Source organism: Podarcis liolepis (assembly GCF_965112155.1).
Source record: "Podarcis liolepis genome assembly, chromosome: 15".
NCBI lineage: Eukaryota > Metazoa > Chordata > Lepidosauria > Squamata > Lacertidae > Podarcis > Podarcis liolepis.
The window spans coordinates 3466324-3536900 of record NC_139566.1 but is presented as its reverse complement, the minus strand read 5'-3'; the positions used below and the strand labels follow the sequence as shown (position 1 = coordinate 3536900).

At 47.6% G+C, this 70577-nt stretch overlaps 2 protein-coding genes across 5 annotated transcripts; both read right to left on the bottom strand.

The window, feature by feature from the left end:
- Window positions 1-12871: 12871 nt before the first annotated feature.
- On the bottom strand, window positions 12872-33969 carry RFX5 (regulatory factor X5). 3 transcript variants are annotated; one of them, XM_083477064.1, is made up of 12 exons: window positions 33658-33967; window positions 32908-33124; window positions 32198-32269; window positions 27571-27708; window positions 26080-26113; window positions 23122-23204; window positions 21524-21643; window positions 20515-20631; window positions 19954-20035; window positions 18152-18350; window positions 16193-16287; window positions 12872-15153 (listed from the first exon to the last, which is right to left on the bottom strand). In XM_083477064.1, the coding sequence occupies exons 4-12, from the start codon at window positions 27693-27695 to the stop codon at window positions 13897-13899; spliced, it is 2112 nt and encodes a 703-aa protein (XP_083333190.1). In that variant the 5' UTR covers window positions 27696-27708; window positions 32198-32269; window positions 32908-33124; window positions 33658-33967; the 3' UTR covers window positions 12872-13896. The 3 variants fall into 3 exon arrangements, with proteins under 3 accessions (XP_083333190.1, XP_083333191.1, XP_083333189.1); XM_083477065.1 differs by having other exon boundaries at window positions 32908-33091; window positions 33658-33963; XM_083477063.1 differs by lacking the exon at window positions 32908-33124 and having other exon boundaries at window positions 33658-33969.
- A 3983-nt stretch (window positions 33970-37952) lies between these two features.
- LOC310694210 (methanethiol oxidase-like) lies at window positions 37953-67861 on the bottom strand. 2 transcript variants are annotated; one of them, XM_083477213.1, is made up of 12 exons: window positions 67637-67861; window positions 62044-62097; window positions 58969-59081; window positions 56023-56208; window positions 50077-50197; window positions 47599-47781; window positions 46608-46786; window positions 44989-45067; window positions 43485-43606; window positions 42302-42394; window positions 42095-42213; window positions 37953-38442 (listed from the first exon to the last, which is right to left on the bottom strand). In XM_083477213.1, exons 1-12 carry the CDS (start codon window positions 67689-67691, stop codon window positions 38280-38282), a joined length of 1467 nt encoding a protein of 488 aa, XP_083333339.1. In that variant the 5' UTR covers window positions 67692-67861; the 3' UTR covers window positions 37953-38279. The 2 variants fall into 2 exon arrangements, with proteins under 2 accessions (XP_083333339.1, XP_083333340.1); XM_083477214.1 differs by lacking the exon at window positions 67637-67861 and adding an exon at window positions 63552-63681.
- Window positions 67862-70577: the final 2716 nt, after the last annotated feature.

Sequence of the window (70577 nt, the reverse complement as noted above, 5' to 3'; positions counted from 1 at the left end):
AAGCTGAATGTTGGGACGAACAGGACAGAGAGAAGAAAGTACCGGTATTCGGTCATGTAGTGTGCCGTTAATCTGCGGAACTCGCTTCCACAGTCGTGGCTTTAAAAGGGGATTAGGCAAATTCTTGGCGGATGTGCCTATCAATGGCCACTAGCCATCATGGTCAGAGGCACTAATTTTCCTGAATTGCTAGAAATCCAAGCGGGAGGTTGTGCTCTTGTGTTCAGCTCCCGGTTGGCCGTGGTGAGAACACGGCGCTGGACTAGACGGGCCTCCTTTGGCCTGATCCAGCCACATTCTTGTGCAGCGCCAAGGTGGAGCGTCGAGCCTGTGCGTGCCCCGCAAAAAGAGATCGGAGGTCATGCACTGGCGTGGAGACCCCATAGCCTGGTTTGCGGCTCAGAAGACGCAGGGTTGCGAAGGGACGCGAAAGGATCAATGCTTCCTGGAACGCTCCGCAAACAGTGAGTTGTATAGGGAGCCACGCGGGAGGCAATGAGCCTTTGTCGCTGCGGTTGGCAGGTAGATGCTTGCAGCATTTTTTAGCGTCCCTAGAAGTCTTGCTACCACCATCACACACACACCACATAAACCTATTTATGAAGGAATGCAGGCTATCTCTCTCAGATGTCGGACTTTGCCCCTCCTTAGCAACACAAACTGTTCTCTGCTGGGAGCTTCATATGGACTCAACTGTTCAGCTCCAGGGGGGCACGTGCCAATCATCATCATCATTATCATAATTTATTTATACCCCGCCCATCTGGCTGGGTTTCCCAGCCACTCTGGGCGGCTTCCAACTGAATATTAAAAACAATACAGTGGTACCTCGGGTTAAGAACTTACTTCGTTCTGGAGGTCCGTTCTTAACCTGAAACTGTTCTTAGCCTGAGGTACCACTTTAGCTAATGGGGCCTCCCGCTGCCGCCATGCAATTTCTGTTCTCATCCTGAAGCAAAGTTCTTAACCTGAGGTACTATTTCTGGGTTAGCGGAGTCTGTAACCTGAAGCGTCTGTAACCTGAAGCATCTGTAACCTCAGGTATCACTGTACAGCATCAGACATTAAAAACTTCCCTAAACATATCTTCACAAATTTCTTCCCACCTGGCTCCGCCCTGCTTAAAGAAAATCCGTTTCTTAGGGATTGCACCGGTTTGGAACTACTAATGTTGCCGATCCGATCCTGGCTGGGATAAAAGTTTCTGGATTCTAAATGTTCCTGATATATAACACAGGGAAACGGGAACACTTAACAACATAGCACTTTAAAAGAAAAAGAATCGCAAACATTTGATATAAGAAGGGATGGAGGAAAATTCAATCCAGGTGCAAAAATGGCTTCTGCTACGTTGAAGGGGGCACAGAAATGCATAGATGAATGAAAATAACATGCAAAGTTGTGTCATATTAGGGGCAATTGCCTTGCCAAATTGTGTCTGTTAGGCAGTGTGGTGTAGTGGTTAGAGCACTAGAGTAGGACCTGGGAGAGTCCAGGGTTCAAATCTCCACTCAGCCGCATGTAGCTCCCTGACCCACCTTGCATGTGGGGATAAAATGGGAACTAGGACTATCCATGCCACCTTGACAGGATAAAAATGCAATAAACGAAATAAACGAAGAATCAAAATTGCATGCGAAAAGGTGTTATATTAGGAGAAACTCACACTTAAATGCTGATGGGTTTTCATGAGAACTTTATATCTACAAATTGCTAACAGATATGGAAATGTAGATAACTGAACTTAAGCCTGGAAAGACTGAGCAACCGAAAGAAGCTGAAATTGATAGATTCGCTGATTCCTAGATAAAAGACAATCCGGCGAGCCAATTGGCACGCTTGAAAACAGGAAGACGAGCTGTTTTGAACGAAGACAGAAAACTTTTTGTTTTTCTTATGTGGTTGGGTTTATGAACAGCTGGGTTATTTCTGTGATCCAGAGGAAAGCACCCCGGAATTCCAGAAGGGGGCTTGTCGAGCCGGCTCTTCAGTGTCAACAAAGGAGATAAAAACCCTTGCCAAGTTCTCTTAAAGTTCACCCCTCACCGAACTACATCATCACGCCATCTTAACAAACTACAGTTCCCAGAATTCTCTTTTTTCGGAAGGAGAGTCATGCACTTTAAACGTATGAAGTTTTAAGCCACTTTAAATCATCCCATTTTCAGTGGAACCTCTGGTTACGTACTTAATTCGTTCCGGAGGTCTGTTCTTAACCTGAAACTGTTCTTAACCTGAAGCACCACTTTAGCTAATGGGGCCTCCTGCTGCTGCCGTGCCGCCGGAGCATGATTGCTGTTCTCATCCTGAAGCAAAGTTCTTAACCCGAGGTGCTATTTCTGGGTTAGCGGAGTCTGTAAACTGAAGCGTATATAACCTGAAGCGTATGTAACCTGAGATACCACTGAAAACCATTTCTTGGGCTCCATGATCACTGCAGATGGTGACCGCAGTCACGAAATTAAAAGACACCTGCTTCTTGGGAGAAAAGCAGTGACAAACCTGGACAGCATCTTAAAAAGCAGAGACATCACTTTAGCAACAAAGGTCCGTATAGTTCAAGCTCTGGTTTTCCCAGTCGTGATGAATGGAAGTCGGAACTGGACCATAAAGAAGGCTGATTGCCAAAGAATTGATACTTTTGAATTCTGGTGCTGGAGGAGACTCTTGAGAGTCCCATGGACTGCAAGAAGATCAAACCTCTCCATTCTGAAGGAAATCAGCCCTGAGTGCTCACTGGAAGGACAGATCCTGAAGCTGAGGCTCCAAGACTTTGGCCACCTCATGAGAAGAGAAGACTCCCTGGAAAAGACCCTGATGTTGGGAAAGATGGAGGGCGCAAGGAGAAGGGGAGGACAGAGGACGAGATGGTGGGACAGTGTTCTCGAAGCTACCAGCATGAGTCTGACCAAACTGCGGGAGGCAGTGGAAGACAGGAGGGCCTGGCGTGCTCTGGTCCAGGGGGTCACGAAGAGGCGGACACGACTAAACGACTAAACAACAACAGCAAAACCATCCCAAGAGTCCTGGGGCCTGCAGTTTGGTCAGGGTTGCGGGGGAAAACACCTCTCCTGAGTGCGTAAGGAGAATCTCCTAACTCTCTGCCCCCTTTGCAAACTAGTTTGTAGGATTCTTTGCACGGGGGCGCAGTTGGGGCAAGCCTTGACTTCTACAGCTTGCACAAGAGTGCTTTCAAAGTGCTGCGCGGCCGGCCAGCGGACTCTCACCTCCTGCTGAGCCCCGGAGGACGGCTGGTCCGCATTCCTGGCATAGCAACCCATGAACTGCACCCCACGTGAATCAACAATGCTAGGATTGCAACAATATTTATACTTCTCTGTGGTACCTGGCAGAGCCGCAAGTCAAGTTCCGTAAACTTGCCCTGTTTATTTCCATTCCAGTTTTTGGACCCAGGTTTGTCCAGATCAGTGCCTGGCGGGAGAGGCTTCTGCGGTGGGTCAGCTCAATTTTTTTGTTGGAAAAATTTGAAATCTGTTGCTGCAACATTGGGGATGGAACCCGAACAGCCATTGCCACCCCTGCCCTCCATTCAAGGCAGGGCTGTACGCACGGGGCATCTGAGAAACTGCAGGGTTGCAATCTTGCAGAACTCGGTTTTGAAATGCCACTTAAGGTTCTAGTCCTTATGGATTGCAAAAATAAAAAAAGCTGGGTACTGTCTCGCCAGAGTGGTGCATGCTCTGGTTATCTCCCGCTTGAACTACTGCAATGCGCTCTACGTGGGGCTACCTTTACCTTTGAAGGTGACTCGGAAACTACAACTAATCCAGAATGCGGCAGCTAGACTGGGGACTGGGAGTGGCCGCCGGGACCACATAACACCGGTCTTGAAAGACCTACATTGGCTCCCAGGACGTTTCCGAGCACAATTCAAAGTGTTGGTGCTGACCTTGAAAGCCCTAAACGGCCTCAGTCCTGTATACCTGAAGAAGCGTCTCCACCCCCATCATTCTGCCCAGACGCTGAGGTCCAGTGCTGAGGGCCTTCTGGCGGTTCCCTCATTGCAAGAAGCAAAGCTACAGGGAACCAGGCAGAGGGCCTTCTCGGTGGTGGCACCCGCCCTGTGGAACGCCCTTCTAGCAGATGTCAAAGCGATAAACAACTACCTGGCATTCAGAAGACATCTTAAGGCAGCCCTGTTCAGGGAAGTTTTTAACGTGTGATATTTTACTGTATTTTTGGTTTTTATGGAAGCTGCCCAGAGTGGCTGGGGAGGCCCAGCCAGATGGGTGGGGTATAAATAATAAATTATTATTATTATTATTATTATTATTATTATTATTATTATTATTAATTATTATTACTATAGTGGGACATGAGGGCAATGCCCGTCTATCTCTTTGAAGAAGCAGGTGCACCAGAAGAGAGGAAGATGCCTTCTTCCAGCTGAGACTCTTGGTCCATCCAGCCCCATATTGTCCACACAGACTGGTAGCAGCTCTCTCCAGTCATCTCAGGAAGGGCACTCTTCTGTAACTGCTGGGCTGAGGAACCTTTGTCAGCCGAGGGCCGCCTTCCTTTCCTTGCAGACTTCCAGGAGCCACACACCATTGTGGGTGGGGCCAGAGGCAAATGTGGGGGCGGAGCAACGAATGCAAATTTCTACCTTTGTGCAGGTAGGCTCATTTTTACACACATGGTGCCACCTTATCTATCCTCCGTCCAGGCGGAGCTCAAGGACAAAATTCAAGCTTGGGGAGAGGAGTGTGGTCTCAGGGAGACTCCCAAGGGCCAGGCAGAGAGTTATGGGGGCCGCATTTGGCTTCCCACCAAAGAAAGGGACACGGATATCATTTCCACGGGTTTATTTGCACCATGGACCAAGCCATGTGGTGGATGCAAAACCCTTGACTTGCTCTCTCTTTTTGCATTTTTCAAAAGCTGGGATCGAGCGAGTCATTGGCTGCAGGTTGTTTTGCTACGGGCATGTTCCCCCGCCCTCCCCATCAGGCCCCGATCAGCCGCAAAGAGCGTGTGGGTGGCAGAGAGAGGAAACCACCCTGCCCTGGATCCTCTTGCACCAGCCTTGCTCCTTCCTGCCGCTTCTTCTCCTGGTGCAAGCAGTACCGGATTTACGTATAAGCTAAGCAAGCTATAGCTTAGGGCCCCACTCTCTTGGGGGCCCCAAAAAAATTTAAAGGGGAAAAAAATGGATGTACATTTCCAAAAAACAAATGAAATAAAACCTACATACAGCAAGAGTGTTTTGTGTTGTGTAGGCTCCTATGATGTAAGTCATGGGCCCCGCCTGCTCCCTAAAATATCACTGCTTTGCTCCTTTCTATATCTAGGGTGCCTACATTCTGCATGGACAACACGTGCAAATGGCTTGAGATACCTATTAGGTCCATCAATTACCATATAGCATATTTCCAGTTACAGATAGGTAGCCGTGTTGGTCTGCCATAGTCAAAAATCAAAAAATTCCTTCTAGTAGCACCTTAAAGACCAACTAAGTTAGTTCTTGGTATGAGCTTTCGTGTGCATGTACACTTCTTCAGATACACTGAAACAGATAGCTGATCTCAGCTATCTGCCAATCTCCCATTCCCACCACCCTTCTGAGTAATACCCCTCCCCACCTTCTCACTATATAGAAGGATCTGGCAACTTCTGTTTCAGTGTATCTGACGAAGTGTGCATGCACACGAAAGCTCATACCAAGAACTAACTTAGTTGGTCTTTAAGGTGCTACTGGAAGGAATTTTTTTATTTTTGCATATAGCATATATTCAACACAAAAAAACGGCGACAATCATTATTATATTAGGGGGAACTGCTTTGCAGGAATTGGACAAAGCTTGCACAGAAAAATATTAGGAGAATTTTGCACTAAAATACTGGTGAATTTTCATGAAGGCTTTGAAAAATAAATAAATCACAAACTGTTGTGGAAAACAATGTAAGGGTGGGGAAATCAGAGGCCAGAACTGACATATCCACTCAAGAAAGCGGGACTGAATGGGCTTTTGGCCTTTATTACACTGACTTCCGAGTGCCACGAATTTGCCTAACCCTCTTTTAAAACCCACGAAGTTGCTGGCCTGTGGCAGAGAGTTCCACAGTTTAACTGTGCTGCGTGAAGTTTCTCCTTCCGTCCGAATCTTCCGCTAACAGTTGCACATTGCTTCAAAAAGCTTCCCCCCCCACCACCACCACCACCAAAAAATGGGGGAGTTGCACTCTGCATTTGATCGGTCGGTACACCCCCTGCCCCCAAAAGGACGGCTATTCGTTTGCAGGGCACTCTGCATATGCTCAAAGCCACCCTGGCAGAAATATTTGTGCATAAACAGGGGGCAAAGTTATCTAAAAACAGCAGATCAGTGCTACTGAGTACCACTGAGTTAGAAAACAAATGAGGAATGTAAATGGGTAAAATGGATGGTAACTGCAGCCAGACAGGTTATAGTGAGTAATTGGAAAACTGCAGAAAAGCTAGGGGTGAACCAATGGAGGGGGAAATTGAAAAATATTATAATCTTAGAATACATGTGAAGATACATAAAATGAAAGAGTTTAAGGTCAGTGAGAAGGAGGAGGATTGGTTTGAGAAGATATTGAATTATTTGAACAATTTGGGGCAATTAAAATGTTAAAGGTTAAATAAACCTTGCAGAGGGAGGAGTGTTAAGGTATATAGAACTGTACATATGGTTGATTTGAATATGTTATTATTGATTATGTATACCCAATGTACCAGCAGCCTGGGGGGTTTCACTGTTTGTTTTCACTGTGTTTTGGTTGTTGGTAAAAAATAATAATAATAATATTTTTTAAAAAAAACAGCAGTTCAGCATTTAACAGGGGGGAAATGCAGGGACACACATATATATCAAGCGGTCCCCCGCACGTTGGAACATGCCTTTTCCCTATCGCTGAACCAGGTACATTCAGGTACAGAAACGCCAAGCTGGAATCCGATTTCCCCCCCGGCTTGTTTACCTTGGAACCGGCTGCGCCAGGCCAGAGCTGAGTCAGACCTCTGGAATGTCTCTCTGCGGGGACAGAATGTTCAAAACAGACCCAGCAGCCAAACAAACACGAATCCGGCCATATTGGAGGGTTTAGTCTGCAATACATTCCTCTGTGCGCACTCACAAGGTCAAATCCCCACCATGCTTTGGACGCACATTTCTGCCTTCAAAGGGGACGCGGGTGGCGCTTTGGTCTAAACCACAGAGCCCAGGGCTTGCCGATCAGAAGGTCAGTGGTTCGAATCCCTGCTGCGGGGTGAGCTCCCGTTGCTCAGTCCCAGCTCCTGCCCACCTAGCAGTTCGAAAGCACGTCAAAGTGCAAGTAGATAAATAGGTACCGCTCCGGCGGGAAGGTAAACGGCGTTTCCGTGCGCTGCTCTGGTTCGCCAGAAGCGGCTTAGTCATGCTGGCCACATGACCTGGAAGCTGTACGCCGGCTCCCTCGGCCAGTAAAGCGAGATGAGCGCCGCAACCCCAGAGTCGGCCACGACTGGACCTAATGGTCAGTGGTCCCTTTACCTTTACCTTTACTGGATGTAAGAGGGACGCAGGTGGCGCTGTGGTCTAAACCACAGAGCCTAGGGCTTGCCGCCATTGCTCGTTCCCTGCTCCTGCCAACCTAGCAGTTCGAAAGCACATCAAAGTGCAAGTAGATAAATAGGTACCGCTCCGGCGGGAAGGTAAACAGCGTTTCCGTGCGCTGCTCTGGTTCGCCAGAAGCGGCTTAATCCTGCTGGCCACATGACCCGGAAGCTGTACGCCAGCTCCCTCGGCCAGTAAAGCGAGATGAGCGCCGCAACCCCAGAGTCAGCCACGACTGGACCTAATGGTCAGGGCTCCCTTTACCTTTACCCAAAGTGCTGTGATACTGCTTTAGGCAGTCATGGTTTCCCCTAAAGAATCTTGGGAGCTGTAATTTGTTAAGACTGCTGAGAGATGTTGAGAGGTACAATTCTCTGAGTGGCTTAACAATCAGAATTGCTCTCCGCAGGGAACTCTAAATTGTAGATCTGGGAGGGGAACAGGGGCCTCTTAACATCTTTTCCAAGATCTCACACCTGCCCTGTGGAACTCCTCCCGTCAGATATCAAAGAGATAAGTAATGACTGGACGACTGGACCTAATGGTCAGGGGTCCCTTTACTGCCTTCAAAGAATCCTGGGAACTGTAGTTTAAGAGGGCTGGGAATTGCAGCTCTGTGCGGCAGGAAACTACAGTTCCCGGGAATCTTTGGGCGAAGGCACAGAGATGTAGAATTCTAGCGTTGGAAGGGGGTCATCTAGTCCAACTCCCAGCAATGCCGGGAACACAGCTAAAGAACCCATGACAGATGGCCGCCGAAACTCTGCATAAAAATCTCCAGTGGCGTCGTGCGCCTTAAATGTGCTTGCCATGGATCTGCACCTGTAAGCCAAACTGGGTCTCAGAATCAGTTCTAAAACCAGAGTTTGAAGCAGGCTGATAGGGAAATGTCACCTTGCTGGCGTTACGAAACTACAGTTCCCACCATTATTCCTGAGCATGGACCGCACTGGGTGCTGGGAGATTTTTGTGTTCTTGGTTCATCTCCAAGGCGACGTTCCCACCCGACATTTAAAGCACTACGATACCGCTTTAAACAGTCGTGGCTTCCCTCCCGAAGAGTTCTGGGAGCTGTAGTTTGCCAAGTGTGCTAGGTGTTGTTCCCCTCATAGAGCTAAAATATCCAGCGGTCTAAGAAGCAATCCCTCTTCCCAGGGAACTCTGGGAATTGTAGGTCTGTGAGCGAACGGGGAGTCTCCTGACAGCTCTGAGAGCCACCCTTAACAAACTACAGCTCCCAGAATTCCTTGAGGGGGTAGCCATGATGGTTTAAAGTGCTTTAAATGTGTCAATGTGGCCATCGGATCCTTCTATGGCTAGACTCCAGTAAAAAGAGGGTGGTGTAAATGGGTATTATGGCATCGTTGGACCCTCGCGAGTGGGGAACATGCCGAGACCTCGAAGGGAGGCTCTCATCCTCAAACGAAGAATTCTAGAATCGGTTTGAGATCAGAAGTTCGAGACCCAGACTGGGCAAGAGATTCTTGCATTGCAGGGGGTTGGGCTAAATGACCCTTGGGGTCCCTCCCCACCCTACAATTCTAGGAAATACTGTAGGAAATAATGGCTGAGCAGAAATTTACGATAATCCTGCTTCTCCCCACCCCATCTAAACTGATTGCCAGTTTGAAACCTGGTCTGTGCGCGACGAACTGTTTCAAAAGGACTGGAGCAAATTTATATTATATATGAAAGAATATTGTAAACATCCGAAAATGTTTGTAGCTTTGAGTTGAAATGTTTTGAAATGACAATACAGTGGTACCTCAGGTTAAGAACTTAATTCATTCCGGAGGTCTGTTCTTAACCTGAAACTGTTCTTAACCTGAAGCACCACTTTAGCTAATGGGGCCTCCTGCTGCCGCCGCGCCACTGGAGCACAATTTCTGTTCTCATCCTGAAGCAAAGTTCTTAACCTGAAGCACTATTTCTGGGTTAGCGGAGTCTGTAACCTGAAGCATATGTAACCCGAGGTACCACTGTGTAAGGAACTGATTTACATTTAATAAGGGGAAATATAAAAATAAGAGCGAAGAAATGTTTTCTAATCTTCCCTTGGTTACATGTATTTTATTTCTTTGTAATTTTTTCTACTTTGTTCTTAATAAAACTTAATAAAAAATAAATGAGAGAGAAGGTAAAAAAGTGGTTATAGAAACGCTAAGAATAAAGTAAATATGTACGGAAGTCAAGAAGAGGGGCGGGAGGAGGTCGATGCTCGGTTAGAGCAATCTATGAGCTTACTGACTTACGTATGGATATTGTGATTACAAAAAAATGAAAACGTAATAAAAATTACTTTTTTTAAAAAATGAAACCTGGTCTGTGTTGTGTCTCTCTGGCCGTTGTCAAGCTATCCGCCTGTGCGCATCGCGCATTGTGTCGTAATCCCAGGGAGAGTTCTTTACCTCTGGCATTTCCAGCCAAAATGCTCAGATGGTTGGGTAGCGCCGCCTAGTGGTTTGAAGGGGGGGGGCAAAGCATTTTTAGGACTGATCAAATGACGCACCTAAATTGAGGATCCCGGGAAGCTAGCTGGTTTACGCTCCATCATCTAGCTCAATATAGCTGGCGCCGAACGCCAGCACTAGGGTTCCCAGGCTGATTCCTGAGCCAGATGTGGAGGCGGCCAGTGCAACTACCAGACTTTTAGAAGACATCTGAAGGCAGCCCTGTTTAGGGAAGCTTTTAATGTTTAATAGACTATTGTATTTTAATATTCTGTTGGAAGCTGCCCAGAGTGGCTGGGGTATGTATGTATGAATAAATAAATAAATAAATAAATAAATAAATAGTTGTTGTTGTTGTTGTTGTTTAGTCGTGTCCGCCTCTCCATGACCCCCTGGACCAGAGCACACCAGGCACTCCTGTCTTCCACTGCCTCCCGCAGTTTGGTCAGGCTCATGTTTGCAGCTTCGAGAACACTGTCCCACCATCTCGTCCTCTGTCATCCCCTTCTCCTTGTGCCCTCCATCTTTCCCAACATCAGGGTCTTTTCCAGGGAGTCTTCTCTTCTCATGAGGTGGCCAAAGTCTTGGAGCCTCAGCTTCAGGATCTGTCCTTCCAGTGAGCACTCAGGGCTGATTTCCTTCAGAATGGAGAGGTTGGATCTTCTTGCAGTCCATGGGACTCTCAAGAGTCTCCTCCAGCACCAGAATTCAAAAGCATCCATTCTTCGGCGATCAGCCTTCTTTATGGTCCAGCTCTCACTTCCATCCATCACTACTGGGAAAACCAGAGCTTGAACTATACAGACCTTTGTTGGCAAGCATTTTTAGGACTGATCAAATGACGCACCTAAATTGAGCTGGTTTATGCTCCGTCATGTAGCTCAGTATTGCTGACGCCAAATGCCAGCAGCTCTCTAGAGCAGTGTTTCCCAACCGGTGTGCCGCGGCACACTACTGTGCCGTGAGACACCGGCTGGTGTGCCGTGGGAGGGAGGCGGGCGAGTCGGGCGGCGAGAGGCGGCGGCGGCGAGGATCCGCGTCGAGCCGGGGGCGGCTCTGCGGTGGTGGTGCCGAGCGGCGGGGCAGCTCGCGCAAAAGGGAGGAGCGCGAGACAGCGGAGGAGGAGGAGGCCGGCATGTCCGGGCAGCAGCAGCAACAGCAGCAGCAGCAACTCCCGGCGACGGCTCCTCCTCCGCCCGCTATCGCCGCCACCACCACAACAGCCGCCGCCGCCTCAGCTGCCGCCGTCCCTCAGTCCCTCGCTCTGCTGCCTCCTCCCACCCCGGCAAGGGGAAGGGAAAAAACGTTCACTTTTGTGCGTCCCCCCCCCCCGCGTGACGCTGCGCGCTGACGTCACGGGGCGGGGCTTTAATGGTGGTGTGCCGCGAGATTTTTTTCCGGTAAGCAGGTGTGCCGTTGCCCAAAAACGTTTGGGAAACACTGCTCTAGAGTTCCCAGGCTGATTCCTGAGCCAGATGTGGGGGCAGCCAGTCCATGGCAAGGAGCCCGTGACCCTCCAAAAGCTGATGGACTCCAATCCCCAATCTTTTTTTGTGTGTTGGGGGGAGGGGGGAGACCTCAAAATTGTTGATTTTTTCGACTTGCCTCAAATCCAGGACAAAGCACCGCCTTTCAGAAATCCTCCCAGACATCAATTCCGCCTTTGAAATCCCAGTAATGCCCGGTATAATCAAAGACATATGGCAGCCCTTACAGTATTGCCAAAACCGGTTGGACTCTCGTGTTACAGAAGATCAGCCTGCAGTTTAACGGGGAGAGTCGCTGCCAGTCTGAGCGGGCAATACCAGCCTGTATGCCAGCCAATGGGAGTTGAGTCAACAGCCAGATGGCCGAAGGTTCCCCAGGTCAAAGCTGCTTGGGCATCAAACGTTTAAATTATTATTTAGTAAACTTACTAGCCCTCTTTTTTAATGAAACTAACTCCAAAGGGACGCGGGTGGCGCTGTGGGTTAAACCACTGAGCCTAGGGCTTGCCGATCAGAAGGTCAGCGATTTGAATCCCCGTGACGGGGTGAGCTCCCGTTGCTCGGTCCCTGCTCCTGCCCACCTAGCAGTTTGAAAGCACGTCAAAGTGCAAGTAGATAAATAGGTACTGCTCCAGCGGGAAGGTAAACGGCGTTTTTGTGCGCTGCTCTGGTTCGCCAGAAGCGGCTTTGTCATGCTGGCCACATGACCCGGAAGCTGTACACTGGCTCCCTCGGCCAATAAAGCGAGATGAGCGCCACAACCCCAGAGTCAGTCACGACTGGACCTAACAGTCAGGGGTCCCTTTACCTTTATCTTAACTCCAAGCAACTTGCACCAAATAATAAGTAACAAAGAACTAAGCTCACACTACTCACCCCAGGAATTCTGGGAAGTGTAGTTTCTTAAGGGAGTTGGGAATCGTAGCTCCTTGAGGGATAAACTACAGCTCCTGGGAGTCTTTTTTGGGGGGGGGGGAGGGAGCGCTTTCAAAGCATTTTAAATAGCCTTCTTGCCAGCGGCAGCTGAGGTCTTCTTCACCAAAAATTATTTATTTTTTTAAACCACCTTTCATCTGAAGATCAGAGGATGCTTTGCAACATAGAAACACAAAAATACTTAATATAGTGACAACAAAAACAGCAACCTCCTTCCCGGTTTAAAAATCCACAGCTTCTTTAATCCTAGTATGCAAGAAGCGCAGGATTTTTGAACAAATGTGTTCTGTTCAGCATGGACCCACAAAAAAATAACGGATTTAAGTTAGGCCTATCCAATAATTTCAATGGGTCTTACTCAAGAGTAGAACTAACCCACCATTTATAACGTCTGGAGCGGCGGAGGCAATGAAACAACTTTTAACAAAACATATACAACCATTTTTATTTTTATTTAAAAAAATTAATGTGCATAAGGTTTCTTCAGTATTTATAATGGAAACAAGAGGCGGGAAAGGAGAACTTAGAAGAGGCGAGTAACAACTCACACGAGTAACAAAAAAGGAGCAAATACGGGTATTAACTTTTTTTAAACTGCCCCCAGGTCAGTGGACTCTCCGGGAGAGAGACCAGGGGATATGAGGGCGCCACTGGTCTGTGGCCAGGCTACGACTCCTGCTCTCCCTGACCACTAGGCCTGCTGGCTGCTGGGAGTCCAGCAACATCTGGAGGGACAACCCCCTTGCCCCACCAATGTCCCTAAGCCCCTGAGCTGGAAACGGAGAGGGGAGAACAGCAAAACTCTTTGGGATGTTGGCTGCAAGGTGATTGTCTCTAAAGTTCAGAGTAGAAGGTTTTTTTTGGGGGGGAGGGTGTTTCAGGGTCAGGATTCGCACTCAGAACGCAACACTATTTCGCCCCCTTCAGATCGAGAAAGATTTGTGCAGAAATTCCAAACGGGGGAGGATTCTCCTCTCCCTGCCCAGCCCTTTGAAGTCCCAAGGAGAGCGAAGGGGAGGGATCGGTGTCAGGGTGGTGGGGTCCCATAAATATACCCCCATTCCCATATGTGGCCTGCTTAAATGACCTCCACAAGACCCTTTCCATTCCCGACATTTTCACTTCCCTTATCATAGCGCATTAGGCCGCTTGGGCTTTTGAGAAAAGAATTCAGGTGTGCAGTGGCAGCTGGTGGGCCAGGAAGCAAGGAGCTGAACAGTAGGTGGCGCCAGAGCCCAGGTCAGGCAACTTCTCAGCCACACAGCCTTGCAAGGCGGCCAAGGAAGAGGAATGACGGAAAGTCGCTTTTGCAAGCTCACATCGCAGTGTATTTCCCCCCCTACACGTGTGCATTAAATTAGTTAAAGCAAGCAGAACCAGGGTGCCTTTGCATGGGAGAGCTTGGCATTGGGAGACGCACCTCAGAGCAGGGGTGGGGTGATGTTATCGGCTGGGGGCCTGCGCCGATGTCCCTGGCGGACTCGCCGTCTCTGCTGCCTTCCCCTGGTCTGCACTGACCCTGTGCAAGTTTACAGATGAGGGCCGCAAGCCGCAGGCCTCCAAGCGACCCTTGGCGGGCGGCGGGGCAACTTTGCGCATGGAAAGATCGGTGGGTTGGAGTTCACCTTCTGAGGAGCTCTCGCTCTCTGGGTCCTCCCAGTCCCTCGCGGCGGTGATTCTGGTACCAATCCTCGGCGCAGCTGCGCCTTCAGCCAACTGCGGGGGCTCCCTCGAGCCACTTCCTGTCTCCTTCCAGTCACTTCCTGTCTCTTTGGAGCCACTTCCTGTCTCCTTCCAGTCACTTCCTGTCTCTTTCACAACAACGGGCATGGCGGACCTCCGGCCCCTGATGACGCTCACCTGGGTGGGCAGCACAGCGGCTTTGGGGGCAGGGCTGACAATGAGGCTGCCGGCCCGGGAAGGGCCCTCTTCGCTCGTCTCCTGGGGGAACGGGCTCTTGGGCTTCCCGACGTGGACCACCTCCACTTCCGTGCTCTCTTCCCGAGACCCGGAGCGGGAGGACGGGCGGGCGGCCTGGTCGCCGTAACCCACAGTCACGACGATGATATCAGAGTCCTCCTCGGCACCGGGCGCTCCCTCCTTGGCAGTTCTCTTCTCGGGCGAAGGGGGGTCCGCCTTCTTGCGCGGCCGACCCCGCTTCCTCTTTGCTGTCGCCTCCCCGGGTGCTTCCGCCGGCCGTTTGGCGGGGGGCTTGGCTCTCTGCGGGTCCTGGGGGCTCCGCTGGGCCTCGCAGCCGTTCACCCCTCCGCCGGCAGGGGCGCTCTTGTTCTTCAGCGCGATTTCGGCCACCGGCGGCACCGGTGCCATGTTGATCACCGGCATCATGTTGATCACCGGCACGGCGCTTGGAGGGCTGACCACGCCGGCCGGCCCGTTCACGGCGGGGGCCAACAGAGTGGACGGCCCCGGCCCCACGGAGAGAGCCATCTTGACCGTCCCCCCCGAGGCAGTCAGCTTGGGCGCCAGGACGGCGGGGGCCGGGTGCATGGCCGCCACTCCCGGAGACACCACCAGCCGGTCCCCGGGCTGGACCTGGACCCGGGGAAGCAGCAGCGGCAGCCGAGCCACCAAGGCGTTGATCTGCGGGCTGCTGGCGGGCTTCGCCGGGGCATCCGGCGGCTTCTTGGCCTCACTCCGCGGAGTTGCGGCCGAGGGCTTGGCGGCGTTTTCTGCTTTGGCCTGAGGAGAGGACAAGAGAAGCGTTGGGTTCAGCTGCCCTTTGGCCCTTGGCCGAGCCACAAGCCCAAACCCAGGGATGAGCCACAAGGCCAGAGATAAAATGGGTCGACTACAGATGGGGCTGCAGAAATCGAGAATCCTGCCCAAACTGGGGGTGTGGTTCCCCCTCACAAAGCTGAATTTCGACTTTTGAATCTCTGTGCCCCACCTGCCACCCCACTTGGGTCTTCCCTTAGACTTCTTCCAGTGGGGTGTTGTGCATTTCCCGGACCAGAGGCAGATCGCACCAGATAACACCTTAGGGGCTGTTTTGGGCACGGAGGGAACATGCTGCTGAGCTGGTCCAACTAAAAGGCCCTTCTGAGGTGCTTACATAAGCTCAATTCTGCATCCAGGGCAGCTGTCTACCAACTCCAACTGGTATGCAGGATGAGGCCCTCCCTTCCCACAGACTCTCTCACCAAGGTGGTGGATACTCTAGTTATCTCTCGCTTGCACTACTGCAATGCGCTCTACGTGGGGCTACCTTTGAAGGTGACCCGGAAACTACAACTAATCCAGAATGCGGCAGCTAGACTGGTGACTGGGAGCTGCCGCCGAGACCATATAACACCGGTCTTGAAAGTCCTACATTGGCTCCCAGTACGTTTCCGAGCACAATTCAAAGTGTTGGTGCTGACCTTGAAAGCCCTAAATGGCCTCAGCCCAGTATACCTGAAGGAGCGTCTCCACCCCCATCGTTCTGCCCGGACACGGAGGTCCAGCTCTGAGGGCCTTCTGGCGGTTCCCTCGCTGCGAGAAGCCAAGTTATAGGGAACCACGCAGAGGGCCTTCTCGGTGGTGGCACCCGCCTTGTGGAACAACCTCTCACCAGATGTCAAGGGAATAAACCACCACAGACTTTCCAGAGACATCTAAAGGCATCCCTGTACTGGGAAGCTTTTATGCAGGAAGTTGCCCAGAGTAGCTGGGGCAAAGCTGTCAGATGGGTGGGATATAAGTAATAAATTATTGTTGTTGTTACTGCCAATACTACTACCTGGGTCTGTTTATTGTCTGAACTCTCCAGGCCTTCAGGTTCATTTTTCTTCATGGTTTGGGGCGGCCGTTTGTCACGGTGGTTCTCGGTAATTTCTGCAACCAGAAAAGATTTAGATCAAGAGAGCTTTCTCTGAACAAAGCTCCGTTACAAAAAAAGTAAAAAAAAGTGGGGAAATCACTGGGGGATAGGAACACAGCTGTCTTATGCAGAACCAACCCATTGGTCTATCGAGCTTAAAGGTAAAGGTAAAGGGACCCCTGACCATTAGGTCCAGTCGTGACCGACTCTGGGGTTGCAGCGCTCATCTCGCTTTATTGGCCGAGGGAGCCAGCGTACAGCTTCCAGGTCATGTGGCCAGGATGACTAAGCCGCTTCTGGCGAACCAGAGCAGTGCACGGAAAAGCCGTTTACCTTCCCGCCAGAGCAGTACCTATTTCTCTACTTGCACTTTGACGTGCTTTCGAACTGCTAGGTTAGCAGGAGCAGGGACCGAGCAACGGGAGCTCACCCCGTTGCAGGGATTCGAACTGCCGACCTTCTGATTGGCAAGTCCCAGGCTCGGTGGTTTAACCCACAGCGCCACCCGCGTCCTACCTATTGAGCTTAGTATTATCTAAACTGGCTGACAGCAGGGGTTCTCCAGGGTTTCAGGCAGGGGCTACCCCCATCCCTACCTGAAGACGCCAATAGAGGATTGAACCAGGGACCTTCTGTATGCAAAGCAAACGCTCTACCCCTGAGCTGGCTGTAAACATAAAGCAAGATTCTACTCCTCATGGTTTTGACCGGTTTAACTCTGGAGCTGCTCTCGACTGCGTCACCGATCTAGCTCAGTGTCGTCTACAGACTGACAGAGGCTTTCTCGGGGGCCAAATTGGACCCCCAAGAGTGGCCCACGATCCAGAAGTTGCCCACCTGTTTTATCTCGTAAGTCAAGAGGTTTATATTTTGTATTCCAATGTGGGCATCACTCCCATCTACACTCGAAGGCCGCTTAGAAGCCGGCGGCAATTTACAAATTAAATTATATCAACAAGAAAGCCATCTTCAAATGCCGTATGTTCCGGCGTACAAGACGACTTTTTATCCCTGGAAAATCACCCCAAAAGTCGGGGGGTCGTCTTATACGCCGGGTATACGCATTCGGAAGGAGGAGAGGGAGTCAGTGAGCAGAGGCGCTCCTGCTGGCATCGCTCCTCCTCCCTCCCCACAGAAGGGGACGCGGAAAGTCCTTCTGAGCGCGGCGCTCGCCCGCCCGCCCCCCAAACGCCTCGGGCTGCTGCTGCGACGGCAGAGGAGGGGTGCGCGCTCTGCCCCGGCGGTGCTCAAACTCTCTAACTCTAAAATGGAACAGCAAAAGTTGGGGGCCGTCTTATAACGCCCAGTCGCCCAATACGCCGGAATCTACGGTATTTCAAGGACTGAAGAGGGAGCGAGCTTGTTTTCTCCTGCTCCTGAGGGCAGGACTTGAACCTGTGGCTTCAAGTGGCAAGGAAGGAGCCTCCGAATAAACTTCAGGAAGAACTTTCTGACAGTAAGAGTCGTTCGGCAGGGGGACTCCCAGGAGAGGTGGTGGACTCTATGAGGTCCAGGGCCGAGGGCCTTCTGGCGGTACCCTCATTGCGAGAAGCAAAGCTACAGGGAACCAGGCAGAGGGTCTTCTCGGTAGTGGCACCCGCCCTGTAGAACGCCCTCCCACCAGACGTCAAAGCGATGAATAACTACCTGACATTTAGAAGACATCTTAAGGCAGCCCTGTTCAGGGAAGCTTTTAATCTGTGATATTTTACTGTATTTTTTGTTTCTATGGAAGCCGCCCAGAGTGGCTGGGGAAACCCAGCCAGATGGGCGGGGTACAAATAATAAATTATTATTATTATTATTATACGAAGAACCCGTTGGGCAGCACGATGGAGGCGCAAGGAGCGGAGGCGGGCGTGAGGAGGGGTCTCCCACCTGAGACCACCATGGCCATGATGAGGTCGACGTGGGGCGAGCGGGAGCTGATGATGTGCTGCTGGATGAGAAACTGGGCCACCTCCACGATGTTGTTGAACGAGCGCTTGAGGATCTTCTCGGCCCAGTCGCAGGTCAAGGCGCAGGCCGCTTCCATCACCTCGTCGCTGTAGGACTGGAACACCTCTGGCCGCTCCGGCTGCAGGAGAGGAAGGAAGAGGAGGTTAAGGGGTGATATGATAGCCATGTTCAAATATATAAAAGGATGTCACCTAGAGGAGGGAGAAAGGTTGTTTTCTGCTGCTCCAGAGAAGCGGACACGGAGCAATGGATCCAAACTACAAGAAAGAAGATTCCACCTAAACATTAGGAAGAACTTCCTGACAGTAAGAGCTGTTCGACAGTGGAATTTGCTGCCCAGGAGTGTGGTGGAGTCTCCTCCTTTGGAGGTCTTTAAGCAGAGGCTTGACAACCATATGTCCGGAGTGCTCTGATGGGGTTTCCTGCTTGGCAGGGGGTTGGACTCGATGGCCCTTGTGGTCTATTCCAACTCTATGATTCTATGATTCTAAGAACAGGAAGAGTGAGGAGTGCCAGGCACCGTTTTCCCACATACCGTCAAAAGCGGATCTGAAGCACCGCTTTGGGCCCAGAGATGCCACGCTTCTGCCGTTCCGCTATCGCACAACGCAGCCTCCGTCTTGAGCTCAGAAGGCTTTATTTACCGTCATACCTCGGGTTACAGACGCTTCAGGTTGCGTGATTTCGGGTTGCGCACCGTGCCAAACCCAGAAGTACCGGAACTGGTTACTTCCGGGTTTTGGCGCTTGCGCATAAGCGCTATATCGTGCTTTGTGCATGTGCAGAAGTGCTGAATCGCGACCAGTCCATGCGCACGTGCGGCGCTGCACGTTGTGAACGTGCTTCCCGCACTGATCACCTTCGCAACCCGAGCGTCCACTGTACTGGTGTGTTTCAGAAGACTCGCGCACCGCTGGAAAGACCTCAAAACAGGTTGCCAAAAAAAAAAAGATGAAACAAGAACCAGCAAGAAAAAATGACAGCTGTGATTAGGGCTGCCATACGTCTGGGACTTCCCAGACATTACCGGTATTTCAAAGGTGGAAGTGATGTCCCGTCCAGGGGGAATTTCCAGAAGGCGGCAGTTTGTCCAGGATCTTTGACAAGTTAACCGAAAAACTGCAGTGGTTTTTACTTTTTGAAATATAGCAACCCTAGCTTTGATTATCAGCAAGAAAAGTTAACTATATTTTGCTTCCAGCCGATATAAAAATACAGTAGAACATCCAACATTGAAAACTTCCCTAAACTGGGTTGCCTTCAGATGTCTTCTAAAAGTCAGAAATCTGTTTGACATCTGATGGGAGGGCGTTCCACAGGGCGGGTGCCACTACCGAGAAGGCCCTCTTCTGCCTGATTTCCTGTACCTTGTATATCTGTATACAAAATAAAATAATATGAACCTGTGCAAGGAATACGGATAACATAAGTAATATAATGAGAATTATTGGAAGCTACATATTTTAATTTGTTATGCAAGTGTAATATATTGTATTTGTTTATGTTTGTTTTTCTAACCTTTCTTACTTTATTGTTTTTATTCATTTGTACCATCTTTTGTATTATATGTTATGTATGTCTATGTGAAAATTAATAAAGATTTTCTTTAAAAAAGGAACAGGGGCTTGGACTAGGCGAGTCTTTTCGGCTCACTTTCTTAACGCTTTTCAAAACACGGAGACACACGCAAGAAAATAATGAGCCAACAACCAGGGCCTTACCGACTCCGTCTCTTTCAGATCCAGGCTGGGGAGTGGGGGCATGTTCACCACAGTCTTCCTCCGTATCCCGCTGTAGCAATACGTGGGGGGGCAGAGTTAAGGAGGAAACTCAAAAGGCTCCATTTCCATTGCCACATCCATTTATTTCATAGCTGGGGAGGCTCAAAGGTGTTGTAGGGTACCCCTTCGCGGGAAGAATCTGCACTGCGCCTGTTTCTCGTTTGGAGGTACAGTCATACCTCGAGTTACAGACGCTTCGGGTTGTGCGATTTCGGGTTGCGCACCACGCCGAACCCGGAAGTACTGGAATGGGTCACTTCTGGGTTTTTGGCGCTTGCGCATGAGCGCTAAATCGTGCATGCGCAGAAGCACCGAATTGCACGGATCACGTTTGCTGTAAAAGTTTTGTGAAGGTGGGACATACAGCTGGGATGTCTCCTAAGCACAGAAAGGTTGTGCTCGCATGAGTTTGGGGAGCATGAGACAGACTGCCGCAGCCTTTCACTGACCTCACTGCAGCCCACACCGCCTGGCGACTTTTTACACACACAAAAAGGATATTTTGACTGCCCGCGACCCCCCAGCCTCCTCGCTTTGATGTTCGGGAAGATTTCCCGGATGATCTTGCCGAAGTTGGCCGCGCTCAGAGAGCGGCTGCAAAGGTTATCGCAGTATCGCCTGCCAGGGGAAGGACAAAAAGGAAAGGCGGTTTATTTGTCAGTTGCATTTAGATCCCATCTTCTTCCCCTCCCCTCAGGGCGGCATTTACGGTTCCCTCCCCTCCCCGTTCGATTCCCACAACAACCCTGCGAGGCGGGTTAGGCTGAGAAGTCACCCCCAGGGAGCTTTGTGCAGCCGAACAGGGATTTGAACCCTGATCTCTCCCGGGTCCACATCCGACACTCTAACCACTACACCACCGCTGCCTCGCTTATGCTTTACATGTTGTCTCCGAAAATTTTTACAGATCACTTGGGAAGACAGGCAAACTAATGCCAGTATCCTGGAAGAAGCAAAGATCACCAGTGTTGAAGCAATGATTCTTCAACATCAACTTCGTTGGACTGGTCATGTTATGCGGATGCCTGATGATCGTCTTCCAAAGCAACTACTCTATTCTGAACGTAAAAATGAAAAGCGTAATGCTGATGGTCAACAAAAGAGGTTTAAAGACTGTCTCAAGGCAAATCTAAAAAAATGTAGTATAAACACCGACAACTGGGAAATACTGGCCTGCGAGCGCTCCAGTTGGAGAACAGCCTTGACCAAAGGTGTCATGGGCTTTGAAGACACTCGAACTCAGGACGCAAGGGAGAAACGTGCTAAGAGGAAGGCACGCTTGGCAAATCCACACCGTGATCAACTCCCGCCCGGAAAACTATGTCCCCATTGTGGAAGGACGTGGGGATCCAGAATTGGCCTCCACAGTCAATTACGGACTCATTGTTAAAACCGTGTTTGTGGAAGACGATCTTACTCGGCTACGAGGGATCGCCAGAGAAGAAGAAGAGGCAACCTCCCCACCCCGCAGAGACGCCTCTGGCTCCCGTTCTTCGGAGCCAGAACTCACTTGTAAGCATCGAAAACGTCTTGTTTTGGCAGGCAGGTGTCCGGGTATTCCTCCAGGTGATTCCGGATCCACGTGCAAGCATGCATGTGCTCAGCTGAGCTCAGAGAAGTCAGGTCCAGGCTGGTGGCCCCAAGAAAGGAAAATAATAATAATAATAATAATAATAATAATAATAATAATAATAATAATATACCATCCTATACCTGCAGGTCTCGGGGTGGTTACAGCATAAAAGCACAATATAAAAACAGAAAGCACATAATGAAAACAAAAACCCAATACAATGGTATCTCGGTTGTCAAATGTAATCCACTCCGGAAGACTGTTCGACTTCCGAAATGTTCGACAAGCGAGGCACAAACAGTGGCAGGCAATTTCAACGGAGAAAATGGAAAAACACGCATTCGAAAATGGAAGCATTTCCTTCCAGATTTTCAGTGTTCGAAAATTGAAACGTTTGGCTTCTGAGATGCTCGAAAACCGAGGTTCCACTGTAATCCCCACTTCCCCTGGTTTTGGCAAGATGTGTGTAAATTCAGCAGCTTCTTCCTTTTCGCAGCACACAGCGTCCCTTGGGGAACACCTGACATCTTTCAAACCCTGCCCCTCTCGCATTCAAAGCCTGCCTCGGGAACCATGAGGTCTGCCAACTTGAATTTCAACAGAAGTTCCCAGGATGGATTCTCAGGCCTGCACCTCACAGATTCCTGCATCCTCCGGATCCATAAGGACTAGAAACCTGCCCTTTGGTTTTTAAATTCCACTGCAGCACTTTGCTGAATTTTAGGCCTAGCTGGAAGTCTCACTGGTTCGGATAAGTCAGGGGTCAGCAAACTTCTTCAGCAGGGGGCCAGTCCACTGTCCCTCAGACCTTGTGGGGGCCGGACTATATTTTGAGGGGGGGGGAATGAATAAATTCCTATGCCCCACAAATAACCCAGTCTTTTTTATTTAAGTGTTTAATTAAGTATTACTTAGGAAGGTTAAAGGTTTTTTTGTATATAAATTTGCTTTTTCTTCTTTCTTTATTTTCTTAATTGTTCTTTAATTTTCATTTTGTAGTATGAGATTGTAAATTATTTGTATCAGTGTGTAATTTAAATTAATAAAGATTTTTAAAAAACAACAACAAATAACCCGGAGATGCATTTTAAATAAAAGCACACATTCTACTCATGTAAAAATAGGCTGATTCCCGGACTGTCCACGGGCCAAATTTAGAAGGCAATTGGACCGGATCCGGCCCCTGGGCCTTAGTTTGCCTACTCATGGGTTAAGTTGTGGGGTGCAGGCTGCCAACAGAGTGAGGCCCTAAGGTGCTGTGTAGGGTCCAACTCTGCCTACAATAGTTTGCTTCCAAGTTTCATTCCTACACTCATTTAGGTGGGCAATGAGGGCAGGCCCAGAATTACATCTCCCATGGGGTTCGTTTCGCTCGGAGGCTGCTAGTTGCCGACTCCTAGATGATATTTTAAATTTTATTTTAAAGAAAGCAGCTTTCTGATTTCCTTGCCTTTCCACCACAGCGTTTCCATCCCTCCAGTATATACAAAGCAGGAAATGAGCAAGATTTGGGAAACAAGGCCGCGATCACTCACTTTTTCTCTCCTGAACTTGGGCCAGAAGGGAGTTGGAGGTAGAGATACAGCTTGGCGTGGTCAGTAAACCTCTGGACATCTTGCTGTGTTCATAGAATGGGGAAAGAGAGACAAGTGAAGATCACCAGGAAATGAAAACTGCCAAGGAGTAAACACAAGCCGTGTTTTGTGATCAGCTGTTGCGACAATGCACAGCTTTGCACCAGATATCTCAAGGACTTCCGCTCCCTATAGGAACCGACCTGGGCCCAGCAAGCATCATCTGAGGCCCTTCTCCAGGTGCCCCTTCCATTTTATTATTATTATTATTATTATTATTAACTGAATTCTTTATTAAACATATTTCACAAAATTATACAGCAATATATTATATTACAATTTGTATCCCATACGGCAAAAACATTAAAAATACTTTTTTTAAAAAAAGACCTAAAATAGACTTCCAATTGTTCTAAAAAAAAAACCCTAAATTACACTTGTTATATTTTACACAGTATCCTATTAATATATCATTTTCTTAAATCTTTTTGATAACGGGAAAAAACTCATTAAATTTAGATATATTGTCTGTTCAATGCAAGAGTCATTCAAGATCTGCCAGGTGGTTTGTGCTGTCACAAGAAGTTTTTCAGGTACTCCTTGAATATACCGTATTTTTCGCTCTATAAGCCGCACTTTCCCCCTCCTAAAAAGTAAGGGGAAATGTGTGTGTGTCACATGGAGCGAATGCAGGCTGCGCAGCTACCCCAGAAGCCAGAACAACAAGAGGGATTGCTGCTTTCTCTGCGCACATTCTTGGTTTATTTTTGCATTGAATTCCCTCTTACCCTCCAGGTGCCCCTTCCATGGGGGGATCTGGAGGGCGGCGACATGAGAATGGGGCCTTTTCAGTGGTAGCTCCCTGCTTGTCAAACGTTTTCGCCAGGGAGGCTTAACTGGCGCCACCATCGTTACTTATCTTTAGGCACCAGGCAAAACAGCATTTCTTTTCCACCGGGCCTCTGGCTTTTAATTATCTGTGGCCCCTGCAGCACAATGGGTCAGCGCACCTGGCCCTTAACCAGAAGGTTGGTGGTTCGAGCCCACCCAGGGACAGGATTCCTGCAATTGCAGGGAGTCCCTTCCAGCTCTACAGTTCTATTATTCTGTCCCTTCCAGTGGGTGGGATGTTTCATTCCTGCCTTTAGAAGCATGAATGGGTTTTCACCCTTCCTCCCGCTTTCATTTTATGCTGCGTAAATGATCCACCACTAAATCGTGTCAATGACATCCTTTGGAATACACCTGGTGTTTGCCCTCCACCCACTGACGTTTGCCCTCCAATTTTTCGGAGAATCCTTTCTGGTCAAATGCCACCTTGCCCTGCCAATAGCCTCTTCCACTGCCTGAGCTTCCTTTCCCAGAAAAAAAGACAGGTAAATAAGGTTATCTGCCCACCAGTCTCCATTCTTCTTCTTCATTTTATTCCTTTAACCTAGAGACACTCGCCAGAAACTGCTGCACTCATCAATTCTTTATTTAAAGGTCCGACCTGAGCATATTCCACTCCGGAACGTGCCAAGTCCCACTTTCTCCTTATTTTAGGGCTTCTAACTTGCTCCTGCTCCTGCCAACCTAGCAGTTCAAAAGCACGTCAAAGTGCAAGTAGATAAATAGGTACCACACCAGCGGGAAGGTAAACGCCGTTTCCGTGTGCTGCTCTGGTTCGCCAGAAGCGGCTCAGTCCTGCTGGCCACATGACCCGGAAGCTGTACGCCGGCTCCCTCGGCCAGTAAAGCAAGATGAGCGCAGCAACCCCAGAGTCGGCCATGACTGGACCTCATGGTCAGGGGTCCCTCTACCTTTACTAACTTGCTTCTAGCTATGTTTTTGTAGTTAGCTTCTTATAGTAACCCTCTAAAACATCGGTCGGAACGCACAGGTGAGTCGCGAGGCTACACCGGACAGGACACGGCAAATCTTATTGCTGCCACATTCAACTCCAGCCAAGGCTCAACCAGACCAAAAGAGTAACCCATGCCATGCGCGCTAGGATACAATCTTCTGACAAGACACCCTTTCTATCAATTCCCATGAATGCTGCAAAAACGGAATGAGAAAGGCACGAACCATTTTTCTTACAAGATACAGTGGTGCCCCGCAAGACGAATGCCTCGCAAGACGGAAAACTCGCTAGACGAAAGAGTTTTCCGTTTTGGAGGTGCTTCGCAAAACGAATCTCCTATTGGCTTGCTTCGCAAAACGAAAATGTATCGCCAGTTCCTGCGGGTTTTTTTCCTTTCCCCCCCTTTCTCTAAGCCGCTAAGCCGCTTATCAGCTGATCCGATAAGCCGCTAAAAGCCGCTAATAGCGCTAATCTGCTAATGGGCTTGCTTCGCAAGACAAAAAAACCGCTAGACGAAGAGAATCACAGAACGGATTCTTTTCGTCTTGCGAGGCACCACTGTACAGATTTCCGGCCAACCACGTGGCCACCATTTTTTCAACAGCTCCTCAGCCTTTCGGCTAAGGCGTAAAAACTGCTGCTTGTCATTGAGGAGTAATGCTAATTTTAGTAAGCGCCGCTTTAGGATTAATGATGTGCACTGCTAGCACTGCTGAGAATAAATCGGAAAGGGGGAAAATGTGGACGTGGGTCCCAGGTTGCAGGCTGGCAGCCAGCCTTGGGTCCAGCCCAGGTGATGATCGCTGCGCTAGAAGAATATCAGAAGCGCTGCGTCAGGCAGAAGCTGCCCAGCACCCTATTCTCATAGAGGCTTATCCGATGCCTCTTTGGAAACCGCAAAAGCTACTCTCCCAGTCTGTGTTCCCAGCAGCTGGTATGTTGCCTCCGAGACTGGAGGGAGAACTCAGCCCATATTTATCCAAAGCGCAATTCATCAGCCACATATTGTACAAACAGGTGTGTGTTATTTTAGTTCCCCAGCTCTTTTTGAAGTGCCCCATCCAGCCACTCACCAGTATGTAGTCGATTTTGCACTGCACAGACTTCCTGTAAGAAGAAAACCACGTGTTACTCTCTTGATTTTTTCCAGCTCCCTTCACCCTCTAGGACAGGCACCCCCAAACTCCAGATGTTTTGGGGACTACAGTTCCCATCATCCCTGACCACTGGTCCTGTTAGCTAGGGATGATGGGAGTTGTAGTCCCAAGACGTCTGGAGGGCCGAGTTTGGGGGTGCCTGCTCTAGGAGATGTGCAGGCAACCTCAGGATAATAATATTTTTTTATTTATACCCCACCCTTCCCGGTTCAGAAACCGGGCTCAGGGCGGCTAACAACAAATTTAAAACACTTAATTGTAAAAGCAGCATAAAAACACAGTATAAAAACATGAATAACAATAAAATTCAAAGTTCAGAAATCAATTTAGGGGAAATCCATCTAATAAGCATTAGATAAATCCCCAGGGCTAGCTGGCTGAATGAGTCCTACTTGGGCCAGCAAGGAGGCCAGGGGAGAATTAGCTGTGGATCAGGCTTCAAACAGGTCTCTCTCTCTCTCTCTCTCTCTCTGTTGCTTCTTCAGGGTGCTGAGAGTGGTTAAGAGACCCTGTTTACAAATGGGTAAAAGCTTAATGGTAAGGATTTGCTGAACTAACAAATTGAAGTGGAATACAAAGAAGGGAGGTATGAGGAGGTCTGGGGAAATAAGTGTAAGGAAGATATGTTATGGAAAATTATTTGTGTTTTTTTAACTGTTTTTATGCTGCATTTTGTATTTTGGTTTTTTTTCTTTTCATTTTCATTGTTATATTTTAAAAACTTTAAGAAATATCTTTAAAAAAAAGAGAGACCCCGTTCCGCTCAGGGATGGATCGCTAAACCCCTCCAAGAATGGTAGGCCTGTGACGGGGAACAGAAGTCTCGTCGCCTCCACTCTCAGCACCCTGAACAAACTACAGTTCCCACGATTCCTTGGGGGGAGCTGTGACTGTTTAAAGTGGCATGGGGCTGCTTTAAACATACTGTTCTTATTCGGGGGGGGGGGGAATATATTTATTCATTCACAAAATTCAGATACCGCCCGACTGTAAAACAAACCTCAAAGCGGTTCACAAAAGAAAACGGTGACGTTACCAGTAAAAAAATGCAGTTTAAAACGACTCTTTCTAAACATCTGGAATTAATTAAAACCAGTAATAAGCTGGAAACCAGATTAAAACGCGTGCCAACTTTCTACATGTCTGGCTGCAGGCTGTGCCTAAGCAAAGATGTTTCTAGCAGGGGTCTAAAAAAGGACAGGGTCAATAGGCAGGGAGTTCCGAAGTGCTGCCACACTAAAAGATATGATTTATTGCAAATACAGAACTGGTATGTCTGGTGCAAAGAGGGCCTAAGAAGGAAGGAAGGAAGGAAGGAAGGAAGGAAGGAAGGAAGGAAGGAAGGAAAGAAAGAAAGAGGAGGAAGAGAAGGAAGGCAGGGAAAGGAATAAGAAGTGTCGCCCTTACGAAATAGTTCCTCTCAGTTTCTGTAGCAAGGTACTTGACTCCACGGAGACGCCCTGCGGATCCGCCTCTAGGCTTTCGCTCACGTTTTCCGCGATCTTCGTATAAAGTCCGTTGTCGTCCGCCATGGCACCCGGTTCCCTGTTTCAAAGAGAGAAAGAGGAGCCCAACGCCTTAGTCCGGGGCAGCGCGCGTCTGCACACGGCGCGAGCCCATCACCCCAGAGAAAAACAATCCTGTCAGAGTGCCGGATTTACGTAAAAGCTAAACAAGCTATAGCTTAGGCCCCACTCTCTTGGGGGCCCCCAAAAAAAATTAAAGGGAAAAAACACACCTGCATGTACATTTCCAAAATATAAGATAAAAAAGCAAATAAAAAAACCCCTACATACAGCAAGAGTGTTTTGTGTTGTGTCGGCTCCTATGATGTAAGTCATGGGCCCCGCCTGCTCCCTAAAATATCCCTGGTTTGCTCCTTTCTATATCTAGGGTGCCTACATTCTGCATGGACTGGTTGCAGGACAACAAGGGCTAATGGCTTGAGATACCTATTAGGTCCAGCAATTACCATATAGCATTTATTCAACACAAAAAAACCGACAATTTGTTGTTGACAAAGGACATAGAAAGGGCCCCATTACCTTCAGTAGCTGAGGGCCTCATCGAACCTAAATCCGGGCTTGACCCTGTGTTACACCCAGGCCTGGTCTTAAAGAGTAGACCGACTGAAATGAACAGTAACTTAAGTTCATTTATTTCGATGCCTCTGCTGTGAGCAGAACTGAATGGGATACAATGCTCTGGTCGGGTCTCGCAGCCTCATTTGCTCGGATTGACTATTTGGTGCGTACAAACAGCAATTGGTAAATCACAGCATGTAAATTCTGGTCTCCATGTCAAGACGTCACTCCCTTTGCAGAAATGGAAATTTAACTGGACTTCTGTGGAGTGATGGGGACAAGCCCTGGATTATTGTCCCTACTCAGAGGACAACCGTTCGAAATTCGATAGACCTATGTTAGTAAAGGTAAAGGGACCCCTGACCATGAGGTCCAGTCGTGGACAACTCTGGGGTTGCGGCGCTCATCTCGCTTTACTGGCCGAGGGAGCCGGCGTACAGCTTCCGGGTCATGTGGCCAGCATGACTAAGCCGCTTCTGGCGAACCAGAGCAGCGCACGGAAACGCCGTTCACCTTCCCGCCGGAGCGGTACCTATTTATCTACTTGCACTTTGATGTGCTTTCGAACTGCTAGGTTGGCAGGAGTAGGGACCAAGCAACGGGAGCTCACCCCGTCGCGGGATTCGAACCGCCAACCTTCTGATCGGCAAGTCCTAGGCTCTGTGGTTTAATCCACAGCGCCACCCACGTCCCCAAACCTATGTTAGTCGTGTCCATTTATCTTAATGGGTGTCTTTCTGAGCAGAGCCAATTTCTGCATGTTGTATGGATGCTAAAAGGCGCAGGAGCAAGTCTGGCTGGGGTTTTCCAGGTCAGTTGGCAAGCCTAACCTTCTGAGGTTTCCCCAATGGAAGAAGTAAGGAGCCAAATTACGGATCGGTGACAGTATCATCGGATACATAACACATTCAAATTAGATTTTGAAAAATGGGTTTCCGGACCAAAGCTCGCAGTTTGAAAGAGAACTATTATGGAATAAGGATAAAATATTGTCAGAAATGTATAGATTATTAGAATGGGAAACAAAAGATGAGTTAGTCAAAGATTCCGTGACACACCAGGCAATGGATAGGGCATAACATAGACCTAAACCTCTGGGAGAACTCTGGAAGAGCGTTTCAAAATTTACTGCATGTTATTACACTTTGAAAGAGAATTATATGAAACGATACGCAGGTGGTATTTAACCACAAGTAGGTTGGTTAAGATGTACAAAGTAGGATCAGATCTGCGTTGGAAATGCAGAGAAATGAAAGGAACGTTTTTTCACATGTGGTAGACATGGAAAAAGGTTAAAGGCTATTGGGAAATGACATACAATGAGTTAAAAAACATGTTTAAAACAACATTCCCCCCCCAAAAAAAAACCTGAGGCCTTTTTGTTAGAGATAGTTCAGTCTGAAGATCCCAGTTGTCTGAAAATGTTATTTATGTACACAACCACAGCGGCTCGAATTTTGCCAGCCCAAAGATCGAAAGGGAGTGAGATCCCTCGTTAGGAAGATTGGCAAATTAAGATGGTAGAATTTGTGGAGGAATCTGGTTTAATTTACAGACTAAGAGAGCAAGAAGAATCTTTATTCGAAGAGAAGTACTGCATGTTTAGAAAATAACTTTGTACAACTGAAAATGCTGGTAGCGTTTAGATAAATTCAACAGTATGATAAATATTTGAAGGATATAAAATGGAAAAACGAATAGATTGGTTATAGTAAAATATGCAGGAAATTTAAATAAGTAAAATAAACGATGAAAGGGGAAGGAGGGAAGTCAATTGTTACATGTAAAATGTTTATTTTGAGATGTATAAACTGAAAAAACAATGAAAATTGTTATATATATAAAAAAATAATCTTTAGAGGTTGCAACAAGAAAAGAGGAAATTCGGCTGAAAAAGCAAGCACCCTGCAACACGATCACTACTGAATTTGTCCAGTCCTCTTTTCAAGGCACCCAAGCTGGCGGTCCTCACTTCCTCCTGTGGCAGTGAGTTCCGCAGTTTCTTCCACGCTTTCAAATGCTGCCTGTCTTCCATCCATCCTGTGGACCTCAGAGAAGATTCCTCTTCTTCTTCCCACCCCCAAAGCCTCTGAAACAAATTCAGACTCATCTCCCCGGAGATATTATTTCTTCTCCGCAGCTCCTTTCACACCTCCTTCTAACCTTCACCTGAACTGCAAACTCTTCCAAGGTCCCTGGCCTTGTGAGAGAATCCTGCCTAGCAACAGAGAGCTCCTCCACTTCTGGAGGCTGAGATTGGTCCGAAACCATGGCAACAGTAAGACGAGCAAGTCCGCTGACTGAACACTGGCCGGGGGGAGAAAAAAGAAGCTTTTAAAGTAAAAAAATAATAAACAGGAGTTGAAGAACACCCTCAACCTGAAACAACAACAATCCCTTTTTCCAAAGCACAGAATACCATTTCCAGGAGGGAAGCAGCCCCGCAAAGTCCATGGATGAAAAACGCACAACAACACCTGCCAGTGCGCCACAGCCTCTTGTGAACTTGCTCAAACTCAGCCATTTCTTATCCTTTTCACCCCAAAGTCAGCAGGGACCGTCCTCAATCCTTCCTCCCCTACGCTGCCACGTCCCAAGCCGTTGCGCTGAAACGTTTCCGAACTATAAGCCGTCAAACCTGCTCTCTCTCACCCACTATTTCTCATTACGGCGGACGCGCGGGTTGCGAACGTGATCCGTGCGGGAGGCACGTTCGCAACCCGCAGCGCTGCATCTGCGCATGCACTGCAATTCGGTACTTCTGCACATGCAGAAAGCACGATTTAGCACTTCTGCGCAACCGCCGAAACCCAGAAGTAACCCATTGCAGTATTTCCAGGTTTCGGTGAGGTCCGTAACTCAACAAAAACGCAACCTGAAGCGTCTGTAACCCAAGGTATGATAGTACAGTCATACCTCATGTTACGTTTGCTTCAGGTTGAGTGTTTTCAGGCTGCGTCCCGGAAGTACCAGAAAGGGTTACTTCCGGGTTTTGCCACTCGCGCATGTGCAGACGCGCAAAATGATGTCACATGCATGCGCAGAAGCGGCAAATCGCGACCCGCAGGTTGCGTTCTGCTCATGTTGCGAACAGGCCTCCGGAATGGATCCTGTTCGCAACCAGAGGTACCACTGTATTATGGTGCGATGCGATCCTGTCTGTGCTCCCTTTAGCGTGACCCTATACAGTGGTATCTCGGGTTACAGACGCTTCAGGTTACAGACTCCGCTAACCCAGAAATAGCGCTTCAGGTTAAGAACTTTGCTTCAGGATAATAACAGAAATCGTGCTCCAGCAGCACGGCAGCAGCAGGAGACCCCATTAGCTAAAGTGGTGCTTCAGGTTAAGAACAGTTTCGGGTCAAGAACAGATCTCTGGAACGAATTAAGTACTTAACCCAAGGTACCACTGTAATTCTCTTAAAAAAATAGTAATAATAAGATCCCACATCAACCCGAAAACCAGCTCTTTTGCAACTTGATATGAATATCTGGGCACTCTGTGCATGATCAAAGGCACTCATCTCTTGACAGCAGCATCACAGTATTCAGAGTAGAGCCCGGGTGATTTAAACCTGTAATCTCTTTGGGGCAGGGAACTTTCTCCTGACCATAAACAGCCCTGTACATTGCTAATATGTAAACAAGTTAACAGTAATTTCAGTTGAAAGTTATGCCTGACTCTTGTCAAACCGCCCATCATCGTTAAGTCGCCAACTCTTTTTTGCCGCCAAGGCTCCTGAGCCTTTAACAACAAAACAGAAACTCACCAGCTGCTTTGGCAGAGAGATCTGGAGTCATAAATCTCAACCACATCGCCCCAAAAGAATCATGGGAACTGTAGTTTACTCCCCAGAGAGTTACTATTCCAAACACCCTTAGCAAAACTACAGTTCCCGGGACTCCCAGGTGTGACCCTGAAGCCGGCAGTCGCACACATCAAGCCTTACCTATCTCACAGGGTTGTTGTGGCGATAAAATGGAGAGGGGAAGACAGCAACATGTATGCCCCCTTCAGTTCCCTGAGGAGAAGAGACGTACGCACATAAGTTAATACATTCAATTTTAAAAAAAAGTTTTACTTTTTATCTTACGAATTTATTTTATACATTTTTATCATTCTTCATTTCAGCCGGTCAGCCGACAAAGACACCTGCGGCAACGAACAATGCGTTAAATTCAGTTTTCCAACAAATGTAAGCTCCTTGGGGGCAGAGACCTGTGCCCACAATGAAAGGCATGTGTGGGGAGAGGAAGCTGGGGACGTTTGAGCGTTGAACATGTTGAAATCAACCTTTCATGCTCTGGATTGATCGCAGAAGGCCAGCCACCCCCTCAGTGTACATTTTAGACGTTCAAGATCAGGCTTTTAATTTTAAATTCCTGCATCCCACGCCAAGCTGACTCAGAAGTTCGGCTAAGCATCCTCGTGTTTTCAGCAGCTGTGCAAATCTAGACATGACGATGAAATAGCTGCTGTTCGCCACAGTACCCTACCTATTATTTTGGCTTTTTAGCAACTCCCAAAAGGGTTCCAGGCAGAGCTCATGTGAAGGGCTGCTGGGTGCTTTTTATAAATACACAAAATATATCACTGATAGACAATCTGTCTCGGCTGACGGTACATTTCTGCCTTGCGGGGAGGGGGAGATTAACTCACCAAGATTGCTACTCCAAGTGGATCCCCTCTGTTGGATCCAGATTAAAATCTAAACACACCATAATAAACACACACATTCCTTGAGCGGGAAAGTGAAGTTGATCTCCTGTGTGCCCCAGAGGCGGTGATCATCCTAGCAGCTGCACCACTTATTTAAATTCCAGGAGGAGGGAAATTCGAATTCCTGCAGTGAGAATGTGGGAAAACCCGAAACCTCCTTTTGCAAAGAGAGAGAGAGAGAGATTGGGTCAACCTTTTTTTGTTGCTTGAGATCACACAACCCACCTCTTCTTCCCCATCCTCCTAACCTTAGAAGGAAACCCTTATTTTTCAGGAGTCTCCCCTGCATAGCTGCCAACTTTTCCCTTTTTTTAAAAAAGGGAAGTTCCCTTATTCCGAATAGGATTCCTCTCAAGAAAAGGGAAAAGTTGCCAGCTATGCTCCCCTGCTTCTAAAATGCATGCATCTCAATCCAAAAACACGCCATGAAAAACATCAACAACACAGGCGCCTTTTTGCAAAGTTCCTCCATCAGCTCACATGCATTTTAAAGGGATCTGTCTTGATCCATTCCCTCTTTTTGGAAACGGATCTCCCTTGATCACACCCAATTCGATCCGTTTCCTTAACCCAGAAAACTCCCAGAATTGTGAACTCTTCCCCCCCACCCCAACCTCTCTCTCTCTCTATATATATATATACATATATAAACTTATTTATTTGGGGAAGAAAGGGTGAAATGGAACTTACCTTTTATTTCAGGCTGAGATTCCTCTTCCTGCAGCTTTTGAAGATCCGGGCCGCGTTTTGCAAAAAGGGAAGGCTCAGAAAAAACTCAGGAACTGCAAACATCGCTGCTCCAAAACCCAAACTTCTCCCTGCCCCAAAGAGTTAATGGATTCCTTCCCACCTCCCCCCAATTTTTCTTTTAATAATATTTCCTGGATCTTTTAGGATCCCCTTTTCCCCAATGCGGATTTCCTACTCCGCTTGCAAAAGGATCCACCCCTCTCGCAGTTTGCGCGGCGCATCCGAGCCCTTGCAAAAATAAAAGGGAAAAAGAAACTAGCAGCCGAGGGGGGCGGGGGGAAGAGGAGCGGGTGGGCGAGGCCGGCGGGGTTTTCTTTTTCTCTGATTGGCCCGCGCGCCTCTGGTCTGCCCGGATACGGCGCTCTTCTTTAATGCAAATGGCTGCCGCGTGGTTTTCTCGCTTTCCACCCGGATACAGCTGGGGCTCGGCTCCGGATTGGCCAGCGGGGTTGGGAAGTCTGCCTAGCAACGCGCTTCTGGTTGGTCCGAGCTCTGCCAGTTCGGCAGAGGACGAGGAAAAGAGGCGCGCGGGGCTGCCTTTATATTTATATTTAATTTATTTTTTTCTCCTTTTTTTGAAAGGACTGGTCTGGCTGCACTAGGATCACGTTAACCCCCGAGGCTCGCCGGGATGCAAAAGTCTCAGGCTCCAAAACCCACAAAAAGTCATTTTTTTTCCTTTTCCCCAATTTTTTAAATTGATTTTCCAAAAATTTCAAACAAACAAACAAACACAAATCTCAACCGCAATTAAACCAATCTTAGTAACCTTGTTAATTGACTACCTCAAACCCCCCTAGTTGAATTTCAGTGTGGATCATTTTAACAGTTTTCCAAAACCAATTTCCTCGTAAAATTAACTTAATCACTTAACATCTTTCATTCTTTCTATTTTAGCTTTAGACATTTTAATTCCTATCATTATATATTTGAATCCCAAGCCTATCCACAAAAAGTCATTTTCAAACTGTCCTCTATTTATTCCCATTTTCCCTCGCTCCTCTTTCTCAAAAATCATACTTTTTTGGCAGGGGGATGGCAGGCACCTCGGCTGTGGTCTCCATACATTCAATGCACGGGACAATTCCCAGCACCCTTGAACTACAATTCCCCGTGTTATTTGGTGATGGGGATCACGAAATACTAGGAATTGTAGTTCAAGGTGCTGGGAATTGTAGCGCCCTGAGGGGGCACTCCGCCGGCATCCACATTTGCTGGTCCTTTTGCATCCTTATAGGCATAGCACACGGCCTCATAATACATCTAAACCAGGGGTCACCAACTTTTTCCAGATTCAGGACCCTGCTTTTAAGCGAAACGTGCATTTAGAGGCCTATTTCTTAACTTTTTGGCATCCGTCTGCCTGGCCGTAGTGCTCCTGCTGTGACCCACCTTGGATCAGGATGAAACCCACTAAGGGGTCCTGACCTACCCAGTGAAGACCAGTGATCTAAAGTAGATGACTGTTTACATTATTTCAAACTGCTTTTTAATTGTGTTTTTTCTTTTTAAAAATTGCTTTTTAGCTGTTTTTATGTGGGAGGTTTTTTGGAGGGGGCGTTATTAGGATGTTTCTGCTTATATTTTGATTAGGGAAGTTTTTAATGTCTAATGCTGTATTGTTTTTAATATTCAGTTGGGAGCCGCCCAGAGTGGCTGGAGAAACCCAGCCAGATGGGCGGGGTATAAATAAATTATTATTATTATTATTATTATTATTATTATTATTATTATTATTATTATTATTATGTATTTTGTGGTTTTATATTGTAGTTTTATCTTGTGAACCACCCTGATACCTGCAGGTATAGGGTGGCATATAAATTTAATTACAGCAATTACGGTAAAGCACTCTTAGGCCGTGTAAACACCTTAGCTCAGTTGGTAGAGCATTAAGATTTTTAATCTCAGTATTGTGAGTTTGTGCGCCAATTTGAGCAAAACTCCTGCATTGCAGTAGTTCGGACTAGATCATGGGTAGGCAAACCAAGGCCCGGGGGCCGGATCCAGCCCAATCACCTTCTCACTCCGGCCCGCAGACGGTCTGGAAATCAGCGTGTTTTTACATGAGTAGAATGTGTCCTTTTATTTAAAATGCATCTCTGGGTTATTTGTGGGGCATAGGAATTCGTTCATTTTTTTCGCCTTTCCAAAATAGAGTCCGGCCCCCCCACAAGGTCTGAGGGACAGTGGACCAGCCCCCTGCTAAAAAAGTTTGCTGACCCCTGGACTAGATAATCCTCAGGGTACCTTCCAACTCTCCTGTGATACACTTGAAGGACATCTAAAAAGGTAAAGGGACCCCTGACCACTAAGTCCATTCGTGGCCGACTCTGGGGTTGCGGCGCTCATCTCGCTTTATTGGCCGAGGGAGCCGGTGTACAGCTTCCGGGTCATGTGGCCAGCATGACTACGCCGCTTCTGGCGAACCAGAGCAGCGCACGGAAATACCGTTTACCTTCCTGCCGGAGTGGTACCTATTTATCTACTTGCACTTTGACATGCTTTCGAATTGCTAGGTTGGCAGGAGCAGGGACCGAGGAACGGGAGCTCACCCCGTCGCGGGGATTCGAACCGCCAACCTTCTGATCGGCAAGCCCAAGAGGCTCAGTGGTTTAGACCACAGCGCCACCCGCGTCCCTTTTGAAGCACATCTAGAGCACCAAATAATCCCGAGAACTTCCGTTTACCCCTCATCTAAATATTTTTCTATGCTGTTTTTGACAAAGAGAGGTGTGGCGGTTAGAGGGTTGGACCTGGGTTCAGATCGCCACTAAGCCATGAATGTGCCCATGGGCCGGATCCTGCCTCTCTACCTAACCTACCTCACGGAGTGGTTGTAGGGATTAAATTAGGAGTGGGGGAAGCATGCATGCCACCTTGAGCTCCGGGAAGGTAGCAAGAAATGGAATATGGAGGCAATAAATAAATAAAATAACCCTTGCAAAGCGGCTTAATGGTTATTGCTTGTTCATTTCGCTGAAACACACATCCTTTGCCTCATTCGACCTTTGCATTTCCATTTTTGCAGTGCTTTTTTCCCCCTAGAGGGACGCAGGAGTAAACATACCCCTAAACATTTTGTGAATCCTTGGACTTTGGTCCATTTACTGCATTTATTTTTCCCAATCTAAACAATAACATGGTGGTTTTTCTCGAGTCCAAAGTTGAGTACCCCTAAACACCCTTTTTAATAGGAAAAAAAACACTGCATCTTTGCACCCATTATTTGGCTGCATTGCTAAATTAAGGAAAGGGCATGTTCTGCAGTGTGGCAGTTCGCAGATTGCTTCAGAAAGTACAAATTACACGGGCTTTGCCTTTAAATGCAGGCTGGATCAAAATTTATCACGCACAGCTATTTGCTTCCGTCAAGAACTAGAAGTGGTTTAAGGACAGTATCCCCTGGATCTCAGCAATAAAGGGGGTAGACAATCTAGGGTGCCAGAGGGCTGGGCCCCATACTATACTGGATCCCTATACTGGATCCCTATACCTACAAGGGATCTGGACGGACTTTTTGTTCCAGGAAAAATTGCTAGGTTGCTGTTTGGTCACCAGGTGACGCTGCAGCCCCAGGAATGAATGAGCTTGCGGAAACTGTTGCTTTCATTTCTGTTAAGCCGCCTTGAGTCCTCCTGGCTTGGGGAAAATGTGGAATATAAATAAATATTATAATAATAAATGCTCTCTGAGCATTTAGCACAGTATAGATGTGAGGTGCAAGGGAAGATTAAATGTGACCCATTTGATACCTCCCAGTTTCCCTTTTTCAGTTACCGTATTTTTCTGTCTATAAGACACCCCTATTTTGGGGGACTCAGATTTAAGAAAATGGGGAGAGATGTATCTGTGTACAGTGGTACCTCGGGTTAAGTAATTTGTTCTGGAGGTCCGTTCTTAACCTGAAACTGTTCTTAACCTGAGGTACCACTTTAGCTAATGGGGCCTCCCTCTGCTGCCACACAATTTCTGTTCTCATCCTGAAGCAAAGTTCTTAACCTGAGGTACTATTTCTGGGTTAGCGGAGTCTGTAACCTGAAGCGCCTGTAACCTGAAGCGTCTGTAACCCAAGGTACCACTGTATAAGACGCCCCCTAATTTTTGACATTATTTTTTTAAGGGGAAAAAACCTAGTCTTATACAGGGAAAAATACGGTATTTAAATAAATCAGACGATCAGATCCCCTGCTACCCATTAATGAAGGGACCATGTATCAAGCATATGAGATTAAAAAAAAAAGTTTATTCATTTTCTGAAGCTCTGTTTTCAACAGTCTTGTCATGCAATGAGTTGAGCGCCAAAACCACCCCATGCAGTTCTCTCCCCCGCCCTTTAGTTTGGTTTATTGTTGTACGAAATACATATTAAAAAAAATACTTTGGAGGCAGGCAGGGAAGAAAACCGCTGACTCGGGAGAGAGAGGGACTCCCGTGACTCAGCAGCTGCATACAGACATTTTTAAAGGGTTGAAACCTGTGGCGAAGAGATGCTCCCATAAAGTTAGCTTAGCAGGAGGAAGGAGGGGAGGGAAATGGATGGCCAGATCACCTAGATCCGCCTAGATCCAGATGTCCGAGGTGCAATCTCCCCCGGGGTAGCGCATCTCGTGAGCGCGAGCTGGACCAAAGGGCTCCTTCCCGAAATCCACCAGGAAGTCCGGGTTCACACAGAGGCCGCCGTTCTCGGTGTCCACGTCGATTTGCAGCATGACTGACCCTTCCCTGCAAAAGGCAAAGGGAGAAGGGAGCTCAGAGGCAGATCCTTCGCTTGGCATCCAGAAGGCCCCACAATCCATTCCCCAGCATACAAAGCTGTAGGCGCAGACCATCGCCCAACTCAAAATAGTCCGGCATGAAAATCCCCAAACTCGGTTCCATGGGTGACTCTGAGTCATCTCCCTGGGATAGTTTATTGTTGTACATGGTTTCTAAATTTATTGTTGTACATTGTTTCAACTGTCTGTTTTAACCATATTTGCACATCAGTTTCTAATGTTGTGAGGGTCCTCTACAGTGGTGCCCCGCAAGACGAATGCCTCGCAAGACGAAAAACTCGCTAGACGAAAGAGTTTTCCGTTTTTTGAGTCGTTCCGCAAGACAAATTTCCCTATGGGCTTGCTTCGCAAGACGAAACGTCTTGCGAGTTCTTGCGAGTTTGTTTCCTTTTTCTTAAAGCCGCTAAGCCGCTAATAGCCGTGCTTCGCAAGACGAAAAAACCGCAAGACGAAGAGACTCGCAGAATGGATTAATTTCATCTTGCGAGGCACCACTGTATTTCAGAGGCTTCTACTCTGCAGCCTCTTATAGTTGTTTTAAATGCGAGTCTTTTAGTTCTGATGCTCTTACAGTTGTTTTAACTGTGTGTTTATATTTGTTTTTAGTTCTTATCTGTTTTAATTATCAGTTTTTATCCATCCATTATCTTGTATTTTATTCAGATGTTTTATCCTATGCTTGTTTCTTTGTCCTTATTTGCTCTAACAATTATCGGTTTAAAAAAAAAATAAAATCCTAACTGCTATTTTATTTATATGTTGTTGTTTTTTATCCTGGTCTGTGACCGTAATAAAGTTCATTCATTCCCCAGCATCTCGAGGTACAGCTGGGAAAGACTCTGTGCCGGGAAGCAGGAGGGATGCTGCCGATCAGTGCCATAGCTGTCAACTTACAGATTTGAAAATAAGGGAGCAGCAGCCTCGAAAATAAGGGAGCAGCAGCCAAAATAAGGGATTTTCCGGGCACAGGTATGTTTGACTTCTGAGCCCCTCTGAGCCTGTCAGAGAACTGCCATCGGAGCCAGAGGGAGAGGGAGGGCTCCAGAGGGATTCCGGAGAGCGTCCCGGGAGGGAGAGAAGCAGCACATCTTCTGGGGAAGGAAATCAGCGTAGCACCAGTGGAAAAGGGGGGCAGATGGGGGAATCAGCGAGGTGGCTCCATGACTCCTCACCGGGGACCAGCGGGGAGAGCACGGGTCCTCCGCTGCCCACACCCTCCCTGCGCTGAAGGCTTCCGCGCAGGGAGACTAGGCGGAGACTAGGCATCAAAGAGCTTCTTTGCTGGAAGAAGTTCAAGAAACGCCCACTGACGGATTCTGCCAGCGATACAGACAGCCACGGGCGAGTGGCTGTCCAGACAGAAAGGGTTCACTCAGGCAACCCAGCCAGGTGTGGCGCCGATTTACACACGAGCAACCCCTAGAACCATTACAGAGCCAAAGGCAGAAAGCCCAGCCAGCAGCCAAACGAAGCCTCAAGCGGTGGTTCCCACAGCGCAGCAACCCGGCAAAGGGGATGCAGCAAGGAAAACCACCATCACCTCTCCGCTGGGAAGCGCTGAGCAAAGGCGAGTCCCCAGGCAACGCGGCCGATTTGATCGGCACAAGGCATGCAAGCTCCACCCCCCAGTCGTTCTCAGACTCCTTATTGGGTGAGCAATGCAGCCAAGCAACACAGCTGGAGCCTCCCTCCTTGCTGGCCGGCAGGGAGGGAGGCAGAGGAGCTGCTTCCTTTGAAACCCGGGAAATTTAAGGGACATCATCAATAAGGGACAGCAGCGGGACACGGCGCTGGGATAAGGGAGTTTCCCGCCAAATAAGGGACGGTTGACAGCTATGGTTAGTGCAGACAGGACCAGATGCACCTGGGGAGGGACTCAGTGCAAGGCATATCCCTGTGTTCCTGCTTAAATCAGACCTTTCATCAGAACCATGAGGACCGTCTACACAATAAGCAAAGAAGTTTGGGACACTATTTTAATATATGATCTCATTGGAGAGGCTCTTGTGTGGACCAAGATGGAAAGACTTATTGTTGTCTAATATGGAGGAAGGGTCGTTGAAGTTATGGGAGATAAAGCTGACCGGTTTGATCAGAGCAGGGGTCAGCAAACTTTTTCAGGAGGGGGCCGGTCCACTGTCCCTCAGACATGGTGGGGGGCCAGTCCCACCCTCTCCCGAAAGGACCCCCCTGCGTGGTCAGTACCTGTGTGGCGAGACCTCTGTGCCACACCAATTTAGTGCAGGGACTGACCAAGCAGGCGGCAGGGTCCGCGGGCCAGATTAACAAGCCCAGTGGGCCGCATCCGGCCCACGAGCCCTAGTTTGCCAACCCCTGGATTAGAGGAAAACCATTGCTGGCATTTATTAAAGATAATGATCAGAGGTCCCCTTTTGGACTTTTTGCGTGAAAGGGGAAATGAATTAATCTATCTGGGAAAACAGAACAGAAAGTAGATCAGTTGGGTGTCATTAGTGAATATTTTGAATCATTTCTTTTATGTAACTGACAGAGGGGAAATCAGAATCCCTTTTCTTTTTCTTTTCTCGTTTTCCTCTTTTTTTGGTTTTCCTTTGGTGTTTTCTCTTTCTCTCTTTGTTCTTATTTAGATTCTTTTATTGTATTGCATTATGAAAAAGCTTTAATAAAATCTTAAAAAAAGAAAATAACCATGAGGACTGGAATCTTGCTATTATATTTAAGGGAAGGGGCATAGCTCAGCGCATTAGCACTTGCTTTGCCTGCAGAAGGTGAAGGTTCAATCCTTGCATCTCCCTGGCAGGGAGGCTGTGACACTTACAGAATCACAGAACTCCAGCCTTGGATGGGACCCCGAGGGTCATCTAGTCCAACCCCCTGAACTTGTGATACACACATACCAGATTTCAGTACAGAGCTGTGGAAGAAACTTGACATGAGCCAACAGTGTGACGCGGCAGCTAAAAAAGCCAATGCAATTGTGGGCTGCATCAATAGGAGTATAGCATCTAGATCAAGGGAAGTAATAGTGCCACTGTATTCTGCTCTGGTCAGACCTCACCTGGAGTACTGTGTCCAGTTCTGGGCACCACAGTTCAAGAAGGACACTGACAAACTGGAACGTGTCCAGAGGAGGGCAACCAAAATGGTCAAAGGCCTGGAAACGATGCCTTATGAGGAACGGCTAAGGGAGCTGGGCATGTTTAGCCTGGAGAAGAGGAGGTTAAGGGGTGATATGATAGCCATGTTCAAATATCTAAAAGGATGTCACATAGAGGAGGGAGAAAGGTTGTTTTCTGCTGCTCCAGAGAAGCGGACACGGAGCAATGGATCCAAACTACAAGAAAGAAGATTCCACCTAAACATTAGGAAGAACTTCCTGACAGTAAGAGCTGTTCGACAGTGGAACTTGCTGCTCAGGAGTGTGGTGGAGTCTCCTCCTTTGGAGGTCTTTAAGCAGAGGCTTGACAACCATATGTCAGGAGTGCTCTGATGGTGTTTCCTGCTTGGCAGGGGGTTGGACTCGATGGCCCTTGTGGTCTCTTCCAACTCTAGGATTCTATGATTCTATGATTCTAAGAAGGGGCAGAATCAGCCAGGTAGCCTCTTGATTTTCTTACCTGACCATCTGAGGGTAAAACTGCTTGTCCCAAGGTGTGTACAAAGAGGTCGTTGTGTACAGCCTCTTACCGTCCAGGCTGAGCTGAATCATCTGAGGTCCGCCATAGACCCTCTTTCCCTAAAGGCAGAGAAAACGCGGCGTGAGGAAGGCTCAGTTTGGATTCCTCCCGCTCCCTCGCCACCCTTGCGGCTCCCGGTTTACTCACCTGGATCATAAACGGGTCGGGCTGGCAGTCCAGCTCATCGTCTTCCAAGACGGTCACCACGCCGCCTTTGTAAATGTTCCCGCCAACAAACACCTGGGGGCGCAAAACAAGTCCCCCAAAACCCCAGAGAAAGAGAGAGAGAATCAGCTGAGCTCACGAGTAACAGCGTCTTCCAATGAGCTGTTTGGCTTGACAAGGTCATATCCATGCCGTACACTTTTAAAACATGTGGCTTTCCCCGCAAAGAATTGTGGGAACTGTAGTTTGAGGAGGGCGCTGGGAGTTCTAGCACCGCGGGGGGGGGACTACAGTACCCAGGATTCTTTGGGGGAAGCAGGGAAGTTTGGCTGGCACCTTCATTATACACCTTTAGGCGCCAGGCAAAAACATTCCTTTTTAACCAGGCCTTTGGTTGACCTGATCAACAGCCCATACCCTTTTAAAAATATGACTCTTTGCAAGGGGTATCATGGGTTTTTGCTTTTATTTTAATTTTATATACTGTGATGTTTTTATGTGAACTGCCCTGAGACCTCTGGGTATAGGGCAGTATCTAAAGTCTAATAATAATAATAATAATAATAATAATAATAATAATAATAATGATGATGATGATGTTATTAGAACAGCAGTGGGGAGTTCCAGGAACATTGAACCCCCTGCTGAAACAGAGCCTTCATGCTCCATTTTATCCGTGTTTTGTTGCCTGCCAGGTACTTTTAAATCCCCAGTTGTCGTCGTGATGTCCAGGGATTGACAGATGGGTGTTGAATGTGGTCCTTCTCAGTAGTGGCGCCCGCCCTGTGGAACGCCCTCCCATCAGATGTTAAAGAAATAAACAACCACCTGACGTTTAAAAGACATCTGAAGGCAGCCCTGTTTAGGGAAGTTTTTCATGGCTGATGTTTTATCGTGTTTTTGATTTTCTGTTGGAAGCCACCCAGAGTGGGTGTGGAGAGCGGCCAGATGGGCAGGATATGAGTAATAAATTATTATTATTATTATTATTATTATTATTATTATTATTATTATTATCATCATCATCATCATCATCCCTGAGGTGTAACTGAACCAAGGGTGTGGATGTGATAAGAATTCTGCGGTCATTTAGCCCAGTATCCTGTTTCCAACCGTGGTCAGCCGGAAGCTACAAAGTCTGGCAAGGGGTCAGGAGCTCTTTTACCTGGCCAACCAGTTTAGGGCAGAACGGGTTGGTGATGTCATACTGGCGGAGATCGCCATGCAGCCAGTTGCTCAAGTAGAGGAACCGGTCGTCCATCGAAATGAGGATGTCGGTGACGAAACCTGAAGGAGAAGAGGGCAGGTCAGCATTCGCTTTCTTTTATTCCGTAATAATAATAATAATTTTTTATTTATATTCCGCCCTCCCCAGCCGAAGCCGGGCTCAGAGCGGCTAACAAGAGTAAAAATAACATATACATAAAATCACAATCAATTCATTAAAATACGTTCTAAAATCAATTCAGAATCAAATCAATTCAGAATCAAATCAATGGCAACAGTTGGGCTAGAGTTCTATGAGGATTACCGAAGGAGGGGGTCAGGCTGTGCCCTGGCCAAAGGCCTGGTGGAACAGCTCTGTCTTGCAGGAAAGATGTCAAGTCCCGCAGGGCCCTAGTCTCTTGTGACAGAGCGTTCCACCAGATCGGGGCCACAGCTGAAAAGGCCCTGGTTCTGGTCAAGGGCAGTCTAGTTTCCCTGTGGCCCGGGACCTCAAAGATGTTTTAATTTGAAGACCGCAAGGTCCTCTGTGGGACATACCAGGAGAGGCGGTCCCGTAGGTACGAGGGTCCTAGGGCTTTAAATGTTAAAACCACTCCCTAGGTTATTTTCTGCCACACAGATTCAAAGACCACACCATTCGTTGAAAGCACTTTTGATGCCACTTTAAGCAGTAATGGCTTCCTCTAGCCCCCAAAGGATTCTGGGAACTATAGCTTGTTGAGGGCGCTGAGAGTCGCCCGGAAGCTCCCAACTCAGAACTACAATTCCAGGCTGCCTTCAAGGGCTGCCCTGCGTGGAGCACATTGCAGTAGTCTAATCTAAGGGGTTCACAAAGCACAGAACGACAGCGACCGGTTCTCTGTCTTCCAGGAAGTGGCGCTAGCTGCCCTATTGCCCAAATCCGACGCTAGGTTTTACTCCTGGAACAGTGGCTGCTGGATTCAGTTGAAAGGAACGTGGAAAGTGAAATATACTCGGGAGTCGAGAGTGGATTTCATGCTCTTTATTCAGCTCGTAGTGGTGAGGAGGAATGGAAGTCCCTCCAAAATGTCTGATTTATACACATTAATTACACAATGGGCTGCACGTGATTGGCTAATTCCGGGATTCTCCTGTAGGCCAATCATGTGCGGATTCACTTCCACCTGGAGCTGGATTGGGTGGCTCCTGTGGACCAATCAGACTGCTGCATTCTGAATCCTATTGTTCTAGGACCAATCAGACTGCTGCATTCTGAATCCTATTGTTCTAGGACCAATCAGACTGCTGCATTCTGGATCCTATTGTTCTAGGACCAATCAGACTGCTGCATTCTGGATCCTATTGTTCTAGGACCAATCAGACTGCTGCATTCTGGATCCTATTGTTCTAGGACCAATCAGACTGCTGCATTTTGGATCCTATTCAACTCACCAGCCGCCCATTTCTCATTCTTGACTCACCTGGCATTTCTGGAAAGTACCACCCGGACACCTTCTTGTTTGGAATCTGGATCACCTTTTCGGCCGCCCAGTCCCCGTCCTGCAGCAGAAAAGCATGTTGAGAAGGGGGATCCGCTGCGCCAAGACGCTGCAGCATGGAGGGATCTCTGCTGAAGAGCCCAGAGAGACCACTGCGTTCCTCCCCAACCCCTGGCTTTCGATTTCCTCCACTCAACCATCAGCCAGCATTCCTCGACCAATCTGCACACACAGCTCTGTTTCGGGGTTCCCTTCCTGGGACTCACCACGAAGGAAGGTCTGTGCTCCTACAAACCTTGGGTCTTCCTCTGAAACTGTTCCATCACAGGCAGTTCCATTTTTATCCCTCTTGTGCAAGGAACAGAATCCAAGAATCTTAAGAGCTGGAAGGGATCCACGGGTCATCTAGTCCAACCCCCTGGCAGATGGCCACCCAACCTCTGCTTAAAAATCTCCAAGGAAGGTATATCTGAAGGTATATCCACTCTACCTGAAGGAGTGTCTCCACCCCCATTGTTCAGCCCAGACACTGAGGTCCAGCGCTGAGGGCCTTCTGGAGGTTCCCTCCCTGCAAGAAGCCAAGTTACAGGGAACCAGGCAGAGGGCCTTCTTGGTGGTGGCACCTGCCCTGTGGAACGCCCTCCCACCAGATGTCAAAGAGAACAACAACTACCAGACTTTTAGAAGACATCTGAAGGCAGCTCTGTTTAGGGAAGCTTTTAATGTTTCATGCATTACTGTATTTTAATATTTTGTTGGAAGCTGCCCAGAGTGGCTGAGTAAGCCCAGCCAGATGGGCAATAAATTATTATTATTATTATTATTATTATTATTATTATTATTATTATTATTATTATTATTATTATCATGATGAAAGAGAGCCCACAACATCCCAAGGGAGACTGTTCCACTGTCGAATAGCTCTCACGGCCTGAAAGTTTTTCCTGGGAATCTCTGTAGTTTGTCCAACCTTTTTTCCTAGCAGCCAGGAAGCATCCCTCCCATGGTGGGTTCGTCTGAGATCAGGTGCTCCCTAGAAGTTAATTTCTCCAAGTACTGCTACAGGAGAAGTGTGGGTAGAGGATGCAGAATCCCTTCCCCAAATGGTATGCCCAGATTTTATGCAAATCTGCATCCTTATTCCCAAGTGAGTCGGAGGGCCCAATCCACCAACTGCTTAAAAAGGTAAAGATAAAGGGACCCCTGACCGTTAGGTCCAGTCGTGGCCGACTCTGAGGTTGCGGCGCTCATCTCGCTTTACTGGCCTAGGAAGCCGGCGTACAGCTTCTGGGTCATGTGGCCAGAATGACTAAGCCACTTCTGGCGAACCAGAGCAGCGCACGGAAACGCCATTTACCTTCCCGCTGGAGTGGTACCTATTCATCTACTTGCACTTTGATGCACTTTCGAACTGCTAGGTGGGCAGGAGCAGGGACCGAGCAACGGGAGCTCACCCCGTCGTGGGGATTCGAACTGCCGACCTTCTGATCAGCAAGCCCTAGGCTCTGTGGTTTAACCCACAGCACCACCCGCATCCCTGTACCAGCTGCTTACTGGGCCCCCAAACTCCTGTGGGCTCCCCTGCCCCCATTCATTCTAACCTCTGTCTTGAAGAAATGATGGATGGAACTCTGCAATGTGCAGCCCACCATTCCGTGTGCGGCATCGGGGTTATGTAGGAACCGGATTTCCAGCGGGGCAGAATCCTCTCCAACATCAATCTGCTGGATGAGGCAGTGAGTCGTCCAGTCCCAGACGTTCAGCCGACGCCCGTAGCGTTCTGCGGAGGAGCAAAACAAGGACAACATCAACCACAGAGGGTCCCTGGTCACGATCCTGCAACACCCAAGGAAACAGGCTGCTCGGGGGTTTTTAGCCCTGAGTGTCAGCCAGCAGTAAATCACACTGTGCAAGTTGGAGTTAACTCTCTAGTAGCAAAAACACAATCTGACCCTCGGACCCTTGACTTCGTGACTCCTTGCTTCCTGACCCTCGGACCCCTGACTTCGTGACTCCTTGCTTCTTGACCCTCGGACCCCTGACTTCGTGACTCCTTGCTTCCTGACCCTCGGACCCTTGACTTCGTGACTCCTTGCTTCCTGACCCTCGGACCCCTGACTTCGTGACTCCTTGCTTCTTGACCCTGGGACCCTTGACTTCGTGACTCCCTGCTTCTTGACCCTGGGACCCCTGACTTCGTGACTCCTTGCTTCCTGATCCTTGGACCCCTGACTTCGTGACTCCCTGCTTCTTGACCCTGGGACCCCTGACTTAGTGACTCCTTGCTTCTTGACCCTGGGACCCCTGACTTAGTGACTCCTTGCTTCTTGATCCTCGGACCCCTGACTTCGTGACTCCTGGCTTCTGGACTCCCATTCCTGCTCCTACCCCGCCATCTTGCCCCCGGTCCCGACGTCCCCAGCCGGGACTTTGATCGCACGTGAACCGGACCGTGACACACTAGGGCTGGAATAAAGCCCCCTTCTCTGCTTTCTGAATCCACAAACCACTGGGATCTGAAGGCGGCCCTGAAACTGACCGCCTCAACGGCAGGTATTCCCCACCCCACCCCGTCTCAAACGAAGGATGTACCTTTCTTCAGATCCTCTGGGTTCAAACCGTTCACAAAGTACTTGGGCACTCCCCACTCGGTGCTGATCATGACATTGTGCCTGGGCTGGTACCAGAAGTCATAGCCTTGCGGGGGCTCGTCCCCCGGCCGCTCCCAGGTCCCTTTCACTTCCCAGGTCTCCGCGTCAATAAGGATGAATCCGCCTGGAGTCACAACAACAACAACTGTTTTCAGAAAGCGACATATTAACGGAGAGAAGCGATTTGGGTTGAGGTCATTGCAGTTAGCGGGGGTGCAAATTAATTCAAGCAGGCATGGGGAGGCACACATTAGTGTGTGTGTGAAGACTGGGGTAGGGTGCAAGGATGTGAATAGATGCTAGGAGACAATATATTTATTTGATATTAATAAATATGATAATGATATATTTATACCACGTCCATCTGGCTGGGTTTCCGCAGCCACTCTGGGCAGCTCCCAACAGAATATTAAAAACACGATAAAACATCAAACATTGAAAACTTCCCTGAACAGGGCTGTCTTCAGATGTTTTCTAAAAGTCAGGTAGTTGTTTATTTCCTTGACATCTGATGGGAGGGCGTTCCACAGGGTGAGCGCCACTACCGAGAAGGCCCTCTGTCTAGTTCCCTGTAACCTCACTTCTCGCAGTGAGAGAACTGCCAGAAGGCCCTCGGAGCTGGATCTCAGTGTCTGGGCAGAACGATGGGGGTGGAGACACTCCTTCAGGTATACTGGACTGAGGCTGTTTAGGACTTTAAAGGTCAGCACCAACTCTTTGAATTGTGCTTGGAAACGTACTGGGAGCCAATGTAGGTCTTTCAGAACGGGGGTTATATGGTCTCGGCAGCCGCTCCCAGTTCCCAGTCTAGCTATTATTATCCTTCCTCCCTCATGTCTGTTGTTCAGCAGAGTGCATCCCTTTGCAGCTTAAAAGGGGAGCTTATATAGGCTGGTTTTAGGCTATTAGTTTAAATACAGTGGTACCTCGGGTTACAGACGCTTCAGGTTACAGACTCCGCTAACCCAGAAATATTACCTCGGGCTAAGAACTTTGCTTCAAGATGAGAACAGAAATCGTGCGGCGGCAGCAGGAGGCCCCATTAGCTAAAGTGGTGCTTCAGGTTAAGAACGGACCTCCGGAACGAATTAAGTTCTTAACCAGAGGTACCACTCTAATCCAGGATGTACTGTGGGTATCCCACACTGGGGAGCCTGAGATTTCAACTCCCATCATCCTTCCTGGTCATTGGCAATGGTGGCTGGGGGGCGATGGGAGTTAACATCAGGAAAGACCTGCTGGGTCAAGCCAAAGGGATCCCACTGGTCCAGTGCTGGGAATCCCAGCTGGGGAGAGGGTTCTCGTGCTCACCTCCTGCTTTTGGGTTTTCCACTGGGGTGTCTCTGGGAGGGCTGCATTAAGACCGTTAGAGGCCCCAAACACTTAAAGACTTTGGTGCCTCCATATATATCTCTAATTCAAAATATAAACCTGTTATGTACTGAGTTGAACAGGATCCAAACTGGAGCAGTCTGATTGGTCCTAGAACAATGCAGCAGTATGATTGGTTGGCATGAACCACCCAATCATGCTCCAGATATAAGTGAATCCACAACCTGATTGGCTTACAGTAGAATTCCAGAATTAGCCAATCATGTGCAGCCCATTGTGTAAATAATGTATATAAAGCAGATACTGTGAGGGGACTTCCATTCATTCCTCCTCACCACTATGAGCTGAATAAAGAGCATGAAATCACTTTGCGACTCTGAGTATATTTCAAAACCATAAAATAAAAAATTAATATTATATGTGTGTATGTAATTTTTTCTCTGATTGTGGGAGGTTTTTTTGTGGAACCTGATTCACAATATGGTCCATAGTAAATCCGGTAATGGAAAATTTCTGTGGTTCTCCTCTCCCCTCGATGCCCTTATTTCGTTGAATGGTTAATCCAGCCCTGGCCACTGCGAGAAGAGAATGCTAGACTGCATGAGCCCTGCTTTGGCCTGATCCAGCGGCAGGGCTATCCTCATGTTTCTATACTATTCTTACAGGGTCTCTGGGTGCAGAATGCAGTGCTGGCGAGGCCCCAGCCACTCGCGATCTAAATATTTGCCCAAAGGCATCCGTAAACATATACAGACGTATCTTGGTTCTCAAACACCTTGATACCTGGACATTTTTGGCTCCTGAACGCCGCAAACCTGGAAGTGAGTGTTTCGGTTTGCGAACGTTTTGTGGAAACTGAATGTCCGAAGCGGCTTTGAGTGCAAGAAGCTTCTGCAGCCAATCGGAAAGCTGTGTCTTGGTTTTCGAACGGTTTTGGGAGTCGAAGGGACTTCCAGAACAGATTAACTTCGACAGCCAAGGTACGACTGTAGTAGCATATGCCAACTGCATATACATTTTGCACCATGGGGCTCTGCCTCCCACGCCCTTTAAGTCCCAAGTGACACACAAACACAGCTGGCCATACCTTTCCCGTTGCCAAGCGTGTCGGCCAAAGCGCTGATCATCACCTCTCCGCTGCCCAGGCAGTGGGAGGTGTGTGGGAAAGTCAAGTTGCACTTCTCAAAGACTTCCCTGGGCTCAATAACCTGCGAGGAGAGTCAGGGAGAGAAATAAGTTTCTGGTGTGATTATTCATCCTGTTCTTTACACAAAAGCACTTTTTTTCTTAAAATCCAGGATTCAGCACACCCACAGATCAAACTCCAAAGGTCGTCACCAGTGAGGGCTGTGATGTGATTAAAATGATCTTTCTCAGTGGATCATGTGAGTTTTGCTGAACTCGCCAGTTCTTAATTGATCCATGTTCTATAAAGATTTGTTTTTTCTCAGAGAAACTTATTCTTTTGTTGGCTCTTTTCTCCTTATACAGTGGTGCCTCACAAGACGAAAATAATCCGTTCTGTGATTCTCTTCGTCTAGCGGTTTTTTCGTCTTGCGAAGCAAGCCCATTGACGGATTAGCGCTATTAACGCTATTAGCGGCTTTTAGCGGCTTTTAGCGGATTCTCTGCTGATCAGATCAGCTGATAAGCGGCTTAGCGGCTTAGAAAAAGGGGGGGAAGGAAAAAAACACAGCAGGAACTCGCAAGACATTGTCGTCTTGCGAAGCAAGCCCATAGGAAATTCGTTTTGCGAAGCACCTCCAAAACGGAAAACTCTTTCGTCTAGCGAGTTTTCCGTCTTGCGAGGCATTCGTCTTGCGGGGCACCACTGTAAAACCTGTCTCGTTTCTCTTCTAGATCTTTCACCTTTTGCTACTTTAGTTGTGTGGACACCACACATTTATATCACATGACTTCCCCCAAAGAACCCTGGGGACCGTAGTTTATTATGGATGCTGGGAATTATAGCATCATGAGGGGTAATCAACAGTTCCCAAGATTCTTAAAGGAAGTCACTTGCTTTAGATATATGGTGAGTTTCTCTGTTATTTCAATTCTTGAGGTTGCGTGCTTGACTTATTCAGAGTAGACCTATTGAAATTACAAGACAACTAATTTAAGTACATTAATTTCTGATTAGAATTTAGATACAGACTTTGTACTCAATTTACTTCCCATTTGCATACACACACACACACACACACATATATATGTATATGTATATGTATAAAAACTGCAATATAAAGTCTTGTTTCTAATCTTAGTCTTGTTTCTAATACATTCATTTGAATTTTAAAGCATCGTTAAGAGGTGTGGTAACTCAAATCTGTTCTTTTTTGACACGTCCGCCCGCTTTCTGTCTGTCCTCTGTTTTCCTGGTCTATATCACCAGGAAAACCGTATCAATTTACCCCTTCCTGGGCATGTTTGCCCAATCTATTTCTGCTCTCACGATCTCGACTGCATCCTCTGAAAACATTTTAAACATCCCCCGCCAAAGCCAACACTTTTAATGGGAGGGGAATCGTGGCTCAATATCATCTACTCTAATTACAGTTTCCGGGCGTAATTGCTTTTGTATGAATTATGAATCATTCTCCTCCTCCTCCTACTCGGATGAAGCCTATTCTTGGCTTCTGCAACGCAACAAACTTTTTTTACTCCAGCCAATAATGGGGCGAGCCAAAGGTGTTTTTCTGGGTCAGCAAAATATTACCTATGCGCCTCCCCTAATTTGTACTCTTCTCTTCATCAGAAACCAAATCACAAGGGTGGCTTCTTCCCCTCATTTGATCTCATTAAAAGCGGTCCTGTCTTAAGTGCTCATTTCCATTTTATTCATTGGCTAGCCTCTTTGACGTGGGGCGTAATAACTGGATCGTTCAGGGGTGGGAACCTCAGGAGAATAATGCGGCCCTCTATTTGTGTGGGATGTGATACATAAGTAGCAGACAAGTACAACATTCCTTGTTTTCCTAGAGTGGACATGCAAAGGCGATGTTTGTTCCAGCCGGTCGAAAACTTCCTGTTTCCTCCTGGGCTGGATCATCCTTCCTTTTGCATGTGACCAGAGGTGGGCGTGACCTTACCTGTGCAGGTAACAAAAGCACATGGGCACACAGCCCCCCTCCCTTCTTCTCCATCCTACTTTTGTCGTGTGAACTGCAGTGACTTCCAGTTTGCAGTCACTGGGATTAACCCCCTATATGGGGTAGATCCATATGTACATATTTATAACTACATCTGCCTTCAGGGATCCAACTGTGAACTGATGGTGTGAGTAAACTTCTTTTATATATGTTACACAAGATTGTGGTGTGTTTATTCTTTTAAATAAAAAAATAAAAAAATTTTTATTTATACCCCGCCCTTCCCGGTTCAGAAATCCGGGCTCAGGGCGGCTAACAACAAATTTAAAACACTTAATTAATGCAACAAAAAAACAGGATAAAATGCAGTATAAAACATGAATAACAAATCAAAAATCAATTTAGGGGGGAAATAAACATTAGATGATCACCAGGGCTAGCTGGCTAAATTAGTCCTATTTGGGCCAGCGAGGAGACCAGGGGAGAATTAGCTGTGGGATCCCAGAGCGGGCAATCTTCATAAAAAGGGATGGGGGAAGGAAAGGGGATATAAGGGAACTTACCAGGAACGTAATATTGTGAGGCTTAAACAAGCCTGCAACCAGCTATCTGCTCTGCGTTTAAAAGGGGAATGTAAAACTCTGCTAAGTTATAGAACTTGCTAGCGCAAGTTAGAAAGGATATTAAGAAACAATATATCCTCTCCTGTCTCCCTGAACATTCCCACAATTTGGCCCTCAGGGGTCTCCCCAGGCCAGTGGCGTAGCGTGGGGGGTGCCAGGGGTGCCGGGCGCACCGGGCGCAACATCTGGGGGGGGGGCAAGTCCAGAGGGAAGGGACAAGCAATCGAGGCTTGTTTGGGGTGGCGGGTCGTCGTCTCCGTTTGGCCGCCCCCCCTCGAGGAAGCGGGAACCTCTCCAAGGCGCAGCACGCCGTCGGTGGAGGGAAAAGAGCCGCGCAGCAGCAGCAACAAAGCCGGGAGGAGGAGGAGGTGGAGGCGCCGCCTGCCGCAGGATCCGATCCGAGCCTGCTAATCGCTTGCTGGGAATTAAGTGGCTCAAAGAGGCAAAGGAAGAGGTGGAGCGGCTGGCCCGGCCGGGAGGAAGCTGGAGAGAGTAGCGCGCCTGGGCACAGCAAGGTTGGGTAGGTGCGCCCTGGCTGGCTACCCGCCTCCCGGGCTCAGTGCCTCCATGACCCCTCCAGCGGCGATGGGAGAGATGGGGGGTCTGCAGCAGCCCCGGCTGGCCCGCTCCTGCTTCTCCCCCGCCTCCTTCCCGTTGCCGGCACCTTGATCTCATCCGGATCAGGGACGAAACACGCCCATCCTTCGCTACTCCTTGTCGGGTTACTGCTTCATTTCTCCAGGGAGAGGGAGAGGAGAGGTGCCGGGGATTGCCAAGCGCGCGTGACGCAAAGGGCCTGCCCACGCGCAGGCTGAGCTCCGCGTGGCGGGGGCGGAGGGAGGCGCTCTGCACATGCTTAGGAGGCGCTCGCCAGTGGCGTAGCGTGGGGGTGCAGGGGGGGCCGGCCGCACCGGGCGCAACATCTGGGGGTTAGGGTTAGGGGGCGCAAATCCACGGGTTAGGGGGCGCAAATTACTTGCCTTGCCCCGGGTGCTGACAACCCACGCTACGCCACTGCCCCAGGCCAGAACCCCTCCTGACCCTGACTCACATCCTTCTTGAATCTTTCACCTGACTGCAATGTGTGCTTGAACCCTGACCAGGCCTGAATGGAGGACAGAGAGGGGCGTGTGCAGGAATCCACCTACTTTACATAGGCATAATTTGCATCTGTTGCCCCTCCCACTTTTGCCTCTGACCCCGCCCACCGCTGGCACGCTGCCCACGGGAGGGTTGCCCGGAAAAAGTCTGATACTTTGCCATTCTCCATCCAGGCAAGCAAGCTCAGCCGGCGAGACTTTTAATTTCAGGGTCATGAGTTTAAGTCCCACGTTGGGCCGAAATATTTCTGGATTGCAAGGGGGTCAGGCTAGATGACCCTCAGGGTCCCTCCCGACAGTTCTAAGATTCTGTGATTTGACGCCTCATCAGAGTCCAGGGATCCATCCCAGCCAGGCAAAAACTCAAGGAGGACGCAAAGGTGAGCGAGTTAGAGGTGTGGCCTGAGAAGAAGGGGCGTGGCTTAGGAGGGGCGTCGCCTGGAGAGAGTCCCGAAGGCCAGGCAGAGAGGTCTGGAGGGCCGCATCTGGCTTCCACCCCAGCATTCACCATCCCTATGTTCTAAACCTGCCACTGCCATCCTCAGGACATTTCAACACACATCGCGAATGCCATTAATATGGCAGCACCCACACTTTGGAACTCCCTATGGATAATAATAATAATAATAATAATAATAATAATAATAATTTATTTTTACCCTGCCCATCTGGCTGCATTTCCCCAGCCACTCTGGGCGGCTTCCAATCAAGTGTTAAAAACAATACAGCATTAAATATTAAAAACTTCCCTAAACAGGGCTGCCTTCAGATGTCTTTTAAGATAGGATAGCTACTTATTTCCTTCACATCTGAAGGGTGTTCCACAGGGTGGGCGCCACCACCGAGAAGGCCCTCTGTCTGGTTCCCTGTAACCTCACTTCTCGCAATGAGGGAACCGCCAGAAGGCCCTCGGAGCTGGACCTCAGTGTCTGGGCAGAACGATGGGGGTGGAGACACTCCTTCAGGTCTACTGGGCCGAGGCCGTTTAGGGCTTTCAAGGTCAGCACCAACACTTTGAATTGTGCTCAGAAACATACTGGGAGCCAATGCAGATCTCTCAGGACCGGTGTTATGTGGTCCTGGCTTATGTGAATGTCAGAGAGGGGCTTTCGCTGCCCTCTTTGACGTCTGCTAAGAACATCCCCCCCCCCAGACACTCAGGATGTTGACCTGTGTCTTCACCTGGTTTTAAGCTTAGCATCGAATGTAATTTTTAAAAAGAAAATGTTTTAAATCAGTGGTTCTCGAAGGGTGTGCCACGCTGGTGCGGCAGGAGAGGATGGTAGGTGTGGCAGGAATATTCAAGGACAATCAGTGTTACATTTTGGGAATGATTCAAATGTTCTTAGGTGACCGCTGTGCTGTTTTATACTTTCTCAAAGTTTGATGAACACACACAGTAGTTTTGTTCTTCTACGTTATAAATCAAGCATGGCTACGAGTTGTTTCTTTTCATTTTCCAATGTATTCCTTATCAATAAAAAATTTGTTGTGCTGCCAGCGAATTTCTGAAAGTGTGGCCTAGAGAGAAAGGTTTGAGAACCACTGTTTTAAATATTTGTTTTTAACTGTTTTACATTGGTGTTTTTTTTTCTGAAGGGTCCTGAAGACATCATTCATTTATTTCATAATATTTAGGTAAAAAGAATAAAAAAGAATAAAACTGCGGTAAAACCACGAGAGGTGGGGCATCTAAATATTATGAAATAAATGAATGATATCTTCAGGACCCTTCCGCTACATCCGCCCTCCCCACACTCTACCCAAGCCTAGCTCAGCCCTGCTCCTCTGAGAGAAGGAAGACGTACTTTGATGATGCAGGATAGAAAGATAATTTGGCATTAGTAACTTAGTGGAAAGAAGCATGAAAATAACTGAATTATAAGAACAAAGATGAAATTTGATCAATATTATGTCAAGCTTAAATATTTAAATATTTGATAACAAAGTGTAAAACTGGAGACATAATATTTGAAAGGTACAAAAATAAGATTTAATAAACAAAAATAAGACTTTCTAAACGGGAACGCAGGAAAGGGAGATGTGAGGGAGTCTGAAAGGAAGGTCATGGAAATTTGGTTTTTGAAATTTAACTATGTTGTATTTCCTTTGTTTTGTGTGTATTTTTCTTTACTTTGGTGATGGTGTTTTATGTCTTTGGTGTTGTATTGTGTAAAACCTTTAATAAATATTTTATTAAAAAAAAAGGAAGACGTACTTTGAACATCCTGGGGGCTCGCAGGTCCGTCCCCGTATCCACTATGTAAATGCGGGAAGAGCCCAGGCTGGGCAGGACCAGGCGGTTACGCTTCTTGCTGGTGTCTCCGAAGCAGCTGCTGCAGGCGTTCCACCCCGTGTGATGAAGCTCATCGTCGATATACAGCATGGGAAGGCGATGGATCACCTATTGGGAAGACGGGAGAGTAAGGTAAGACTTCTGGGCGAGGTGGGGGGGGGCAGATGTCCACCCCTCTGCCCAAAGCGCTTCCATGTGCGTCTCATTTCCAAAAGTGCAAACTGAATAGGTTTCCCTTGAAATGTGAACTGAATTCATTTTTGTCTTCCATCCTTTGCTCATTGCATAGCTGTGCCCTCGCTGCCGCCTGAGGCAGCTTGCTCACTTTGCCTAACAATCGGGCTGGCCCCTGCCTTTTCTGACAAAGGGCATATTTTGACATGGGCAACTCTATTCTTTTTATTTTAAAAAACAGAAATGTTATGTACTGAGTTGAATAGGATCCAAAATACAGCAGTCTGATTGGTCCTAGAACAATAGAATCCAGAATGCAACAGTCTGATTGGTCCTAGAACAATAGGATCCAGAATGCAGCAGTCTGATTGGTCCTAGAACAATAGGATGCAGAATGCAGCAGTCTGATTGGTCCTAGAACAATAGGATCCAGAATGCAGCAGTCTGATTGGTCCGCAGGAGCCACCCAATCCAACACCAGGTAGAAGTGAATCTGCAACCTGATTGGCCTACAGGAGAATCCCAGAATCAGCCAATCACGTGGGGCCCATTGTGTAAATAATGTATATAAAGCAGACATTCTGGGGGAACTTCCATTCCTCCTCACTACTATGAGCTGAATAAAGAGCATGAAATCCACACTCGACTCCGAGTATATTTCAGGAAACGTTTTCCTTTTTCTTTTACGAGAGCCTCAACTAGGCTATGAATACTGAAAGAGAAAATATACACGAGGTGCTTACACAATGAATAATGCGAAGATGCACATTAGCAAATATGGGCTTGTATACGATGGAATTAATGGGCCCAAATTAGTTGCTGCGGGGCTAGTGACATTTCCCAGACAAGTGAGTGTTTATTTGAGCAACCTGAACAAGTTATCACTTAGCACTTCAAGTGGTGATTCCAGCGATATGAAAAAAGGTCGATTTTGCCCCTGGGGTGCAGTTCATGCAAATGAACTGCAGGTGCACAGCTCTGCCCGATCTGGAAGAAACTGTTCTATTAATTTGACGCATGTTAATTGTTCTCAGGTCTTATTAAGTTGCTTCGTCTTCGCCTTTCCAGCAACAAGTATCTTGGAGATTGTCAGCAAAGGCCTTCCCGATATTTCTTAACTGGGAGAGGGGGTGGAAATAACACAGGGCACGTACAAAGGGACTCTGTAACGCAGGAATATGCAGCCATCCGATACGGGGATTGGACCTGCAAATTTGGCATTATCAGAACCATGCTTTAACAGACAGAGCTAGCCAGGTTTCGGTATGGCTGTTCAAAAAGCGAACGAACCAAGGAGGTAAGGAGAGCCCTGCTAGATTAGGCTGGGATCAGTAGAGGCAATATAAAGCTCCTTTTCAGACAGTGCACAGTTAAACTCCGGAACTCCTTCCCACAAGACAGAAGGGACATGATAAAGGTAAAGGTAAAGGGACCCCTGACCATTAGGCCCAATCGTGGCCGACTCTGGGGTTGCGGCGCTCATCTCGCTTTATTGGCCAAGGGAGCCGGCGTTCAGCTTCCGGGTCATGTGGCCAGCAGGACTAAGCCGCTTCTGGCGAACCAGAGCAGCGCACGGAAACGCCGTTTACCTTCCCGCCAGAGTGGTACCTATTTATCTACTTGCACTTTGACGTACTTTCGAACTGCTAGGTGAGCAGGAGCAGGGACTGTGCTCACCCCGTCGCAGGGATTTGAACCGCCGCCCTTCTGATCGGCAAGCCCTAGGCTCTATGGTTTAACCCACAGCGCCACCCGTGTCCCAAGGGACATGATAGATGCATATAAAATTAAGTATGGAATGGTGAAAGTGGGTGGAGAATTTTTTTTCCTCTTTCTCTCATAACCCTAGAATTTAATGGGCATTGAACTCATCCAACAAAGCTGAATGCTAGAAGATTAAGGACAGAATCTCTGCCGTGCAAAGAAGACCTGCCTTTTGCTGATTCCGCCTCTCAGCTTTTTGGCAGCCAGTTTCTGCAGAGTCCTTTGGTTTCAGGGAATGAGGAGTGTCAAATAATGAACCCGTAAGAGTACTTCTAAGGCAGAGATGCTTCCCTAGAAACTCTGACCATCTTTGAGGTTCCCATCAGTTCTCGAAGGCATTCCACGACGCCTTCTGAAGTCTCCTTCCACCCCTTAGGTTTGAGCTTTCTTCCATCTTCCCCCCCAGGGGTTGTCTTTCCAGACGATTCTAATCGAGGTTACCTGTCACCTTGCTAAGATTCCCAGGCTATAAATCAGCCGGTGGCAGAAAGCGTAATTAACCGCTGCTGGCAATACACAAAAGGAGTCAGAATGCGCGTTTACACGGAACGGAATTGAGTCTCAATGCCTTTCCCGACCCACTTTGGACCGTGGGTTCTGAATTCGAATGCTGGCTGTCTTCCGTGCCAGAGATAGTTTGGCTGCTAAACAATTTCTTTCCTACATGCTACTTTCCAACCTGAGAAGTGTGGATCTTTCTCAACCACTCTTGGAGGTGAATCTTTCTTGAGGCTACAGTCCCCAAAGACAGGCTTTCGGCTGTGTGGTAAAGATTCCTAAAGCCAGCTTTTCCAAGTCAGACGCCTTCTCCAGCTGCTTCGGACTACAGCTCCGATCAGTCCCACCTGCGCTAGCTAGGGCTGATGGGAGTTGTAGTCCGAAGCAGCCAGAAGGGGCACCAGGCGAGAGAAGGCGGATCTAATGTGATACCTGGCAATAGCAGGGAGATTCCGGATCCACATCCACCGTAGCAAGGTAATCAGGCTGCTGTGTTCCAGTCCCAGTTAAGATGCAGGGGACGTAGATCAGCTTCTCTCGTGGACCTTCAGGGGGGGAAAGTCCATATTTAGGGATCTGTCTTGGGTGAGGGAAGGGACGAGCTCTGAGCCACTCAGCCCAAGCTTAGGGAAATCTTTTGGCAAAGCTTACCTGTATCTAATACCATCCTAACAGTCTTTCGATATCACCTTGTCGCAACGATCCCTGTAGGACAGGCAACAATCTGTCCCAGTATTACATACCGAATGTGATTTCTCTAAGGTTACAGTGGACGTTCGTGTTGCGAACATGATCCGTGTGGGATGCACGTTCGCAACCCACGCCTGCGCATGCACGGGTCGCAATTCACCGCTTCTGCACATGCGCAAAGAGCAATTTAGCACTTCTGCGCAGTCTGTAACCTGAAAAATCGCAACCTGAAGCGGCTTTTCCCCGGACAAGATTGTGGCTCCCAAATGGCCGCCGCAATCTCATGTGAGAAAATGGGATGTCCCGTTTTTTCCAGCACATTTGGCGGGTATGACATCGCCATCCTGACTAACAGCCATGGACAGCCTTATCCTCCACAAGTTTGTCCAATCCTCTTTTAGTGTGCCATGATCCAATACACGGAAGCTGGAATGTTTACACCAAAGCCTAAAACTGAAAATCCTGCTTGAGGGATCTGGTCGGCCGCTGTGAGAACAGGCTACGGAACTGGCCAGATTCCACAGACTCTCCTTATGTTTTTAATATTTCAGTGGAAGATTAAAAGAGCTGCTTAGTTGTTTTAGGGACAGGAGGTGGAACTTGTGGACCTCCAGATGGAACTGGCCGCCAACTCAAATGCAGGTGGCACAATTAAAAGATGGTTGGAAGGTCTTGCGTCCACAAAATATTAGACTTTATGGGGCAAAGAAGTGCCTGGAAACTGGAAGTGAAATCAGAGTGAAGCCTTTTTAAATAGCCGTTGTCGTCTAAGGTCTCCCTGCAAGGAGGAAACCAAAGCTTTACCTCTGGTGCACATTATTTCCCTCAACTGCAGTTTACCTCACACAAGAGTTATATTTCCCAGCAACGAACTACAGTGCCCAGAATTCCTTGAGGGGCGAGAAGGGGCTTCGGAGGAGCTTTAAAAGGATTGTGCGCACCACAGCCTAAGACAAATGCTCAGTCAACAGGCCGCCTAGAAGCATCCTCTGATTCACAATTCCCAGTGACTCTGCGTTTTCTGAATTCAGGCGCCCAGGGAAATTTTAATAAGCTTTGATGAATTGAAAGTAATTTGTTACCTGCCAGCTTGGACAACTTTTCTTTATTGTGCTGAGTGTAATATGCGGTGCTGTTAAGAGGCGTGGAAGGTTAATATAGAAGACTCGAAAGACTTTGAGTGTGGTTATTAATTCTTATTTCACCCTTCATCCGAGGACCTCAGGGCAGCTTAAATGTCCCTGCTACTGCTTTATCAAGGCAGGTGATGCTTGGCTTAATGTGTGTTTAGTGGGGAATTTAATTCAGGCCTCTTTGATGTCAATCCAGCGCTCTGGGTGCAGTTTCTTACACATTTCAGAAAGGGTATTTTGAATGCAGACAATGAAGAAGCATTCATATAACCTGGCCATAATGATGCGGGCCTAGCTAACTACTAGGTTGGACTACCGCGATGCGCTCCACGTGGGGCCACCCTTGACGTTGCTTTGGAAACTGCCGCTAATGCAGAATGTCTTGACATTTGGCTGGAACAGTTCTGCACCGGCGCATTCAGTACTTTTTGTGTGTGTGAAAAAAATGTGGTACCGGCACTCATATCTTGATAAAAGTGCCGGGCGTACCAGCACACAGTGAGTGTATTATTCCCAAACTGAAAGCTTTGCAGTGGCTACTGGTATATTACCGAGCTAAGTTTTGTTAGTGTAAAAAGGTAAAGGGACCCCTGACCATCAGGTCCAGTCGTGGCCAACTCTGGGGTTGCGGCGCTCATCTCGCTTTATTGGCCGAGGGAGCCGGCGTACAGCTTCCGGGTCATGTGGCCAGCAGGACTAAGCCGCTTCTGGCGAACCAGAGCAGCGCACGGAAACGCCATTTATCTTCCCACCGGAGCGATACCTATTTATCTACTTGCACTTTGACGTGCTTTTGAACTGCTAGGTTGGCAGGAGCAGGGACCAAGCAACGGGAGCTCACCCAATCACAGGGATTCGAACCGCCAACCTTCTGATCGGCAAGTCCTAGGCTCTGTGGTTTAACCCAGTGTTTTTCAACCACTGTTCCGCGGCACACTAGTGTGCCGCGAGATGTTGCCTGGTGTGCCGTGGGAAAAATTGAAAAATTCAAAAGATTTTTTTTTTTAAAAAAAAGTCGAATTTTCGCCCACTAGGCGGGCGCCGGACTGTGTCCACCCTATTTTCCATCCATCCTGGGTGGGGATCAGATCGGATGGGATCTGATCCCCAGGCGGTCTGCTCTCATCCGATTCCCCATAGAGAGCAGCGGGGCTCTGACATCTCCCTCTCCGCACACAGTGGTGGTGTGCCTCGTGATTTTTTTCATGAAACAAGTGTGCCTTTGCCCAAAAAAGGTTGAAAAACACTGGTTTAACCCATAGCGCCACCCGCTTTTATTGTACACCACTATTATATAGCTATAGCTAGAGATTGTTTGTAAATTTTCTTATAATAAAATTAAAAAACCGAGCCCTGCTGGAACAGAGCAGTCCCCACACCTTTCCTCCCACAGCAGCTAACTGGATATCCCTGGGAAGACCACAAGAAGAGCACAAACGGAACAGCGCATCCTCTTTTACACCCTCAACAACTGGTCTTTCACTGTATCTTGCTCCTTTACCTGGAAGTTTTGCCATAATTATTAGCCACTGATAAACCACACCTCCTCTGTGCTTGTGCCTAATCCCTTAATCTTCCTCCTGAGCAATCTTGATTTGGGAGCACTGCTAAACCTGATTGTCGTGTGGCTTGAAATAAGGTCTCAATTTTTTCTGGCCGGTAGTGGAATCAATTTGAGACTTACCTCTCATAGCATCCAGAGGGGTTGCGTAACCTGGGCCATGACACCCACACTGCTCTGTAGGTTTTGGAAGAGGGAGAAGGAAAGAGTCAGTACAGCCACATCAAAAATATTATAATTATTATTAAAATTAACTTACAGCAATAAAAAGCACATACATTAAAACCAGCATTAAAAAACAGAGAAAGATGTCAAACTTACTCACATTTTTTAAAAAGGCAGGACTGAAACAGACTTCCCACCCATTGAAGGTACTTTATTTACTTCTGATGAGAGACTGACAACTAAGGGATGCAATCATAGGGGCAGTGCTTTTTTTCTGGGGAGACGCAGGGGTATGCATACCCCTAAAGATTTTGTGAATCCAAGTTTGGCCTTATTGAGGGGCAGTATTTCAATGTGAGTAGGAAAATGAGAGTACCCCTAAACATATTCCAGGAGGGGAATAGGGTGTGTGTCCCCAGTGCCGGATTTCCGTATAAGCTAAACAAGCTATAGCTTAGGGCCCCACTCTCTTGGGGGCCCCCAAAAAATTTAAAGGAAAAAAAACCTGGATGTTTCCAAAATACAGTGGTACCTCGGGTTACATATGCTTCAGGTTACAGACTCCGCTAACCCAGAAATAGTGCTTCAGGTTAAGAACTTTGCTTCAGGATGAGAACAGAAATCGTGCTCCGGCAGCGCAGCAGCAGCAGGAGGCCCCATTAGCTAAAGTGGTGCTTCAGGTTAAGAACAGTTTCGGGTTAAGTACGGATCTCCGGAACGAATTACCGTATTTTTCGCTCTATAAGACGCACCAGACCAGAAGACGCAGCTAGTTTTTGGAGGAGGAAAACAAGAAATTAAATATTCTGAATCTCAGAAGCCAGAACAGCAAGAGGGATCGCTGCGCAGTGAAAGCAGTGATCCCTCTTGCTGTTCTGGCTTCTGGGATAGCTGCGCAGCCTGCATTCGCTCCATAAGACGCACACACATTTCCCCTTACTTTTTAGGAGCGGGGAAATGAGTCTTATAGAGCAAAAAATATGGTGAGTACTTAACCCGAGGTACCACTGTATAAGATAAAAAGCAAATAAAATAAAATAAAACCAACATACAGCAACAGCGTTTTGTGTTGTGTAGGCTTCCATGATGTAAGTTATGGGCCCCGCACATAGCATATATTCAAAAAACAGCGACAATTTGTTGTTGACAAAGGACAGCTGGACGTATAAAGGGCCTTGTTACATTCAGTAGCTGAGGGCCGCATCAGACCTCGATCCGGCCCTGTGCATGTCTCCTAGCAACTGTCCACAGCACCCTTAAGAAACTACAACTCCCAGGATACTTGGGAGGTGGGTGGACGGGAACATGGCATCATAACATTTTAAATGTATGCTGCCCCCAAGAAAACACCCTCCGCCCCTTGATATTCAACCGAAATCTTCCATCCTGAGCCCGCTAGATCTAATCCTGAGAGCAAGAAGCCTTATGGCTGCTTCTTCTTCTTCCTCAGTATCCGGTCTTTGCACCTGCTTGCAGTTTGAGTTGAGCAAGAGTCGAGCTGTACACTCGTATGGCCATTCCCACAACCTCTGTGGACAGTCCTGGCGCTCTTTTGAAGGGAGGCAGGTGGCAAAGGCAGAGGGGGGAGCCCAATAAAGGACGGACCAGTCAAGGCTGGGGGGCATGAATAGGGGACGGACCACGGGAGGAAGACTTGGTTCCAGAGGCCCATGCAGATCAAATAGATGGATTTTATGCCTAAATGGCTTAAATGAAGTGTCAGAAATCAGGGGGACCAAAAATTTCAATAAGGAATGGGGGAAATTGATAACCTATCTTAAAAAGCATTGTAAACAGTTAAAACCATTAGCAGGACATTGGAATATCTCTTGTAGCTTAGTGGTGAATTTTGGACACAGCGGAGATGCAAAAGATTTGGATGGTCATAAAAGATGCAGGAGGAAATGATTAACAGTTGGGAAGGAGGAGAGTCCAAGAGATCCCTTGTTTTTTACTTTATATGTTCTACATATGAGACTAAGTTTTCAATCTGAAAAGCCAAACAAATAAATTTATTTTAAAAAAGAAAACAAGAAAGAGCTCTGGTCTTGCAAGTTCACTATGATAATACCCAGATAACAGAGGTGTTTTGTTTTGTTTTTTAATGTAATTTTTAGGAGAGATTAAAAGGTAAAATAAAGGTGTGTGTGTTTTTTTAAAAAATGTAATTAGGGTTGTGTTCAATACTTCCCACCCACCAGGCCAATTTTACAAGTTATATCGTTGGTTTCAGTGCTTTAAGAGTGTAAACCACTGTTGCAGAAAGGCATCATATAAATGCAATTCATAAATCATAATTATTAATGATAAAATAATAATCATAATAAGCTACTCAGACTAAAGCCATTGTAATCCTGTTTTTGAGCTATTTTAAAGGATTATCGGCTTACCATATATCTGAATTTTCCTGGACATTTTTGCCGATTTCTGCCTGGACACTACTTCCAAGTACAGCATTCCGAGAATGTCAGGGAATATTATGGGGTGGATCCAAGTACATTATACTGTGGGTAGACCCATTCAAATGAATAGCCCTAAGTTTGTCGGGCCCATTTATTCTTAATGGGTGCAGTTGGACTAACGCTAGACACAACCTTCAGAATTTGTAAGGAATGTGGAGATAGTATGAAGTTGAATGATGTTGTTTATATAGAAATTATGGGATGCATCCAGCTAAGTTATGCAATCTGTCCAGAATAGACGCATTGAAATTGAGGGATCCAAGTCAGGTCCATTCACTTCAACAGATTTACCCTGAAAAGATCTAACACTGGTTACAACCCTATAATAAAGCTTTTTTAAAAAAAAAATTCTAGAGAATGTTTAGTTTGTCACTGTAATGCACACATAAGGTGTTTGCTTCACGATACCACAAGTCATGATCAATATCTCCATGTGCTGCCCATTAATTAATGCACTCCAAACTAGTTATGAGGGTGTGTGGCCTGTTTTACAGAAGAGAACCCTATATTTAAAGGTGGCCTATTTGATGGGCTATCTAGTAGGGCTGCTGTACGTCCAGGTTTTCCCAGACACATTGGGGATTCGGCCGGAAAATGGCATCTGGGCAGACTTTTGACAATATGTCTGGGGAAACCCAGACGTGTAGTGGGGGTGTTAATATTTTTTAATAAAATAATTTAAAAATCAAGAAAAGGCCCAAGGTCTGATTTAAAAAGGAAAGGTCTGATTTAAAGAAGGGATTGTAAGAAGGGGGAACAGGAAATGCCTTCATACTGCCCATCCACAAGGTTCTAGCCAATGTTATTCCTGCTGAGAGTAGACCAATAGAAACTAATCCACATGAGTAATTTAGGCCATTTAATCTAGCTAGATTCCACCAGCAATTAGCTCCTGGTAGATGACTATGCGCCCTTGAATGGAAACTCCCTTGTCCGTGTCAATCATTGTTGTTTATTCTCTTCCAACTCAATATCATTTGCATGGGTGCAGACCTCAAAACTGGTCAGACCACACCTGGAATATTGTGTCCGGTTCTGGGCGCCAGAGTTTAGGAAGCATATTGACAAGCTGGAATGTTTGCAGAGGAGGGTGACCAAGACATGACCAAGGGCGTGCAAGCCAAGCCTTCTTGGGAATGGTTGAGGAAGCTGAGTATGTTTAGCCTGGAAAAGAGGAGATATGAGAGCCATCTTCAAATATCCGAAGGGCTGTCACATGGAAGATGGAGCAAGATTGTTTTTTCCAGCTCTGGAAAATAGGACTCAAATCAATGGCTTCAAGTTATAAGAAAGGAGATTCTAACTAAACTTCAGGAAGAACTTTCTGGCAGTAAGAGCTGTCTGACAGTGGAATGAACAGCCTCAAGTGGTTGTGAACTCTCCTTCCTTGGAGGTTTTTAAGCAGAAGATGGAGGGCCACGTGTAAGATATGATTCAGCGGTGGCTTCTGACAAAAACCTGTCGTCCCTTCAGCATCCAGACCCTCCACCCAATCTTCTCCCTCTGACGTCTTCCCCGGGTCCCACCACCAATCTCTCAGCTCTGAGCCTTCCTCCTCTGAGCACTCCTCGTCATGCTTTTCATTGTGCATTCATGATTTTTTGTGCTCATGATGGTGTCCGGGCTCTTATACACAATCTTGCTTTCAAAGCTTTCAGGGAAGGCATATGGATTCATTTCCAATCAGAAATTCGTTTCCTTTAAAGTCGCAGTTGTCCTCTCGCAATTTGTAAAGAAGAACGGGAACTTTTTATAAATTACAGTGGTACCTCTGGATACGAACAGGATCCGTTCCGGAGCCCCGTTCGCATCCTGAAGTAAACACAACCCGCGTCTGCACGTGCGCGGGTCGCGATTCGCCGCTTCCGTGCATGCGTGTGACGTCATTTTGAGCGTCTGCGCGTGTGTTCCGTTACTTCCGGGTCGTCGCGGAGCGCAACCCGAAAGCGCTCAACCTGAAGCAACTTCAACCCCAGCTGTGACTGTACTTAAAAAGACGACAAAATGAATTGGACTCCTTGGCAGGTTTTGAATAAACATACACAAATTTAGTGAGGGTTAACGTAATAGATAGATAATACAAGGATGTATACAATTTTACAATATGCAGAGAACAACATAAGTTGAGAAATCAGAGAAAGGAGCTGAGGAAAGTCAGGGGGGAGGGTTTATTGGGAGGGAGAGGAAAAAAGGGCGGTAGCATTGGGGAGGCATCGCAGGAAAAGAACAAATGGAAGTGGAATTCTGTGTGGACGGCCTGCTATCAATCCAGAACCGAGGCACTTTTATTGCATCAATGCCCCTACAGAAAAGCCTCACCAGTCTGGAGAGACCCTGAATGAATGAATGAATGAATGAATGAACTAAAAGAGAATGCTAACTCCAAGTAGGCTTGCTCAGAAGTATAAGACTGAATAAGATAAGTGCTGGAGATGCAAAGAGGTGGACTTGTAAAAGGGTAAAAGGCTTTTGGGAAATGATCCATAATGAATTGAAAAAAATGCTTGAAAGTTCTCTCCCCCCCCCAAAAAAAAATAAACCACACACAGTCCTTTCTGTTGGGGATAATTCAGACTGAAATTCCCAGTTATCAAAAAAGTTTATTTATATATGCTACTACTGTGGCCTGTATTTTGTTAGCCCCAAATGGAAAATGGGTGAGGTCCGAGCTAAAGAAGAATGGCAACTGAAGCAGACGGAATATGTGCAGCTTGCAGACTTAACATATAGAATAAGAGAACAAGAAAAACATATGTTTAGAGAAGGTTGGAAAACATTTATTGAATATAATAGGGTTGCATACACCTGAAAACGCTGTGAGCATTAAGATAAATTCAACAGTGTAAATAATTTTGATGGATGTGATAATGGAATACTGAAGGGTTTAGTTTTTGTAAAATACGCAGGCATTTATGATACGCAAAATGAACCATTGTAAAGGGAAGAAGGGAAGTCGTTTATATTTTAAGGATGTTAAAATGAGTATTTTAAATTGTAAAACAGAAAATTTAATAAAAATTATATATATAATAAAAGAGAATGCTAATTATTGCTCCAGCCGGCCAAAGACAGAGAGGGTCAATTCTTACCTCCTTTGTCGGGCTCCTCTTGTTCTGGGACAGCCCCTCCTTTTGTCTGATACATCCTCTGGCAGCCCGGGCTTGTGCGTCTGACGGCAGTAAGAAGATGCTCAAGATCTGCTTATACCCAGAGGGAGCCTCTAAATATATATGTGTGCACACACACCCGAGAGGATACCAAAACGGTGGGTGAGGAAGGCGTGGTTTTGTAAAGGAACTCATTAAGGGAAAAGCTGACTCCCAAGAAAGCTTTTTTCCTGGCCCACCCACCCCATCCACCTGTAGCCAGGTGATCACACGCCCTTGGGAGATCTCCAACCTCAGGAGAAGACAGTCACAGAAGATTCGGATTCCGGTTGGTCCAGTTCCTCTTATCACACGGGCTTTGATGAAAGCACATGCTGGGATGGCATGATCTCTAACTGTGCCTGCTTATCTGAAGCCCTCGTTTCTCTCTCTTTAGTCAATGTGGGGGCCTTTTAAAAAGGTAAAGGGACGCGGATGGCGCTGTGGGTTAAACCACAGAGCCTAGGACTTGCCGATCAGAAGGTCGGCGGTTCAAATCCCCGCGACAGGGTTAGCTCCCGTTGCTCTGTCCCATCTCCTGCCTACCTAGCAGTTCGAAAGCACGTCAAAGTGCAAGTAGATAAATAGGTACCACTCCGGCAGGAAGGTAAACGGTGTTTCCGTGCGCTGCTCTGGTTCGCCAGAAGCGGCGTAGTCATGCTGGCCACATGACCTGGAAGCTGTACGCCGGCTCCCTCGGCCAGTAAAGCGAGATGAGCGCCACAACCCCAGAGTCGGCCACGACTGGACCTAATGGTCAGGGGTCCCTTTACCTTTTTAGATGTGCTTCAAGTGTATCACAGGAGAGTTGGAAGGGACCCTGAGGATTATCTAGTCCAGGGGTCAGCAAACTTTTTTAGCAGGGGGCTGGTCCACTGTCTCTCAGACCTTGTGGGGGGCCGGACTCTATTTTGGAAAGGAAAAAAAAAATGAACGAATTCCTATGCCCCACAAATAACCCAGAGATGCATTTTAAATAAAAGGACACATTCTACTCATGTAAAAACACAATGATTCCCAGACCATCTGCGGGCCGGAGTGAGAAGGTGATTGGGCCGGATCCGGGCCTTAGTTTGCCTACCCATGATCTAGTCCAACATTCTGCAATGCAGAAGTTTTGCTCAATTTGGCACACAAACTCACAACACTGAGATTAAAAATCTTAATGCTCTACCAACTGAGCTAAGGTGTTTACACGGCCTAAGAGTGCTTCACCGTAATTGCCGTAATTAAATTTATATGCCACCCTATACCTGCAGGTCTCAGGGTGGTTCACAAGATAAAACTACAATATAAAACCACAAAATACATAATAATAATAATAATAATAATAATAATAATAATAATAATAATAATAATTTATACCCCGCCCATCTGGCTGGGTTTCCCCAGCCACTCTGGGCGGCTTCCAACTGAATATTAAAAACAATACAGCATTAGACATTAAAAACTTCCCTAATCAAAATATAAGCAGAAACATCCGAATAACGCCCCCTCCAAAAAACCTCCCACATAAAAACAGCTAAAAAGCAATTTTTAAAAAGAAAAAACACAATTAAAACGCAGTTTGAAATAATGTAGACAGTCATCTACTTTAGATCACTGGTCTTCACTGGGTAGGTCTGGACCCCTTAGTGGGTTTCACCCTATCCAAGGTGGGTCACAGCAGGAGCACTACGGCCAGGCAGACGGATGCCAAAAAGTTAAGAAATAGGCCTCTAAATGCACGTTTGGCTTAAAAGCAGGCTCCTGAATCTGGAAAAAGTTGGTGATCCCTGGTTTAGATGTATTATGTGGCCGTGTGCTATGCCTATAAGGATGCAAAAGGACCGGCAAATGTGGGTGCCGGCGGAGTGCCCCCTCAGGGCGCTACAATTCCCAGCACCTTGAACTACAATTCCCAGGATTTCGTGATCCCCATCACCAAATAACACGGGGAATTGTAGTTCAAGGGTGCTCCCGTTGCTCGATCCCTGCTCCTGCCAACCTAGCAGTTCGAAAGCACACCAGTGCAAGTAGATAAATAGGTACCACTCCGGTGGGAAGGTAAACGGCGTTTCCGTGCGCTGCTCTGGTTCGCCAGAAGCGGCTTAGTCCTGCTGGCCACATGACCCGGAAGCTGTACGCCGGCTCCCTCGGCCAATAAAGCGAGATGAGTGCCGCAACCCCAGAGTCGGCCATGACTGGACCTAATGGTCAGGGGTCCCTTTACCTTTACCTTTAGGGGTAGTATTGGCTGGGGGGGGGGTCATTGGAAGATGGGTGGGTGGGTGTAACCAGTGTGTAGGGAGGGGCAGCTGCCTCCCCTAAATCAAGTAAATAAATAAAAATCCTTAACTAAAAGTACAAATTAGCAGAATATTCAAAATTGAAATGGTTGCTGTAGAGAGTAATCACCTGGCTAAGGAAAACGTCTCCATGGGCTCTGCTTACTGAGCGTGCACAGAAAAACTGCCTTGGGGAGGGGAAAAAGAAGTTATTTGAGAAGAAAGCGCTGAAAGGGTTTTCAGCAAATCCAAGAAAACTTGTTTTCGTTTAGATATTTTAAAAACAAGTCGTAAAAAAAGTCGTAAAAAAGGCGTGCTCTTTGTAATTGTGCAAATTATGCTCGTTAACCGCATGGAAGGTACCCTCTGGTGTTTATTTTTTGCTTAACTTCCTAGTTTTCAGACCACTGGAGATTTCGACAGCTTTTTCTGGGCACTTGGGATCAGAAGAAAGTAACTGAAGACAACCGGTGTTGAGACATTCACTCCCGATCTGCCAGACAGAGCCAGACAGAAGACGGCGACGACAGGTGGGTGTTGTGCACCCCTAACGTAAACCCTGGCTACACCCATGGCCTTGTTTTTGGGCGCCCGCCACCCAGTTCATCATTGCAAAC

Coding starts and splice junctions, on each gene's coding strand:
- LOC310694210 (XM_083477213.1), bottom strand. CDS start 67,691: ATGTATCAGACAAAAGGAGGGGCTGTCCCAGAACAAGAGGAGCCCGAC. Junction 43,607..44,988: donor GTACTTTCCAGAAATGCCAG/GTGAGTCAAGAA, acceptor CTTCTCCTTCAG/GTTTCGTCACCGACATCCTC. Junction 38,443..42,094: donor TTTTACCCTCAGATGGTCAG/GTAAGAAAATCA, acceptor TGCCTTTTGCAG/GGAAGGGTCAGTCATGCTGC.
- RFX5 (XM_083477063.1), bottom strand. CDS start 27,695: ATGGCGGACGACAACGGACTTTATACGAAGATCGCGGAAAACGTGAGC. Junction 21,644..23,121: donor CCAAGTTCAGGAGAGAAAAA/GTGAGTGATCGC, acceptor TGGGGCCACCAG/CCTGGACCTGACTTCTCTGA. Junction 15,154..16,192: donor CAGACAATAAACAGACCCAG/GTAGTAGTATTG, acceptor TCCTCTCCTCAG/GCCAAAGCAGAAAACGCCGC.